At 35.0% G+C, this 72089-nt stretch overlaps 3 protein-coding genes and 1 non-coding gene across 6 annotated transcripts in view; all 4 read left to right on the top strand.

The window, feature by feature from the left end:
- The window catches only part of LOC130970073 (probable glycosyltransferase At3g07620), a 3267-nt gene extending 3171 nt beyond the window's left edge, over positions 1 to 96 (top strand). Inside the window, exon 5 of the mRNA XM_057896039.1 lies at positions 1 to 96. This exon is cut by the window's left edge and continues 879 nt beyond it. The gene's annotated coding sequence lies outside the window, so the exon portion shown is untranslated.
- Positions 97 to 25915: 25819 nt separating this feature from the next.
- On the top strand, positions 25916 to 26023 carry LOC130971607 (small nucleolar RNA R71). The gene has a single exon (XR_009082818.1). It is a non-coding gene; the product is annotated as a small nucleolar RNA R71 (small nucleolar RNA).
- Positions 26024 to 35743: 9720 nt separating this feature from the next.
- Positions 35744 to 39461, top strand: LOC130966176 (uncharacterized). Of its 3 annotated transcripts, none has more exons than XM_057890946.1 (10): positions 35744 to 36057; positions 36360 to 36468; positions 36566 to 36815; positions 36950 to 37054; positions 37187 to 37315; positions 37486 to 37535; positions 37612 to 37709; positions 37787 to 38071; positions 38158 to 38665; positions 39243 to 39461. In XM_057890946.1, the coding sequence occupies exons 2-9, from the start codon at positions 36399 to 36401 to the stop codon at positions 38659 to 38661; spliced, it is 1491 nt and encodes a 496-aa protein (XP_057746929.1). In that variant the 5' UTR covers positions 35744 to 36057; positions 36360 to 36398; the 3' UTR covers positions 38662 to 38665; positions 39243 to 39461. The 3 variants fall into 3 exon arrangements, with proteins under 3 accessions (XP_057746929.1, XP_057746931.1, XP_057746930.1); XM_057890948.1 differs by lacking the exon at positions 35744 to 36057 and adding an exon at positions 36077 to 36158; XM_057890947.1 differs by lacking the exon at positions 35744 to 36057 and having other exon boundaries at positions 36201 to 36468.
- Positions 39462 to 66020: 26559 nt separating this feature from the next.
- On the top strand, positions 66021 to 67477 carry LOC130968097 (ethylene-responsive transcription factor TINY-like). The gene has a single exon (XM_057893180.1). The coding sequence runs from the start codon at positions 66385 to 66387 to the stop codon at positions 67141 to 67143; it is 759 nt and encodes a 252-aa protein (XP_057749163.1). The 5' UTR covers positions 66021 to 66384; the 3' UTR covers positions 67144 to 67477.
- Positions 67478 to 72089: the final 4612 nt, after the last annotated feature.

The raw sequence follows: 72089 nt of genomic DNA, 5'->3' as shown, positions 1-72089 counted from the left end.
TTCCTGAACCAGCATGGTTTCAAATCATGCTTGTAGGCACGGTATTCTGAGTTTCATAAAAAACAATAACAGAGAAAACCTACATGCTTGTGTGAATCATGTGATTGGCTCCTATTTTACATCCAATGATAGCCAAGCCTCGTTGATCCCCGAAATATGTCGAGACCTGTGGTTCTTAACCTGGTATTAGGATATGATATTTTTTCATAAACTGTAGATGAATTCAGTCTTGCCGACAAGAGAAAGCGAAAGAATAAATAAATAAATAAATAAATAAATAAATAAATATTGTATATAAAAAACATAAAGCTTGGTTAAAAATAATTAAATAACAAATTGACAAATATTTACTTTGGATATTAAAAATGAATAAAGCTTTATATTCAAGCAAAATACTTAATTAAGTCTAACCAAATTGTTATAACCACTTTTCAAATCACGCGTCTCTTTCTCCTCCGTTTTCTTCTCCTCCTCTCCTCTTTTTTCTTATGTTTCCTTCTCCTTTTCCTCCTCCTCTTCATCTTTTTCTTTTTCTTCTTTCTATTAACATTTCAGTTTTTTCTTCTCTTTTTTTCTCTTTTTTTACATTATCGTCGTCACCACCACCATCACTACCTTCTCCTTCTCCTCTTCCTTTTTTCATTTGATTTCTTCTTTTCATTCGTTTTCCTCCTCTTCTTTCTCCATCATCATCAGCATGTTATCATTATATCGCCATCGTCATCATTGTTATCGTCATCGTCATCGTCAACGTCATCTTCTATATCATTATCGTCATTATTATTATCGTTATCGTTGAACTTTTGTCATATTAATGACGTTGTCTGATCCAAAATTAATTTGGATGTATTTTGTTCATGATTTAGTATGGTTTGTGTGCTTATTTTCGAACTGAGTTTCCGTATCGCAATCATTAAAGACTTTCAGTGTAAAAACTAAGAAATTTATGTGTATTTATTATGAAATTTCAGTGTATTCTTATTCTAATAAGTTTTGCATAATTCAAAACTTAGCACGAGGGGTTCAACCCTTTCTTCTTCAAGGTGAGGGAGAATATTATCTACAATCTGACTAAAAAGCACACAATTTTTCTGATTATTCCTGCACATTAACTTGCTAATGAGATATTGTAGTACTAAAGTGTTATTCTTCTTCTTTTTCATCATCATTATCTTCTTTTTTTACTTATTAATCTTTTCCTTCTTGTTTTATCTTCTCAAGTTTTTTGTTGTTTTGCTCTCTTAACAAAAATAAAAACAATAAACCTACATTCAATCAACTAAAAGAAACAAAAAAAAATGCAGCATTAAAGAAGGCATGTTTGTACTTTTGTAGCAAAAATTCGGTATAAAAACAAAGAAATTTATGTATATTTGATATAAATTTTTTTGTATTTTTATTTTGATAAGTTTTACATAATTAATTTCTTTTTGTTCCTCCTCATCTTCTATTGCTGCTGCTGCTTTTTCTTCTTCTTCTTTTTTATCATCATCTTCTTTTTTTTCTTATTCATCTTTTCTTTGTTGTTTTACCTTCTCAAGTTTCTTCTTGTTTTACTCTCTAAACAAGAATAAAAAAAAAGCAAATAAAGAAGAAGAAAAAATACATAATGCTACAAAATTACCTGAAAGAGGATAAACCTACATTTATTCAACTTGACGTGTATCCCATCATACTCGGAACCGAAGCCACACTTAAAACCGACCATATAATCCGGACACAAACAAACCAAACATACAAGTCACACATGACTAAGCACAGACGTCATCTCTAAACGATTACAATCAGCAACAACACACTCCATCCAACCCACAAGATTGGAACAAACAAAGGAAAGATACCACCTCACCCGTCTATAAAATAGAACCGAGTAAACACACAAAGACTCAGGTTACACAACTCATTTTGATTTATAATTATTATCTCTCTTTACTTATATACTTACTTGAGCGTTGGAGTGCTTTTTACAGGTGCTCCCGCCTCCGTGTTTCACATTGTCGAGGTCCCTTACACCTCTCCTCTCGAACGACTTATAGTTGTCCTCAGAGGCAAGCAGTAGTCGGTGAAGGAGACGTACACCTTGGTCAACCAGAACGGAACATCTGGCACCCACCGTAGGGCCCAAAAGTTAATCTAACTCCACTATTTCTCCTATATTGCACTTTGTGTTTCTCTTTTGCGCAGGATTTCTCAACCTTCCAATATGGCCGATAACGGAGTTCACCAGCTCACTCAAGCCGAACTTATGGCCCATATGGCCGAGCTACAAGCAAAAGTTCGAGGACTTCCTGAACTGTCCACCCAAAACAGTGCCAGTAAACGTGAGGAAGGTAGTTCTAAAGGCCCAGCCCAAGGCAACGCAGACCTATTAAGTGTCAACCCGCCAAAGAAAAAGCTGACCTTAGACAACCCGTTCTCCGAGAAAATCACCAACTACCAGATGCGAAAGAATTTTCCACTGCCCTCCTCGCTCGAGCCATATAAGGGGATTGGTGACCCCCGAGCTCATATTAAAAAATTTCAGTCCATGATGTTTTTTAACGGCCCTAACAATGAGCCTGTGCTTTGCAGAGCTTTCCCTACTTACCTTGACGGCGTTGCTCTACTTTGGTTTTCTAAATTACCTGAAGGGTCAATCTCTTCATTCGAAGAGCTGGCGAAGTCCTTCATTGACTACTTCGCAGCTGCACGGATCAGATTACCTCGGTACCATCCGCCAAGGTCCACAAGAAAGCTTGAAAGACTACATGACCAGATTTGCAGAAGCAACCACGGAGATACCAGATCTGGACCCTGTTGTCCACCTACACGCTCTTAAGGCCGGCCTCCGACCCAGAAAGTTTCGGGAAACGATCACGGTCACCAAGCCGAAGACATTAGAGGAATTTCGAGAAAGGGCGACCGGACAGATGGAGATAGAAGAGCTCCGTGAAGCCGAAAGAACAGAAAGAAAGCAACCTAGGAGGGACGAAGACAGGACCACAAGGTCGACGAATAACAAAGACTCTAGGAAGCCATTCAAGCTCACCCCAAAATTCGACAATTACACCATATTCAACACAAAAAGGGAAAAGATAATTAAAGAGATACTCAACGCTAAAATCATAAAACCTCCAGCAAGAGCGGGAGCTACTAGGATCAATAATTTGTGGACAAAAGCAAACACTGTGCCTTTCACCAAAAGTACGGACATACAACTGACGAGTGCGTGATAGCAAAAGACTTGTTACAGAGATTAGCTCGGCAAGGCCTCCTGGATAAATACATCGAAGGGAGAAAGCATAAAGAAAATGGTTGGGACCGAGAAGAACGCCAACAAACCTCGGGAAGTAAGGAAGACAATAAATGGTCAAACAATACTCCATCAAAGGGGATCATAAACTGCATATCCGGAGGATTTGCCGGGGGAGGTAAAACAACCTCGGCGCGAAAACAAAGCTACCGCGTGATGCTAGCAATCGAAGGAACAGTACCACAAAGCGACAAAGATACATCTGACCTCAAAATCACTTTCATTCAGGCAGATATATCCTCGGCCACTCCGAACTTAGACGATCCAGTGGTAACCTCCATCCAAACAGGCGAACTATTGGTAAGAAAAGTCCTTTTGGACCCAGGTAGTAGTGCAGATGTCCTTTTTTACTCTACTTTTCTAAAAATGAAAATATCTGAAAAACTCATGCAACCCTCATCCGGAGAACTAGTTGGATTCTCTGGAGAAAGGGTTCCGATTAAAGGTTACATATGGCTAAAGACGATGATGGGAGACGCCTCATTATCACGAACCATTGACATACAATATCTTATAGTTGACTGCCCCAGTCCTTATAATATTATTCTCGGAAGACCTGCTTTGAACATGTTCAAGGTAGTAATATTCACTTTGCATCTATGTGTTAAGTTTCTGGCACAAGACGGCAAGATAGCGACACTCCACTCAGACCGCCAACAAGCTCGGCAATACTACAATGCAAGCCTAAAGAGGTCGGACACAGGACAGAAATATCAACAAGAAGTCAAAACAATTCATAGCACAAACGAGGTATTGTCCCTAGCCGAGCTTGACCCTCGAGGGGACACCCAAAAAAGGCCTAAACCAGCAGATGAGCTCCAGAAAGTTCCACTGACGTCAACACCGAAACAGGTCACATACATCGGCCAAGCACTCCAAGGACAAGAAAGATCGGAACTCATAAAGGTATTACAAGCCAACGCCGATCTATTCGCCTGGACCCCGGCAGACATGCCAGGTATAGACCCAACAATCATTTGCCACAGGCTCGCCACTAACAGAACAATCTGACCTATATCTCAAAAGAAAAGGAATCTCGGAGCAGAAAAGTCAAAGGCGGCTCTAGAAGAAACAAGAAAACTCCACAGTGCCGACTTCATCAAAGAGATCTGCTTCATCACATGGCTATCAAATTTGGTTATGGTAAGGAAAAATTCAGGTAAATGGCGCATGTGCGTCGATTTTACAGATCTGAACAAGGCATGTCCTAAAGACGCCTACCTTTTACCATGCATTGACAAGCTCGAAGATAATGCATCAGGTTTCGAAAGCTTAAGCTTCATGGATGCATACTCTGGTTACAACCAGATCCTCATGCATTCAGAGGACCAAAGCAAAATAGCCTTTATAACTGAACATGAAAATTTTTGTTACAAAGTAATGCCATTTGGTCTAAAGAATGCAGGTGCAACATACCAACGACTAATGGACAAGATATTCCGCCACCAGATAGGTCAGAATATGGAAATCTATGTGGACGATATGGTCGCCAAGACCACCCCAGGAAGATCCCACTGTGAAGACCTTAGGGAAATATTCAAGCAGATCCGAGCAAACAACATGAGACTTAACCCGGAAAAATGTGCATTTGGGGTACAAGGAGGCAAGTTCCTCAGATTTATGCTGACTTCACGGGGAATCGAAGCAAACCCTGAAAAATGTGACGCAATACTTAACATGGCGAGCCCTAAAACAATGAAAGAGGTACAATAATTAACAGGAAGAGTAGCTGCTCTATCACGGTTCTTGCCAGCAGTATCAAGTCGATCATACCACTTCTTCCGGACAATATCGAAGAATAAGAAATTCGAATGGACAAAAGAATGCAAAATGGCATTCATCGAGCTCAAAGCTATCTTATCATCGCCACCGGTGTTACAAAGACCAGAAGTTAGTAAACCTTTATACTTGTATTTATCCGCTTCAAATTATTCTATAAGCTCGGCTCTTGTCCTTGAGACAGGAAAAATACAAAAGCCAGTATACTTCGTCAGCAGAGTCATGCAACCAACGGAACAAAGGTATCCGAGAATAGAACAGCTGGCTTTAACACTAGTGACAACAGCAAAAAGACTCAGGCACTATTTCCAGAGTCACATAATAATTGTAAGAACGAACCAACCATTAAGGCAAATACTAACAAAACCAGAACTGGCTGGACGACTAACCAAATGGTCCATCGAGCTCTCTGAGTTCGATATTCAGTTCCAATCAAGGCCAGCCCTGAAGGCACAAATCCTTGCAGACTTCGTCTCTGAACTCACAGCTGGCGAGCACCACTACAACAAGACCTGGAAGTTACACATTGATGGGGCATCAAGCCGAGAAAGAAGCGGGGCCGGGGTAGTCCTGAAAGAGGAAGACTCAGTAATGGCCGAACAATCCTTCCAATTCCACTTCTCGGCAAACAACAACTAGGCCGAGTATGAAGCACTCATAGCAGGACTCAAGCTCGCCCTCAACCTCCAAGTACATAGCTTGACAGTACATTGTGATTCCCTTTTGGTGGTCTAACAAATTCGAGGAGAATTTCAGGTGAAAGATCCCTTACTAGAGCGGTATTAGCTCATAGCAAAGGATCTCATTTCAAAATTTGACACATTCATCATATTACATGTGCATAGAGAGAAGAACATTAGAGCAGACATATTATCTAAACTTGCTGCCACTAGGGCGGATACACAAACATCGACATTATCACAACTTACACTAAAAAAACCTAGCATTGAACTATTATCCATAACAAGCATTAACCATCTCCACCATTGGAGAACACCTTTCCTTGAATACATCAGTGTAGGGATCATACCCAGAAACGAACTTAACACTCAACATTTCAGACGAAGAGCAAGTCTCTACACAAACATAGCATGGGAACTATATAAGCGCATCTTCTCACAACCATTGCTAAAATAACTCAATGACGATGAAGCAAAAGACGTAATGAACGAAATCCATAAGGGTGTATGTAAAAACCACATCGGAGGACGAGCTCTCGCAGCAAAGATCATCTGTACAGGATACTATTGGCCGACCATGAAGAGGGATTGCATAATAAAGGTCAAAACATGTGACAACTGCTAGAAACATGCCGCCATCTCTATGAAGCCGGCCGAAGTATTACATAGCATGGAGGTAAGCTGGCCCTTCCACAGATGGGGACTCGATATCCTCGGCCCATTTTCAGTAGTGCCAGGCTAAGTAAAATTTCTTTTAGTATCAATAGACTATTTCTCAAAATGGATAGAAGCACAGCCATTAGCAAGGATAACTGCTGAAAAGGTACGATCTTTCATATGGAAAAACATCATATGCCGATTTGGAATACCAAAGGAAATAATATCAGATAATGGAAGACAATTTACAGATAACAAACTCGCATCATTTCTAAGAAATTTTAACATAAAGCATCATTTTAGCTCGGTCGAACACCCACAAACCAATGGGTAGGCCGAAGCTGCTAACCGAGTTATATTGCAGGCAATAAAGAAAAAGCTCAATAACGCGAAAGGAGAATGGGGGGAGCTAATCCCAGAAATATTATGGAGCTACAACACAACGATACAATCCACCACGGGCGAGACACCCTTCAAACTAGTCTATGGGTCAGAAGCACTAATCCCTATTGAGGTTGGCATTCCTACGCTGAGAACCGAGCTAAACAATGAACAACATAATGTAAATGCAAGAAATGCCGAGCTTGATCTGACCGAAGAAGACAATGATATTGCCGCCATCAAGCAAAGAGCTAAAAAGTAGTTGGCTGAGAGAAAGCACAACACAAGAGTAATGCCGAGGATATTTAGTGAAGGAGACCTAGTCCTCAGAAAAACAGAGGAAGCAAGGCGACCTCCTTCCCACGAAAAGCTCGCCGCAAACTGGGAAGGACCATTCCGGGTAGCAAAGGTACTCGGCCTGGGGGCTTACCAGCTCCAAACACTACACGGCGAACCAGTATCAGGAAACTGGAACGTATCTTCTTTGAAAATCTATATATCATAATTAGTACAAATCCGCGAATGAAGGCACTTTATTTCCGCCTTAGAGGTTTTTTCTCATATATAAGGGTTTTACCTAAGGAAGGTTTTAATGAGGTCGGACGCCCAAAAATTGATATCATCCAATACAAACAATAAGTTATAGATACCGATCTATTTCTACTTTTTTCAACGCTACTTAAAGAGCATTTATCCAAACAATTCATGCTTGCATACATATAAAAATATTCAAAGTCAAGGCCAATCACAACTCGGCCAAAACAAACCAAGTATCACCAAAAGTCTACCAAAACAAACCAAATACAGACAAATATACAACAAAACACTATGAAAATTAAGAAGATGGGGCATTCTCGTCATGATCTTCCACCGTCCCATCTACCACAAGCTTCCCATAAATGACCACCTTGTCACATCCAGCCGAGCACAATCGAACTCAGGAACCAAGACAGCAACTTGACTAATAGCTCGGTCAAAACCAAAGAAAAACATCTCCATCCCCAATTCCTCCAGTTCATGAACCCTAGAGGTCAGCTGACCCTTAGCCAGGTCACTATCTTTTATCTCAACTTGAAAAAGCCAAATTTGATCCCTGAGACGGGTAACTTCGTCCTCAAATGAATTCATCTTCTCCGTTACATCCACAATCACCTCATCTTTCTCCTTCAAAGACTTCTCCGTTGCAGCATCCTTATCCTTTAATAACTTCTCCAATTATGCAACCTTCCCCATAGCAGCCTGCTGCTCAGCTCCAATTAGCTCAGTGGTACGACCAACACACATCAAACGCGACGTAACGATCTAAGAAACTGCAACACAACAAAGAATGAGTAAAGACAATAATCACCAAAAAGGAAACTACTCAAACACATAAAAGGAACCAACCTTGATGAACTTCCCCATACCCTCCATGCCGATGCGACGTGTCATCAGCATATCACCAGGGTACTGGAAAACCCTGTTTGAGAGCTCGGCAATGGGAAATTGCTCGCTCCACAAAGAATGAGAACTTGAACCAGCAATGAAACCATGAAGTCTCTTTTGCTGATCAAAAACAGATTTGCTATCCCCAACCACTTCTCTGTCACACTCAGATATAACTTCTAATGACTTATCACCATCATCTTTTTTTCTCTTGTGCGAAGAGGCCGGCTGTGCAGTAGATTGAGCGGCATCCCCATTGATTTCCTTCGAAGTCGCCGAACCACCAACCTCCCTCTCTTTTTTCTTCTTTAGGAAAGACTGAAACCGAGAAGGATCAAGATTTGGAACTCGTCCACCTATACACAACACAAAAAGATACATATACACATATAAAGAGGGGGGAAAACAACATTAACACAAATAGCAGTAAACAAAACATTACCCATGTAGGTCCTTAGACTATCGCTATCACCAGAATCATAAAAATGCAAAAGGTCGGGGATAGACAGGCACTCCCCAATGGAAAAACTTTCAATCAAAAAATTCAGAAAACAATCCTCTTTCTTACTTCGCTCGGTAGCCTTAAAAATTTGACTCGGTTCAGAACACCAATAAAGAGAGAATTTTTCAATAAGTTCATCATCCAAATAAAATGGGAACTCAGCTTCGACCGACCAAACCTTAATGAAAAGAGACTTAAAGTTTTTAAAAGAAGATTTATAAAGCAAGAAAAGGGAACGACCCGGAAAGCTACTAAGACAAATCCACAAACCCTTCCGAACACCCGTTGACTGAAACAAGGAAAAAAAACAGCGACAGAGAACAAGAAAAAGAAAGAAATTCCATCAAACACTAAAACGCACGAAGAAACGCCCAGGAGTTATGATGCAATTGTGAGGGAGCTGGTGCACGAAATTGTGATCTCTACTTTTCACAACTCAGACAGTCCCTAGTAATGGCTCCAAAAACTTGGTGCGCAATACCATGGTCTAAACATAATTTCACAACTTCGCACAACTAACCAGCAAGTGCACTGGGTCGTCCAAGTAATAAACCTTACGCGAGTAAGGGTCGATCCCACGGAGATTGTTGGTATGAAGCAAGCTATGGTCATCTTGTAAATCTCAGTCAGGCAGATTCAAATGGTTATGGATGATATATGAATAAAACATAAAGATAGAGATACTTATGTAATTCATTGGTGAGAACTTCAGATAAGCGTATGGAGATGCTTTGTCCCTTCCGTCTCTCTGCTTTCCTACTGACTTCATCCAATCCTTCTTACTCTTCTCCATGGCGAGCTGTATGTTGGGCATCACCGTTGTCAGTGGCTACAGTCCCGTCCTCTCAGTGAAAATGTTCAACGCACCCTGTCACGGCACGGCTAATCATCTGTCGGTTCTCAATCAGGTTGGAATAGAATCCAGTGATTCTTTTGCGTCTGTCACTAACGCCTAGCCTTCAGGAGTTTGAAGCTCGTCACAGTCATTCAATCATTGAATCCTACTCAAAATACCACAGACAAGGTTTAGACCTTCCGGATTCTCATGAATACCGCCATCAATTCTAGCTTATACCACGAAGATTCCGATTAAAGAATCCAAGAGATAAACATTTAAGCCTTGTTTGCTTGTAGAACGGGAGTGGTTGTCAGGCACGCGTTCATAAGTGAGAATGATGATGAGCGTCACATAATCATCACATTCATCAAGTTCTTGAGTGCGAATGAATATCTTGGAATAAGAACAAGCTGAATTGAATAGAAGAACAATAGTAATTGCATTAATACTCGAGGTACAGCAGAGCTCCACACCTTAATCTATGGTGTGTAGAAACTCCACCGTTGAAAATACATAAGAACAAGGTTCAGGCATGGTCGTGAGGCCAGCCCCCCAAAACATGATCAAAAGAATCCAAATGATCAAGGATCCAAAGATTCAAAGATCTAAAAATGAAAATACAATAGTAAAAGGTCCTATTTGTAGAGAACTAGTAGCCTAGGGTTTACAGAAATGAGTAAATGACATAAAAATCCACTTCCGGACCCACTTGGTGTGTGCTTGGGCTGAGCATTGAAGTATTTTCGTGTAGAGACTTTTCTTGGAGTTAAACGCCAGCTTTTGTGCCAGTTTGGGCGTTTAACTCCCATTCTTGTGCCAGTTCCGGCGTTTAACGCCGGGCATTCTTGAGCTGATTTGGAACACCGGTTTGGGCCATCAAATATCGGGCAAAGTATGGACTATTATACATTGCTGGAAAGCCCAGGATGTCTACTTTCCAACGCCGTTGAGGGCGCGCCAATTGGACTTCTGTAACTCCAGAAAATCTACTTCGAGTGCAGGGAGGTCAGAATCCAACAGCATCTGCAGTCCTTTTCAGTCTCTGAATCAGATTTTTGCTCAAGTCCCTCAATTTCAGCCAGAAAATACCTGAAATCATAGAAAAACACACAAACTCATAGTAAAGTCTAGAAAAGTGAATTTTAACTAAAAACTAATAAAAATATACTAAAAACTAACTAAAACATACTAAAAATATACTAAAAACAATGCCAAAAAGCGTATGAATATGCAATGAATATGCAATGAATTCCAAAAACATCTATGAAGATCAGTATTAATTAGATGAGCGGGGCTTTTAGCTTTTTGCCTCTGAATAGTTTTGGCATCTCACTCTATCCTTTGAAATTTAGAATGATTGGCTTCTATAGGAACTCAGAATCCAGATAGTGTTATTGATTCTCCTAGTTAAGTATGATGATTCTTGAACACAGCTACTTTATGAGTCTTGGCCGTGGCCCAAAGCACTCTGTCTTCCAGTATTACCACCGGATACATACATGCCACAGACACATAATTGGGTGAACCTTTTCAGATTGTGACTCAGCTTTGCTAGAGTCCCCAATTAGAGGTGTCCAGGGTTCTTAAGCACACTCTTTTTGCCTAGGATCACAACTTTATTTCTTTCTTTTTCTTTTTCTTCTTTTTTTTTCATTTTTCTCCTTTTTTTTCTTTTTTTTTCACTTCTTCTCTCTCTTTTTTTTTGTATTCACTGCTTTTTCTTGCTTCAAGAATCATTTTTATAATTTTTTAGATCCTCAGTAACATGTCTCCTTTTTCATCATTCTTTCAAGAGCCAACCATTCATGAACAACAAATTCAAAAGACATATGCACTGTTTAAGCATACATTCAGAAAACAAAAGTATTGCCACCACATCAAAATAATTAATCTGTTATAAAATTTAAAATTCATGCAATTCTTCTCTTTTTTTAATTAAGAACATTTTTCATTCAAGAAAGGTGATGGATTCATAGGACATTCATAACTTTAAGGCATAGACACTAAGACACTAATGATCATAAGACACAAACATAGATAAACATAAGCATAAATTTTCAAAAAATAGGAAAATGAAGGACAAGGAGATTAAAGAACGGGTCCACCTTAGTGATGGCGACTTGTTCTTCCTCTTGAAGATCTTAAGGAGTGCTTGAGCTCCTCAATGTCTCTTCCTTGCCTTTGTTGCTCCTCTCTCATGATTCTTTGATCTTCTTTAATTTCATGGAGGAAGATGGAATGTTCTTGGTGCTCCACCCTTAGTTGTCCCATGTTGGAACTCAATTCTCCTAGGGAGGTGTTGATTTGATCCCAATAGTTTTGTGGAGAAAAGTGCATCCCTTGAGGCATCTCAGGGATTTCATGATGAGTGGGATCTCTTGTTTGCTCCATCCTTTTCTTAGTGATGGGCTTGTCCTCATCAATGGGAATGTCTCCCTCTATGTCAATTCCAACTGAATAACAGAGGTGACAAATGAGATGAGGAAAGGCTAACCTTGCCAAGGTAGAGGACTTGTCCGCCACCTTATAAAGTTCTTGGGCTATAACCTCATGAACTTCTACTTCTTCTCCAATCATGATGCTATGAATCATGATGGCCCGGTCTAGAGTAACTTCAGACCGGTTGCTAGTGGGAATGATTGAGCGTTGGATAAACTCCAACCATCCCCTAGCCACGGGCTTGAGGTCATGCCTTCTCAATTGAACCGGCTTCCCTCTTGAATCTCTCTTCCATTGGGCGCCCTCTTCACAAATGACTGTGAGGACTTGGTCCAACCTTTGATCAAAGTTGACCCTTCTAGTGTAAGGGTGTTCATCTCCTTGCATCATGGGCAAGTTGAATGCCAACCTTACATTTTCTGGACTAAAATCTAAGTATTTCCCCCGAACCATTGTAAGCCAATTCTTTGGGTCCGGGTTCACACTTTGATCATGGTTCTTGGTGATCCATGCATTGGCATAGAACTCTTGAACCATTAAGATTCCGACTTGTTGAATGGGGTTGGTAAGAACTTCCCAACCTCTTCTTCGAATCTCATGTCGGATCTCCGGATATTCACTCTTTTTGAGTTTGAAAGGGACCTCGGGGATCACCTTCTTCAAGGCCACAACTTCATAAAAGTGGTCTTGATGCACCCTTGAGATGAATCTCTCCATCTCCCATGACTCGGAGGTGAAAGCTTTTGCCTTCTCTTTCCTCTTTCTAGAGGTTTCTCCGGCCTTGGATGCCATAAATGGTTATGGAAAAAAAAGCAATGCTTTTACCACACCAAACTTAAAAGGTTTGCTCGTTCTCGAGCAAAAGAAGAAAGAAGAGAGTAGAAGAAGAAGAAACAGAGGAGATGGAGGTGGCTTTGTGGTTCGGCCAAAGGGGAGAAGTAGTGTTTAGGTTGTGTGAAAATGAAGGGGTGAAGATGGGTTTATATAGGGGTGGAGAGAGGGGTAGGGTTTGGCTATGGGAGGGTGGGTTTGGGAGAGAAAGTGGTTTGAATTTGAATGGTGAGGTAGGTGGGGTTTTATGAAGGATGGATGTGAGTGGTGAAGAGAAAGATGGGATTTGATAGGTGAAGGGTTTTTGGGGAAGAGGTGTTGAGGTGATTGGTGAATGGGTGAAGAAGAGAGAGAGTGGGGTAGGTGGGGATCCTGTGGGGTCCATAGATCCTGAGGTGTCAAGGAAAAGTCATCCCTGCACCAAGTGGCGAGCCAAATTGCTCTCTGTGCCAATTCTGGCGTTAAACACCAGGCTGGTGCCCATTTCTGGTGTTTAACGCCAACTTCTTGCCCTTTCCTGGCGTTTAACGCCAGTCTGGTGCCCCTTTCTGGCGTTAAACGCCCTGAATGGTGCCAGACTGGGCGTTAAACGCCCATTTGCTGCCCTTACTGGCGTTTAAACGCCAGCAAGGTCTTCCTCCAGGGTGTGCTATTTTTCTTTCTGTTTTTCATTCTGTTTTTGCTTTTTCAATTGATTTTGTGACTTCTCATGATCATCATCCTACAGAAAACATAAAATAACAAAGGAAAATAGATTAAATATAACATTGGGTTGCCTCCCAACAAGCGCTTCTTTAATGTCAGTAGCGTGACAGTGGGCTCTCATGGAGCCTCACAAATGCTCAGAGCAATGTTGGAACCTCCCAACACCAAACTTAGAGTTTGAATGTGGGGGTTCAACACCAAACTTAGAAGTTGGTTGTGGCCTCCCAACACCAAACTTAGAGTTTGACTGTGGGGGCTCTGTTTGACTCTGTTTTGAGAGAAGCTCTTCATGCTTCCTCTCCATGGTGACAGAGGGATATCCTTGAGCCTTAAACACAAAGGATTCTTCATTCACTTGAATGATCAATTCTCCTCTGTCCACATCAATCACAGCCTTTGCTGTGGCTAGGAAGGGTCTGCCAAGGATGATGGATTCATCCATGCACTTCCCAGTCTCTAGGACTATGAAATTAGCAGGGATGTAATGGTCTTCAATCTTTACCAGAACATCCTCTACAAGTCCATAAGCTTGTTTTCTTGAATTATCTGCCATCTCTAGTGAGATTCTTGCAGCTTGTACCTCAAAGATCCCTAACTTCTCCATTACAGAAAGAGGCATGAGGTTTACACTTGACCCTAGGTCACACAGAGCCTTCTTAAAGGTCATGGTGCCTATGGTACAAGGTATTAAAAACTTCCCAGGATCTTGTCTCTTTTGAGGTAATTTCTGCCTAGACAAGTCATCCAGTTCTTTGGTGAGCAAAGGAGGTTCGTTCTCCCAAGTCTCATTACCAAATAACTTGTCATTTAGCTTCATGATTGCTCCAAGGTATTTAGCAACTTGCTCTTCAGTGACATACTCATCCTCTTCAGAGGAAGAATACTCATCAGAGATCATGAATGGCGGAAGTAAATCCAATGGAATTTCTATGGTCTCAGTGTGAGCCTCAGATTCCCATGGTTCCTCATTAGGGAACTCATTGGAGGCCAGTGGACGCCCATTGAGGTCTTCCTCAGTGGCGTTCACTGCCTCTTCCTCCTCTCCAAGTTCGGCCATGTTGATGGCCTTACACTCTCCTTTTGGATTCTCTTTTGTATTGCTTGGAAGAGTACTAGGAGGGAGTTCAGTAATTTTCTTGCTCAGCTGACCCACTTGTGCCTCCAAATTTCTGATGGAGGATTGGTGGACGAAATTGTGATTCAACATCCTTAAGTTTGTATGGAATCTGTGTGAGGTTTTCTTTATTGGAATTCACAACTCCGTTCAACTAACCAGCAAGTGTACTGGGTCGTCCAAGTAATACCTTACGTGAGTAAGGGTCGAATCCACAGAGATTGTTGGTATGAAGCAAGCTATGGTCACCTTGTAAATCTCAGTTAGGCTGATTGAACATTTGTAATAGTGATAATTGGATTGTTCTAATAAAAAGGAATAATAAAAGGGATAGAGATACTTATGCAGATTCATTGGTGGGAATTTCAGATAAGCGGAATGGAGATGCTGTAGAGCTCTCGGACGCCTGCCTTCCCATGCTTCTACTCAATCCTTCTTACTCCTTTCCATGGCAAGCTTTGTATAGGGGTTCACTATCAGCTGTGGCTACTTTCATTCCTCTCGGGGAAATAACCTGTACGGCTGTCACTCGCACAGCTAACCAGTCTGGAGGCATCACCCATGGTTGATAGCTACATCCCATCCTCGCAGTGAAAGCTAATGCACGCACTCTGTCACAGTACGGCCAATCACCGGTTGGTTCCCGCTCCTACTGGAATAGAATCCCTCTTTTGCGTTTGTCACTAACGCCCAGCAGGTTAAAGTTTGAAGCACGTCACAGTCATTCATGAACGGAATCCTACTCGGAATACCACAGACAAGGTGAGACTTTCCGGATTCCCAGGATCCTACTCGGAACACCACAGACAAGGTTGGACTTTCCAGATCCAGATGAATGCCGCCATCTATCTAGCTTATACCACGAAGATTCTGTTGGGGAATCTAAGAGATACACATTCAAGCCTTGTTGCACGCAGAACGGAAGTGGTTGTCAATCACGCGCGTTCATAAGTGAGAATGATGATGAGAGTTATTAGCTCATCACATTCATCATGTTCTTGAGTACGAATGAATATCTTGGAATAAGAATAAGATAGAGAATTGAATAAAAGAAAATAGAACTTCATTAATCTTTGAGGTACAGCAGAGCTCCACACCCTTAATCTATGGTGTGCAGAAACTCCACCGTTGAAAATACATAAGCAAAAGGTTCAGGCATGGCCGAATGGCCAGCCCCCTAAACGTGATCACTAGATCAAAATACAATCCAGGATGTCTAATACAATAGTAAGAGGTCCTATATACTAGACTAGCTACTAGGGTTTACATGAGTAAGTAATTGATGCATAAATCCACTTCCGGGGCCCACTTGGTGTATGCTTGGGCTGAGCTTGATCTATCCACGAGCTGAGGCTTCTCTTGGAGTTGAATTTCGAGTTGTGATATGCTTTGGGCGTTCAACTCCGGATTATGACGTTTTTCTGGCGTTTAACTCCAGAAAGGAGCGTGTACTTGGCGTTCAACGCCAGTTTGCGTCGTCATTCTTCGAATAAAGTATGGACTATTATATATTGCTGGAAAGCCCTGGATGTCTACTTTCCAACGCCGATGAGAGCGCGCCATTTAGAGTTCTGTAGCTCTAGAAAATCCATTTCGAGTGCAGGGAGGTCAGAATCCAACAGCATCAGCAGTCCTTTTGTCAGCCTTTTTCAGAGTTTTGCTCAAATCCCTCAATTTCAGTCAGAATTTACCTGAAATCACAGAAAAACACACAAACTCATAGTAAAGTCCAGAAATGTGAATTTAACATAAAAACTAATGAAAACATCCCTAAAAGTAGCTCAAACTTACTAAAAACTATATAAAAACAATGCCAAAAAGCGTATAAATTATCCGCTCATCACAACACCAAACTTAAATTGTTGCTTGTCCCCAAGCAACTGAAAATCAAATAGGATAAAAAGAAGAGAATATACTATAAGGTCCAAAATATCACTGAATATTAATTTAATTACATGAGCGGGACTTGTAGCTTTTTGCTTCTGAACAGTTTTGGCATCTCACTTTTTCCTTTGAAGTTCAGAGTGATTGGCATCTCTAGGAACTTAGAATTTTGGATAGTGTTATTGACTTTCTTAGTTAAGCATGTTGATTCTTGAACACAGCTACTCATGAGTCTTGGCTGTGGCCCTAAGCATTTTGTCTTCCAGTATTACCACCAGATACACAAATGCCACAGACACATAACTGGGTGAACCTTTTCAGATTGTGACTTAGCTTTGCTAAAGTCCCCAATTAGTGGTGTTCAGAGCTCTTAAGCACACTCTTTGCTTTAGATCACGACTTTAACCACTCAGTCTCAAGCTTTTCACTTGGACCTTCATGACACAAGCACATGGTTAGGGACAGCTTGATTTAGCCGCTTAGGCCCGGATTAAATTTCCTTGGGCCCTCCTACCCATTGATGCTCAAAGCCTTGGATCCTTGCTTTGGAATTTTCGCCTCTTTTTTTTTTTTTTCACTGCTTTTTCTTGCTTCAAGAATCAATTCCATGATGTTTTTCAGATCGTCAATAGCATGTCTCTTTGTTCATCATTCTTTCAAGAACCAACAATTTTAACACTCATAAACAACAAGATCCAAAGACATATGCACTGTTCATTCATTCATTCAGAAAACAAAAGCATTGTCACCACATCAATATAATTAAACTAAATTCAATAATAATTTCGAAAATTATGTACTTCTTGTTCTTTTGAATTAAAACATTTTTCTTTTAAGAGAGGTGAAGGACTGATGGATTTTATTTATAATTTTAAGGCATGGTTACATACTAATGATCATGAAATAAAGACACAAAACATAGATAAACATAATAATTAAAAACCGAAAACAGAAAGAAATAAAGAACAAGGAATGAATCCACCTCTAGTGGCGTCTTCTTCTTGAAGGACCAATGATGTTCTTCAACTCTTCTATGTCCCTTCCTTGCCTTTGTTGCTCCTCCTCATGCTCTTTGATCTTCTCTTATTTCTTGAAGAGTGAGGGCGTGTTCATGGTGTTCCACCCTTAGTTGTTCCACATTATGGCTCAAATCTTCCAAGGAGGTGCTAAGTTGCTCCCAATAGTTGTTGGGAGGAAAGTGCATTCCATGAGGCATTTGTTGATGATGCACTTCCTCATGTTCTTCTTGAGGGCCGTGAGGAACTTCCCTTGTTTGCTCCATCCTTTTCTTGGTGATGGGCTTGTCTTCTTCAATGGAGACATCTCCATCTATGATAACTCCAGCTGAATAACATAGATGGCATATGAGGTGAGGGAATGCTAGCCGTGCCATGTATGAAGGCTTGTCAGCTATTTTGTAGAGTTCATTGGCTATGACTTCATGAACCTCTACTTCTTCACCAATCATGATGCTATGAACCATGATGGCCCGATCCACAGTAACTTCAGATCGGTTGCTTGTAGGGATGATGGATCTTTGAATGAACTCCAACCATCCTCTAGCTACAGGCTTGAGGTCCAGTCTTCTTAGTTGGACTGGCTTGCCTTTGGAGTCTACTCTCCATTGGGCGCCTTCCACACATATGTCCATAAGGACTTGGTCCAACCTTTGGTTAAAGTTGACCCTTCTTGTGTAGGGGTGTTCATCACCTTGCATCATAGGCAAATGAAACGCCAACCTCACATTCTCCGGACTAAAATCCAAGTATTTCCCCTAACCATGGTGATATAGTTTTTCGGACTTGGGTTCATACCTTGGTTATGGTTTCTAGTGATCCATGCATTGGCATAGAACTCTTGAACCATTAAAATTCCAACTTGTTGTATGGGGTTGGCTATGACTTCCCAACCTCTTCTTTGAATTTCAAGTCGGATTTCGGATACTCATTCTTCTTGAGTTGAAAGGGACCTCATGGATCACTTTCTTCTTTGCCACAACATCATAGAAGTGGTCTTGGTGGCTCTTGGAGATGAATCTCTCCTTCTCCCATGACTCGGAAGTGGAAGCTTTTGCCTTCCCTTTTCCTTTTCTTGAGGAAACTCCGGCCTTGGGTGCCATTGATGGTGAATGAAAAATAAAAAGCTTAGGCTTTTTACCACACCAAACTTAAAATTTGCTTGTCCCCAAGCAAAAAGAAAAGAAGAGTAGAAGAAGAAGAAGAAAATATGGAGAGAGGGAGAAGAGAGGGTTCGGTTATGTGGGAGAATGTGGGTTTGTGTTGTGTGAAAATGTAAAAGAAAAGAAGGGAATTTATAGGGAGGGGGAGGGTATAGGTTCGGCCATGTTGGGTGGGAAAGGGTGGGAAATTGAATTTGAAAGTAGTGGGGGTAGGTGGGGTGTATGGGGAAGAGGGGTTGATGTGAATGGTGAATGGGGTAATGGGAAGAGGAATTGAGGTGATAGGTGAAGGTTTTTGGGAAGTGTGACATTGAGAATGAGATTTGGATTAGAAGAGTGTGATTAGGATTAAAAGGAATGTGGTAGGTGGGGATCCTGTGGGGTCCACAGATCCTGAGGTGAGGATCCTGTGGGGTCCACAGATCCTGAGGTGAAAACAAATACCATTCTTTCACCATATAGGCATGTAACATGCCTTGATGCATCATTCTGGCGTTCAAACGCCCATTGATGCTAGTTCTGGGCGTTAAACGCCCATGTTATGCACGTTTCTGGCGTTGAACGCCAGTTTCATGCTTGTTTCTGGCGTTCAGCGCCAGATTGTCCTCTGTGTGCGCATCCTGGCGTTAAACGCCAGGTTGTTGCTTGTTTTGGGCGTTCAACGCCAGAAAGATGCTCTGTTCTGGCGTTGAACGCCAGAAAGATGCTCCTTCTGGGCGTTGAACGCCAGCCTGTGCGCCGCCAGGGTGAAAAAATTTTTTTCTTCTGTTTTTGACTCTGTTTTTAATTTTTTTGATTTTTTTCGTGACTCCTCATGATCATGTACCTAATAAAACACAAAAATAACAAAGAAACAAAATAAAATAAAATTAGATAAATAAAATTGGGTTGCCTCCCAACAAGCGCTTCTTAATGTCAATAGCTTGACAGTGGTTCTCATGGAACCACAAGGTGATCAGGTCAATTTAAGTGTGGTATTCCCAACACCAAACTTAGAGTTTGGATATGGGGTTTGAACACCAAACTTAGAGTTTGGTTGTGGCCTCACAACACCAAACTTAGAGTTTGACTGTGGAGGCTCTTCTTGACTCTGAACTGAGAGAAGCTCTTCATGCTTACTCTCTTTTGTCATAGAGGGATGGCCATGTGCTTGAAACACAAGGTAGTCCCCATTCAATTGAAGGACTAACTCACCTCTGTTGACATCTATCACAGCTCCTACTGTGGCTAGGAAAGGTCTTCCTAGGATGATGCATTCATCATCTTCCTTCCTAGTATCTAGGATTATGAAATCAGTAGGGATGTAAAGGCCTTCAACCTTACTAGCACGTCCTCTACTAATCCATAAGCTTGTCTCACTGACTTGTCTGCCAGTTGTAATGAGAACAAGGCAGGTTGTACCTCAATGATTCCCAGCTTCTCCATCACAGAGAGTGGCATAAGATTTATTCCTGACCCCAGATCACATAGAGCCTTTTCAAAGCTCATGGTGCCAATGGTACAAGGTATTAAGAACTTGCCAGGATCTTGTTCTTTTGAGGTAGAGTTTGCTGAATCCAAGTGTCTAGTTCACTAATGAGTAAGGGAGGTTTACTTTCCAAGTCTCATTACCACACAGTTTGGCATTCAGCTTCATGATAACTCCTAAATAGAGCAGCTTGCTCTCCAATCAATCTTCATCCTCTTCAGAGGATGAATATTCTTCAGAGCTCATGAATGGCAGAAGGAGATTTAATGGGATCTCTATGGTCTCTAGATGAGCCTCAGATTCCTCTGGATCCTTAATAGGAAACTCCTTCATGCTTGAAGGACGTCCCAGGAGGTCTTTCTCCTTAGGATTTTCGTCCTCCTCCTCCCTAGTGCATTTGGTCACTTTGATTAAATCAATGGCCTTGCACTCTCCTTTTGGATTCTCTTCTGTATTGCTTGGGAAAATACTGGGAGGAGTTTCAATAACTTTCTTACTCAGCTGGCTCACTTGTGCTTCCAGATTTCTAATGGAAGATCTGGTTTCATTCATGAAACTGAAAGTGGCCTTTGACAGATCAGAGACTATGTTGGCTAAATTAGAATTGTTTTGTTCAGAGTTCTCTGTCTGTTGCTGAGAAGATGATGGATATGGCTTACTATTATTCAGCCTTGCACGTCCACCATTGTTAAAACCTTGATGGGGTTTTTGTTGATCCTTCCAGGAGAAATTCGGATGATTTCTCCATGATGAGTTATAGGTGTTTCCATAAGGTTCACCTAAGTAATTAACTTCTGCCATGGCAGGGTTTTCAGGATCATAAGCTTCTTCAGAAGCTACCTCTCTAGTACTATTGGATGCATGTTGCAATCCATTCAGATTCCGAGAGATCATGTTGACCTGTTGAGTCAACATTTTGTTCTGAGCCAATATGGCATTCAGAGCATCAATTTCAAGAACTCCTTTCTTCTGAGGTACCCCATTGTTCACGGAATTCCTCTCAGAGGTGTACATAAACTGGTTGTTTGCAACCATGTCAATGAGTTCTTGAGCCTCTTCAGGCGTTTTCTTCAGGTGAATAGATCCACCTGCAGGGTGGTCCAATGACATTTTCGAAAATTCAGAGAGACCATAATAGAATATATCTAATATGGTCCATTCAGAAAACATGTCAGATGGACATCTCTTGGTCAGCTGCTTGTATCTTTCCCAAGCTTCATAGAGGGATTCACCATCTTTTTGTTTGAAGGTTTGAACATCCACTCTCAGCTTGCTCAGCTTTTGAGGAGGAAAGAATTTATCTAAGAATGCAGTGACAAGCTTATCCCATGAGTCCAGGCTATCCTTGGGTTGTGAATCCAACCATACTCTAGCTCTGTCTCTTACAGCAAAAGGGAAAAGCAAGAGTCTGTAGACTTCAGGATTAACTCCATTTGTCTTTACAGTGTCACAGATCTGCAAGAACTCAGTTAAAAACTGATAAGGATCTTCAGATGGAAGTCCATAAAACTTGCAGTTTTGTTGCATTAATGCAACTAGTTGAGGCTTAAGCTCAAAGTTATTGGCTCCAATGGCAGGAATGGAGATGCTTCTTCCATCAAACTTGGATGTTGGCTTTGTGAAGTCACCAAGCATTCTCCTTGCATTATTATTATTTTCGGCCATCTCTTCCTCTTGTTCGAAATTTTCTAAAAGGTTGCTTCTGGATTGTTGTAATTTAGCTTCTTTTAATTTTCTTTTCAGAGTCCTTTCAGGTTCTGGATCAACTTCAACAAGAGTGCCTTTGTCCCTGTTCCTGCTCATATGAAAGAAAAGGGAACACAAAAAAAAGAAAGAAGGAATCCTCTATGTCACAGTATAGAGATTCCTTTATGTTAGTAGAAAAAGAAAGGGGTAGAAGAAGAGGAATGGATTCGGATTTTTGATGAAGAGGGGTGAAGAGAAGTGTTAGTAATTAAATAATTAAATAGAAGAGGAAGAGAGAAGAGAAATTCGAAAATAATTTTGAAAAGGAGTTAGTGATTTTCGAAAATTAGAGATAAAATGTAATTAAAATTAAAACATGAAACAATTAATTAATTAAAAAGAACTTTTTGAAAAAGAGAGAGATATTTTCGAAAATAGGAGAGAGAGAAGTAGTTAGGTGGTTTTGAAAAAAGATAAGAAACAAACAAAAAGTTAGTTAGTTGATTGAAAAAGATTTGAAATCAAATTGAAAAAGATAAGAAGATAGTAAGTTGGATAAGATATTTTAAAATCAAATTTTGAAAAAAGATAAAGTTTTTGAAAAAGATAACATAAAAGATAAAAAGATTTAATTCAAAAATTTAAAAATTATTTACTTCACTAACAAGAAACTACAAGATAAGATTCTAGAACTTAAAGATTGAACCTTTCTTAACAAGAAAGTAACAACTTCAAATTTTGAACCAATCACATTAATTATTAGTGAATTTTCGAAACTTACATATAAGGATAAGAAAAAGATTTTGAAAATAATTTGAAAAAGATTTTTGAAATTTTCGAAAATAAATAAAAAAATGAAAAAGATATAATTTTTGAAAAAGATTTTGAAAAGATAAGATTTTTAAAATTGAAATTTTGACTTGACTTGTAAGAAACAACTAATTTTAAAAATCTTTTGACCAAGTCAACCCAAAATTTCGAAATTGTGGAGGGAAATAAGGAAAAGATATTTTGATTTTTGAATTTTAAAGAAAAACACAAAAATGACCCAAAACATGAAAATTTTGGATCAAGACACAAGATGCATGCAAGAATGCTATGAATGTCAAGATGAACACCAAGAACACTTTGAAGATCATGATGAACATCAAGAACATATTTTTCAAAAATTTTTGATGTAAAGAAAACATGCAAGACACCAAACTTAGAAATTTTTAATGCATGGAAAATATGAATGCAAAAATGCACATGAAAAACAACAAACAACACAAAACAAGAAATCATCAAGATCAAACAAGAGGACTTGTCAAGAACAACTTGAAGATCATGAAGAACACTATGAATGCATGGATTTTTGAAAAAAATGCAAGAAAAATTTTTAAAGCATGCAATTGACACCAAACTTAAAAATTGACTCAAAACTCAAACAAGAAACACAAAATATTTTGATTTTTATGATTTTCTAATTTTTTTGGATTTTTATTTAATATTTTCGAAAATAAAGTTTTGAAAAAAAACGAAAAAAATAAAAGAAAAATTCTTGAAAAAGATTTTTGAAAAGAAAATTACCTAATCTGAGCAACAAGATGAACCGTCAGTTGTCCATACTCGAACAATCCCCGGCAACGGCGCCAAAAACTTGGTGGACGAAATTGTGATTCAACATCCTTAAGTTTGTATGGAATCTGTGTGAGGTTTTCTTTATTGGAATTCACAACTCCGTTCAACTAACCAGCAAGTGTACTGGGTCGTCCAAGTAATACCTTACGTGAGTAAGGGTCGAATCCACAGAGATTGTTGGTATGAAGCAAGCTATGGTCACCTTGTAAATCTCAGTTAGGCTGATTGAACATTTGTAATAGTGATAATTGGATTGTTCTAATAAAAAGGAATAATAAAAGGGATAGAGATACTTATGCAGATTCATTGGTGGGAATTTCAGATAAGCGGAATGGAGATGCTGTAGAGCTCTCGGACGCCTGCCTTCCCATTGCTTCTACTCAATCCTTCTTACTCCTTTCCATGGCAAGCTTTGTATAGGGGTTCACTATCAGCTGTGGCTACTTTCATTCCTCTCGGGGAAATAACCTGTACGGCTGTCACTCGCACAGCTAACCAGTCTGGAGGCATCACCCATGGTTGATAGCTACATCCCATCCTCGCAGTGAAAGCTAATGCACGCACTCTGTCACAGTACGGCCAATCACGGTTGGTTCCCGCTCCTACTGGAATAGAATCCCTCTTTTGCGTTTGTCACTAACGCCCAGCAGGTTTAAGTTTGAAGCACGTCACAGTCATTCATGAACGGAATCCTACTCGGAATACCACAGACAAGGTGAGACTTTCCGGATTCCCAGGATCCTACTCGGAACACCACAGACAAGGTTGGACTTTCCGGATCCAGATGAATGCCGCATCTATCTAGCTTATACCACGAAGATTCTGTTGGGGAATCTAAGAGATACACATTCAAGCCTTGTTGCACGCAGAACGGAAGTGGTTGTCAATCACGCGCGTTCATAAGTGAGAATGATGATGAGAGTTATTAGCTCATCACATTCATCATGTTCTTGAGTACGAATGAATATCTTGGAATAAGAATAAGATAGAGAATTGAATAAAAGAAAATAGAACTTCATTAATCTTTGAGGTACAGCAGAGCTCCACACCCTTAATCTATGGTGTGCAGAAACTCCACCGTTGAAAATACATAAGCAAAAGGTTCAGGCATGGCCGAATGGCCAGCCCCTAAACGTGATCACTAGATCAAAATACAATCCAGGATGTCTAATACAATAGTAAGAGGTCCTATATATACTAGACTAGCTACTAGGGTTTACATGAGTAAGTAATTGATGCATAAATCCACTTCCGGGGCCCACTTGGTGTATGCTTGGGCTGAGCTTGATCTATCCACGAGCTGAGGCTTCTCTTGGAGTTGAATTTCGAGTTGTGATGTGCTTTGGGCGTTCAACTCCGGATTATGACGTTTTTCTGGCGTTTAACTCCAGAAAGGAGCGTGTACTTGGCGTTCAACGCCAGTTTGCGTCGTCATTCTTCGAATAAAGTATGGACTATTATATATTGCTGGAAAGTCCTGGATGTCTACTTTCCAACGCCGTTGAGAGCGCGCCATTTAGAGTTCTGTAGCTCCAGAAAATCCATTTCGAGTGCAGGGAGGTCAGAATCCAACAGCATCAGCAGTCCTTTTGTCAGCCTTTTTCAGAGTTTTGCTCAAATCCCTCAATTTCAGTCAGAATTTACCTGAAATCACAGAAAAACACACAAACTCATAGTAAAGTCCAGAAATGTGAATTTAACATAAAAACTAATGAAAACATCCCTAAAAGTAGCTCAAACTTACTAAAACTATATAAAAACAATGCCAAAAAGCGTATAAATTATCCGCTCATCAAGGATCTTGTTTCAGTCATGAAACTTTGAGTGGCTTTGATTAGATCAGAGACCATGGTTGCTAAGTCAGAGTGGCTCTGCTTAGAATTCTCTGTCTGTTGCTGAGAAGATGATGGAAAAGGCTTGCCATTGCTAAACCTGTTTCTTCCACCATTATTGTTGTTGAAACCTTGTTGAGGTATCTGTTGATCCTTCCATGAGAGATTTGGATGATTTCTCCATGAAGAATTATAGATGTTTCCATAGGGTTCTCCCATGTAATTCACCTCTTCTATTGAAGGGTTCTCAGGATCATAAGCTTCTTCTTCAGATGAAGCATCCTTAGTACTGCCTGGTGCAGCTTGCACTCCAGACAGACTTTGAGAAATCAAATTGACTTTCTGAGTCAATATCTTGTTCTGAGCCAATATGGCATTCAGAGTATCAATCTCAAGAACTCCTTTCTTCTGATTTGTCCCATTGTTCACAGGATTCCTTTCAGAAGTGTACATGAATTGGTTATTTGCAACCATTTCAATTAGTTATTGAGCTTCTGTAGGCGTCTTCTTCAGATGAAGAGATCCTCCAGCAGAGCTATCCAATGACATCTTGGACAATTCAGACAGACCATCATAGAAAATACCTATGATGCTCCATTCAGAAAGCATGTCAGAAGGACACTTTCTGATTAATTGTTTGTATCTTTCCCAAGCTTCATAGAGGGATTCTCCTTCCTTCTGTCTAAAGGTTTGGACTTCCACTCTAAGCTTACTCAATTTTTGAGGTGGAAAAAACTTTGCCAAGAAGGCATTGACTAGCTTTTCCCAAGAGTTCAGGCTTTCTTTAGGTTGTGAATCCAACCATATCCTAGCTCTGTCTCTTACAGCAAATGGGAATAGCATAAGTCTGTAGACCTCAGGGTCAACCCCATTAGTCTTGACAGTGTCACAAATTTGCAAGAATTCAGCTAAAAACTGATGAGGATCTTCCAATGGAAGTCCATGGAACTTTCAATTCTGTTGCATTAGAGAAACTAATTGAGGCTTAAGCTCAAAGTTGTTTGCTCCAATGGCAGGGATAGAGATGCTTCTCCCATAGAAGTTGGGAGTAGGTGCAGTAAAGTCACCCAGCACCTTTCTTGTATTGTTGGCATTGTTGTTGTTTTCGGCTGCCATGGGTTCTTCTTCTTTTAAGATTTCTGTTAGGTCCTCTACAGAGAGTTGTGCCTTAGCTTCTCTTAGCTTTCGCTTGGTCCTTTCAGGTTCAGGGTCAGCCTCAACAAGAATGCTTTTGTCTTTGCTCCTGCTCATATGAAAGAGAAGAGAACAAGAAAATATGGAATCCTCTATGTCACAGTATAGAGATTCCTTGAGGTGTCAAAGGAAAAGAAAAATAGAAGGAAGAAGTAGAAGAATTCAAACTTATCAAGAGAAATGGAGTTCGAATTGTGCATTAAGGAATAGTGTTAGTCCATAAATAGAAGGATGGGAGAAGAGGGGAAGAAATTTTCGAAAATTAAATAAAAGATTTAAAAAATATTTTGAAAAATAGTAATTGATTTTCGAAAACTAAGAGTGGAAAAGAAATCAAGTGATTTTTGAAAAAGATTTTGAAATTAGAAATAAAAAAGATATGATTGAAAACTATTTTGAAAAAGATGTGATTAAAAAGATATGATTAAAAAGTTATAATTTTAAAAAGATGTGATTGAGAAGATATGATTTGAAAAACAATTTAAAAAGATTTTGATTTTAAAAATTAATGACTTGGCTAACAAGGAAAGATATGATTCAAACATTAAACCTTTCTCAACAGAAAAGGCAACATACTTGAAATGTTGAATCAAATCATTAATTGATAGCAAGTATTTTTGAAAATGAAAAGAAATTGATTTTGAAAACATATGATTGAAAAGATATGATTTGAAAAAGATTTGATTTTGAAAAATTTTGAAAACTTAAAAAAAATTTGAATTGAAAACAGAATCTTCCCTCTTGTGCCATCCTGGAGTTAAACGCCCAGAATGGTATATATTCTGGCGTTTAACGCCCAAAATACTACCCTTTTGGGCGTTAAACGCCCAGCCAGGTACCCTGGCTGGCGTTTAAACGCTAGTTTGCCTTCCTCACTGGGCATTTTGAATGCCCAGCTTTTTCTGTGTAATTCCTCTGCTGAATGTTCTGAATCTTCAATTCTCTGTATTATTGACTTGGAAAGACACAAATTAAAAATATTTTTGGATTTTTAATGCTGAAGATTAATCAAAATGCAACTGAAATCAAATAACAATGCATGCAAGACACCAAACTTAGCAGTCTGTATACTACTGACACTAACAAAATGAGAATGCACATGAAAAACACAAAACACTCAAGTCAAGAGAATTTAAAGATCAGAGCAAGGGAATCATCAAGAACAACTTGAAGATTAATGAAAACACATGAATGAATGCAAGAAGAACAGAAACATGCAAATGACACCAAACTTAAAATGAGACACTAGACTCAACAGACAATATTTTTGGTTTTTTATAATTTTGTAAATTTTTTTTTGGTTTTTCGAAAATTAAGTGGAAAAAAAATAAAGATATCAAAATTCTTAATGAGAATTCCAGGAATCATGCAATGTTAGTCTAAAGCTTTAGTCTAAAGTAATTAGACATGGCTAGCCAAGCTTCAGTAGGACATTACATTCAAGAGCTAAATTGATGAGAATCAATCAGCTTTGGTGATGATAAGAGCATCACCTTGAAACACTAGAATTCATTCTTAAGAACTCTGAAGAAAAAATACCTAATCTAAGCAACAAGATGAACCGTCAGTTGTCCATACTCGAAACAATCCCCGGCAACGGCGCCAAAAACTTGGTGCACGAAATTGTGATCTCTACTTTTCACAACTCAGACAGTCCCTAGTAATGGCTCCAAAAACTTGGTGCGCAATACCATGGTCTAAACATAATTTCACAACTTCGCACAACTAACCAGCAAGTGCACTGGGTCGTCCAAGTAATAAACCTTACGCGAGTAAGGGTCGATCCCACGGAGATTGTTGGTATGAAGCAAGCTATGGTCATCTTGTAAATCTCAGTCAGGCAGATTCAAATAGTTATGGATGATATATGAATAAAACATAAAGATAGAGATACTTATGTAATTCATTGGTGAGAACTTCAGATAAGCGTATGGAGATGCTTTGTCCCTTCCGTCTCTCTGCTTTCCTACTGTCTTCATCCAATCCTTCTTACTCTTCTCCATGGCGAGCTGTATGTTGGGCATCACCGTTGTTAGTGGCTACAGTCCCGTCCTCTCAGTGAAAATATTCAAAGCACCCTGTCACGGCACGGCTAATCATCTGTCGGTTCTCAATCAGGTTGGAATAGAATCCAGTGATTCTTTTGCGTCTGTCACCAACGCCCAGCCTTCAGGAGTTTGAAGCTCGTCACAGTCATTCAATCATTGAATCCTACTCAGAATACCACAGACAAGTTTTAGACCTTCCAAATTCTCTTGAATACCGCCATCAATTCTAGCTTATACCACGAAGATTCCGATTAAAGAATCCAAGAGATAAACACTCAAGCCTTGTTTGCTTGTAAAACGGGAGTGGTTGTCAGGCACGCGTTCATAAGTGAGAATGATGATGAGCGTCACATAATCATCACATTCATCAAGTTCTTGAGTGCGAATGAATATCTTGGAATAAGAACAAGCTGAATTGAATAGAAGAACAATAGTAATTGCATTAATACTCGAGGTACAGCAGAGCTCCACACCTTAATCTATGGTGTGTAGAAACTCCACCGTTGAAAATACATAAGAACAAGGTTCAGGCATGGTCGTGAGGCCAGCCCCCCAAAACATGATCAAAAGAATCCAAATGATCAAGGATCCAAAGATTCAAAGATCTAAAAATGAAAATACAATAGTAAAAGGTCCTATTTGTAGAGAACTAGTAGCCTAGGGTTTACAGAAATGAGTAAATGACATAAAAATCCACTTCCGGACCCACTTGGTGTGTGCTTGGGCTGAGCATTGAAGCATTTTCGTGTAGAGACTTTTCTTGGAGTTAAACGCCAGCTTTTGTGCCAGTTTGGGCGTTTAACTCCCATTCTTGTGCCAGTTCCGGCGTTTAACGCCGGGCATTCTTGAGCTGATTTGAAACGCCGGTTTGGGCCATCAAATATCGGGCAAAGTATGGACTATTATACATTGCTGGAAAGCCCAGGATGTCTACTTTCCAACGCCGTTGAGAGCGCGCCAATTGGGCTTCTGTAACTCCAGAAAATCTACTTCGAGTGCAGGGAGGTCAGAATCCAACAGCATCTGCAGTCCTTTTCAGTCTCTGAATCAGATTTTTGCTCAAGTCCCTCAATTTCAGCCAGAAAATACCTGAAATCACAGAAAAATACACAAACTCATAGTAAAGTCCAGAAAAGTAAATTTTAACTAAAAATTAATAAAAATATACTAAAAACTAACTAAAACATACTAAAAACATACTAAAAATAATGCCAAAAAGCGTATAAATTATCCGCTCATCAGGAGCGCAGTTCAGTTGGGTCAAAACATCACACTGAAAACTGGAAAAAGGGAAACGAACACGCAGCTCAGTTAAGCAAGGTACATACAAATAAAAATACTGCCAGTCACCTCTCCTCTCACAAACCCTATCCTCACCAGAACAGGAGAGAAGCTCAACTGACACACCAGAACCATCTTTCGTGAATTTCACACTACCCAGATCACTCATAGACTCCACACTCGTATAAGACGACGAACGGGTTCGAACGTCATCATGCACCCAATGATAAAGGTCATCCTTCTTCACCTCAACTACTTTCAACTTCTCTCTCTCTCTCTCTCTCTCTCTCTCTCTCTCTCTCTCTCTCTCTCTCTCTCTCTCTCTCTCTCTCTCTCTCTCTCTCTCTCTCGCCATGGCAGAAAACAGAAGCAAAGATGAACAAGAGAAGAAAACTAACCTTTTAAAGTCATGATGGGTCAAACAAGGAGGAAGAATTCGAAAGAGCAGAATGTTGAAAATGCAACAAATGTTATTACAGTCCACTAACGTAGTGGAGACCAAGGTAATAACTGCCCCAACACCAAAAACCCAAACGGCAAAGGGTAAGAATTAATTATTGCACGTTTCACGAAGTAAAAAAACTTTTTAAACATTGCCCATATATTTCAAAAGACCAAAAGTCCAACTAGTAAAAGCCCACAAAAATGAATAAGTAAAACCACATTCGACGAGCATGAAGCTTGCTTGTCGCCTCCACAAAACGACACCAGACAAGCTTGGGGACTATGACGTGTGCCCCATCATATTCAGAACCGAAGCCACACTTAAAACCGACCATATAATCTGGACACAAACAAACCAAACATACAAGTCACACATGACTAAGCACAAACGTCATCTCTAAACGGTTACAATCAGCAACGGCACACTCCATCCAACCCACAAGATCAAAACAAACAAAGGAAAGATACCACCTCACCCGTCTATAAAACAGAACCGAGTAAACACACAAAGACTCAGGTTACACAACTCATTCTGATTTATAATTATTATCTCTCTTTACTCATATACTTACTTGAACGTTGGAGTGCTTTTTGCAGGTGCTCCCGCCGCCGTGTTTCACATTACTGAGGTCCCTTATATCTCTCCTCTCGAACGACTTATAGTTCTCCCCAGAGGCAAGCAGAAGTCGGAGAAGGAGACGTACACCTCAGTCAACCAGAACGGAACACAACTAAAAAAAAAAGAAAGAAATAAGAAAAAAATATAGCATTAAAGAAGACGTTTTTGTATTTTTTATAGTAAACTTTCAGTATTAAAACCTATGTGTATTTTCTAATAAATTTCGTGTAATTTTATTCTGAAAAGTTTTGCATAATTCAAAACTCTTCTTCTTCCTCTCCATCTTTTGCTGCTTTTTCTTCTTCTTTTTCATCATCATCTTTTTTTTCTTATTTATCTTTTCTTTCTTGTTTTACTTTCTCAAGTTTCTTCTTATTTTACTTTCTTAACAAGAATAAAAACAAAACAAAAAATCAAACAAAGAAAAAGAAGAAACACATAATACTACAAAATTATTAAGAAGAGGACAAACCTACATTCATTCAACTAAAAGAAAGAAAGAAATAAAAAAAATACAATATTAAAAAAGATATTTTGGTGCTTTGGTATCAAAATTTTGGTAAAAACCAAGAAATTCATGTGTATTTATTAAAAAATTTTGGTATATTTTTATTCTGATAAGTTCTGCATAATTTAAAATTCTTGTTCTTTCTCCGCCTCATATTATTCTGCTTCTTCTTCATCTTCTTTTTCTTATTTATTTTCTCATAATTCTTCTTGTTTTACTCTTTTAAGATAAATAAAATAAAAAAATAAAAATCAATACTGCAAAATTACTAAAAAGAAAAGGAGAAAAAAATGCAGCAACAACAGCAATAAAAAAATGACGATGGAGAGAAAACACGTGAAGAAGAAGAAAGAGCGCGACAAAGAAGAATGAGGAACGTGAAGAAGAAGAAGAAAAAATGCGAATAAGAAGAAAAAATGCGAAGACAAAGAAAGATATATTTACGTTAGTGAAGCGCGCGTGTGTACACGCTACATATGATGGAAGTGGTTTTTGTTGGGTTTGGACCAACTTGGTTGGACTTGAGTGCCAAAAAGACTTGGACATATAGCAGGACTGATTAAAAATGCTTCACATAACCAACTTGGGTTAGTCGAGTGGTCAGCTCACTCGTCCGCTTAAATAAGTATCGGGGGTTCGAATCCCGCCTTGTGCATGTAGCAACCCATTAGCCAGCGATAGACCCTTGAATAGAGCTCAGATCCGCGATGGATTAGTTCTTCACCTGTCCGGTTGGGAGATACCGTGGACAAAAAAATGCTTTACATATATTGAGGGTTAATAGTTAAATTTGTCTCTGAAAGATTACTCATTCTTCAAATTGGTCCTCAAATAATTTTGTTAATCATATTAGTTCTTGAAAGATAAGATATAAGTCAAATTGATCATTCTATTAGTTAAATGATGACGTGTCACGTTAAGTGCCATGTGGTATAATGACGTAGTTGGTTAATACCACGTGTCACAAGATAATTGGTTGACATGTCAGGTTAGTGATACTTGGTATGCCATGTGTCATTTGAAATATCATAAATTTATTTATAATCAAATTAGTCAGTGAAGTACACATATAAGTTATTTTTATTCCTAAAATTTAAAAAATTGATCAAATTAATTCTTATATAATTTTTTTATTTTTTCTCTATAATATTAAATTTTTAATATTAATCCTACTCATTTTAATCTTATTTTTTACACCTTATTTTTTTACATCGTCGACTCCCATGTCATTGAGTCCTCGCCTAAAATGCACAGTAGACTTCCATGTATATCTTGTGTGCCAGTGGTCCGACGCCAATGACTCCACCTAAACAAAATTAGAACGATTGCAACAACAACAACAACAACAACAACAACAACAACAACAACAATAATAATAGTAGTCAAAAACAATATCGTCGGGCAAGTGGAACACCAACATCGACGAGCTGATCGCATGAAATTGGCACCAGAAATGACATACGCTCCCACGCCCAAACAAAAAGTAGTATGAGTGACCTATCCATCTCTTTACAATTGTATCGTGATGCACGACACAAAGATTTGTATAGATGTGCCAAACTAACTGCCTCCAACTGTATAGTGGAATCCGGTGAAAATCTCGAAGTAGAGGCAGAAACTTCGAGTTCAATGAAGTGGTAGACTTATCCGTAAACACAACCATTTCGAGCACACAGAAAGTGTGAGCCCAAACGTACCGTTCAACGGACTCTTGCGTGTCATACGGTTTGGTGTCTCTACACCACCAAAACCATCAAGATTTACCTTACTCAAGACGTGATCGTGCAGACCGGGCTCTCGATCAAAACAAGCGATGCAGCTCTCCAAAAAAACTGGTGACTGCTATCTGTTTTACTCGTGACGAGCTCCCCATTAACCGGGAGGTCAAGAATATGTGTCACGTCTTCCAGCGTTATTGTCACTTCACCGACTGAAAGGTGAAACGTGTTGGTTTTCGGCCTCTATCGTTCCACCAAGGCACTCAGGAGTGCAGAATGGCCTCTCATTTCGTCTACTCGTGAAACGTGTTGAAACCCAATAAATACTAGTGATGCTGCAGCTATCTCGTTAAAGGTCTCTGACAGATCTAGTTTTCTGGACAACAAATTTCTGATAATCTACAAAAAAAATAATAATTATTAATATTACTTCATAATTATAATTAGTGCTAACAATAACATTAATAAAAATATTAATACTTTTCTTAATAACTAGCAACAACTATAATAATAATAATAATAATAATAATAATAATAATAATAATAATAATAATAATAATAATAATAATAATAATAATAATAATCTGTTAACAATATATTATTAATAACAGTTATTATTATATTAACAAATAATAATAAGAATAAGACCGTGATAATTTTATAAACAGTATTATTATTATTATAAAAAATAATAATAAATTATTATAAAATAATAAAAATTTATTAAATAGTATTATTTATTATTATAAAATAATAATAATTTATTATTATTATCCTAAACAGTATTATAAAAAATTAACAATATATTAATTATAATAATAAATTTTTTTGGAGATTTAATCGTAATAATCATTACTCAAATATAATAATAATAATAATAATAATAATAAAAGGTAAAATATATTTTTTGTTTTTGAAATTTGACAAAAGTTTTAAAATTATTCCTAAGTTTTATTTTGTTTCAATTTTGTCCCAAAAATTTTTGATTTGCATCAAATATACTTCTGACGGCTAATTTTTCAAAAAAGTTAAGATCGATTCAACAACAATTTCATAAGAACAACCTCTCAACACAAGTAAATCAAGTATAATTTTCATACATTATTGTTATATTAGTCTTAAAATTTTTTGAAAATTTAGCTTCCGATGGTATATTTGATGCAAATTGAAAACTTTTGGGACAAAATTAAAACAAATAGAACTTATGGATATTTTTAAAACTTTTTCAAACTTCGAGAACAAAAAATATACTTTATCCTAATAATAATAATGAAAATAACAATAAAATTACTAGATAAAACATAAATACATAAAATACAAATAAATATATTTACTTATTCATCATAAAATTAAAAAAAATTACTCATTAAAAATGATTTAGATATTCAATAACGTGTTCTTCAAATTTGGTACAATCATCAACAATTTTTCTTTCCTTCTTTACTGAAATTCTAACTCTTTACTGTATTCTTCTTTTTTCTCCCTCACAAAAGGTACCCTACTATACTCTAAGTCTCTAACACATTCTCAACAAAGTGAAAACCTTGCTTCACTCCCAGTTCAACCTGCATTTTATTTATAAAGACTGCTTCAGCACTTTCCATGCATACGTGTCGTCCATACAGTAAGGAAGCCTGCCAATCGCAATTTGCGATTTGTCCCTGTCATCTGCCAATAACGTGCGTTTAGTGCGTTTCGAAGTGGTCAACATGCTAATCATATCTGCATGCAGGAAACAAGGGACATATTTTAAAACGTGATTTTTTCTTCTTATCAAATACAGTTTGCATTTTGCTATGGACGCATTTTTTTGTTTTTTGTTTCCATCAAAATATAACATGCGTTTTGCGAGTATGACTATAATAGCTTTATATTTGTGCATAACACGCCATTTACCAATATAACTGTATATCACTATTTTTTTTATCCATTCATAAATTAATTTCTAAATTTTTCCTTATGTATACGATTGTTTTATTTTCTGGGTGACGTTGTGTATACGAATGTTTGAATAGAATGAGTGTCGCATATCTCTGCTATCTGAATTTCTTGCAGAAAGCTGGCACAACTGCACAAGCTAGCTTGTTAATCTTTGACCTCATGAAAGTTTGGAAGGTCTATACTTTTTGGTTTCCTATGTGATCTTTCAATTAAGAAATAATCATTCACGAGTTTTATCAAAAGTTTTATTATTAATTAATATATATTATTATATATACAAAATAAAATATAAATTTCTACTATTCTATATTTATTTTAGCGAATTATTTAAAAATTAGTTGTTAATCAATAAATTATTATATCTATAAAATAAAATTCGAATTCCTACTATTCTATATTTAATTATTTATTTACAGGCGAACCCTAATTATTTATTTACAGGCATAATTTTTTTTAAACGGTATATATATACTGAATAGAATAGTGGATACACACGAATGAACAGGATAGTACTCCGAAGACAACACGTGTCCCCTCCTTGTTGAGAGAGAAGTATCATCGTCATGTGCCCTTTCCACTTGTCCATAACCTAAATCCATTACGATACATTCAAGATAAGCGGAGGGCCCCAGTCTCTTTAACTTTGATTTATTTTGTCCCCTGTTCCATTGGATCCAAACAGTATAGCCTTAGATCTTTCACTTATCGATTTTACTTTTACAGCAACTCGCAGCTTTTCCTTTTGCTTTTGCTGTCAGTTGATAAACAACTCCCCGAATTTCAGAAGAAGCAACATTGCTGCAACCAAAAATTGGGAAAAGCAAAAGAAGAATATAAAAATCATCAGGCAGCAATATCATGCTATCAAATTGGAAAAAAAGGAAAGTAAGAGTGGGCCAGCCACTCATCCAAGATTATATATATATTTATTGATTTATTGATATTCAAGTTACTCGCTGGATAACGATCGCGTCCATTCTTTGAGCTCCGTGGTAATCCATTGATCTCACACCCTTTCTCTCTTTATTATATATAAAATATATAATGTTTGCTTGGAAGCCACTTCTACCGAGTTCCAAATGTATACGCATGGGTATGGCCTATGCATATGCTTGGATCAAGCTATGTTTATTTCTTCAATTTGATTCCAATTTTTTTTTGTTGGTTATGATGAGCAAATTCTCAAGGCTTTTTTCATTTTCTGGAGTTGGTGTCCAAAGAGACTCACATATGGACAAAATTTGAACATTTATGATTCAATTTTATCCGAATCTAAAGCGGTTCCTGATTTCAGGCATGTTGCAATGATATGATTGGATTTTTTAGCTGATTCATGGATGACATATTTAACAGTCTCTTGCGCTTGACAAGTTATATAAGTGATCGATTTATTCAATTCATAGGTGAGTTTTTCTATTTTGTCGCTGCTTAATTGCTCTGTATCACTCGTCATAGTTGTCAATTTCTGTTTGAACAAAGTATCATATTTGCATGATGCAGAGGATCTGGTACTTAGAGATGCAATTAGATGCATTGAAAATTTTGGGGTCACACCGACGATCTCCTCTTCAGTATGCTGTTCAAATGGCTATACCATAAGCACATCTTGGAAGCCACCTCAATGTGGAATTGGAATCTGTGAAAATAATAGAGCCTCTTACAATACAAGAGAACTGCTTGTAGATACAAGATCGTTAATTGTACATGCCAGTCATATCACTGCAATTGTTCCTTCAATTTGTTACAAAGGGTAACAACCTTACATCTTCATAACTCATATCCAACTATACTACAAACGAATAGATAATAAATTGCATGGATGTAAATTGTGTTGGCTAGTTGTTTTGCTTTGCTAATATGTTGGAAGACAACTTGTGTGTGCAGTTTGACACTCCCATTATATGGAATACAATATGCTTGGAATTTGGGAATGGCTTCTTTCCGATATTCTTTCTTGTGCATTAGATGTGCTCACGATCAAGTTCATAGGTAAAACAAGGTTTATGAAAGCAATATTGTGGGAACACAACATTAGATTTTAGATGGAGATCAGTTCATTCCTGTTATTGTGTTTCTGAATACATCAAGAAAGTGATAACTGGTAATGATTGGCATTCTCAGACTTGTGTCTCGCGTGCGGAAAACCTTGCGCGGTTCCTATGATGATATTGGTTGGTTGCAGCATGCTCCTGGAATGCCTCCAGTACAGGATGGAACTTCAAGATTCTTGGAATTACTTGCCGACATAAGGTCACAATTTTATCTTAGCCTAAAGGCTTAAATTGAAATGCTAACTATTACTATGTTATTATATTATGCTTCTTATTCAAATGAGACATTCAAAATGTAGCTGGTTGCTTCATGTTCATCACTTTGGAGGAGTTTGTTGAAATAAAACTTTTTCAGTTTGTGTTCTACAGGGATGGAGAGCACACACTGCCCAACTCATTTGTTTATCTGTTGATTCCAGGTATGTCAAAATCCACACGTAAATTTTATGTACCATTTTAGTTTAGCCTTGAAATTACAATATTCATATGTGATAGGCCTCTTTAGCAACCATGGACCCTTGTATTTTGTTGCCACTAAGAAGTTCTTTTCCAAGATGGGTCTAGCTTGCCATATTGCAAAAGTTCATAGTGAGGTAATTCATCAGTTTATCTAACTTAGTGGATCAGTTTCACTTTCCAATATTTCTTATTTCTCTTTCGTCTTATTAAGGCATCGGTAGAACACAATGCCTTGGTACTCAAGCAATACATTGAGGAGATTTATTGGGGTTCGGGCAAGCCTGTCATGTTACTAGGACACAGCAAGGGCGGGATAGATGCTGCGGCTGCTCTGTCGTTGTATTGGTCGAATCTGAAGAACAAAGTTGCTGGATTGGCACTGGTACAGAGTCCATATGGTGGCACCCCTGTAGCTTCCGATATGCTCCGTGAAGGCCAGATTGGAGACAAAGAAACCCGCAGGATCATGGAGCTTCTAATTTGCAAAGTAATCAAGGTAATCAATTATTTGTTGGCAATTGTTTGGGTTTAGGCCATTTCACATGTCCACACTTAACAGTAAGTGTGAATCATGTACTTTAGGGTGACATACGGGCACTGGAGGATCTCACATACGAGAAGCGAAAGGAATTCATCACGAAGCACGACTTGTCCCTAGATATTCCTCTCATATCCTTCCATTCAGAAGCAAGGATTGCACCTGGTGTTCTTGCCACCATGACTCAGATAGCTCATGCAGAACTTCCGTGGCTCCCATTGCCTAAATCAGACCACTCCGACACCTGTCTCGTGTCCGGACGCCAAGTTCCAGTAATGATTCCTATATCTGCTGCCATGGCTGTGTGTGCTCTCCACCTCCAGCTAAGGTATGGAGAGAAGAGTGATGGCCTTGTCACGTGCCGTGATGCTCAAGTTCCAGGATCGGTGGTTGTCAGACCAAACATGAAGCTTGATCATGCATGGATGGTGTACTCTTCAAAGAAGAAAAATCCTACTGAACCTGATGCACGCGAAATGTGTGAAGCTCTGTTAACTTTGCTTGTAGAGCTTCGTAACATGAAAAACGGATTGGAGCAACCTCTTTAAAGAGGTAAGTCTCTCTCTGATTTTTCTTCCTCAAAAGTTCAATATTCAATTTCCGTGGTGGGTGTTCAGGTTTCTTTAGATTTTAAGTAATTTAGCTCCCTGCTTTTTTATTATAATGTAACGCCATCAAAAATTGCCTACCGGAATTTGTTGCAAGATCCAAGTAAATTGCTACTATTTAATTATTTATTTATCGAGTTCAATTAGGAATCAAATACTTTCAAGTAATATCAGCTCGAGACGTGCGTGTTTAGAAATGTAGGCGATGTGATCAGAGTACTCATAGTCGTGCTAAATGTAAAAATTCTAATCAGAAAAAAAATGAATTTTTTTAGAAAATTCTGGCTTTATAGATCATCACATTTAGAATTGCAATGTTGATTTTGTCCTAAGTTATGCATTCCAAGTGATTCTACTTTGATTTTAGTTGTATTTGTGAAACCCGGCACTTGAATTCTGCATTTTTACTTTGATTTTAATTATATTTGTGTAATATTGCACTTGAATTTTGCAGTTTTATTTTTATTTTAATAGTGTTTGTGCAAAGCTGCACTTTTTTATGCACTTTCATTATGCAACAGGTCTGGTTTAAGGTTTATTGTGCAATTCTACAAATAAACTACAAAATTCTGCACTTATATTCCGCAATTGTGTACAAATTCTGTAATTTTGGATTAAAGTGGTGTAATTCTGCACTTAGTTAATAAAATTATGCAATTCTGCACTAAAATTTTGTAATTCTGCATTAATATTCTGTAATTCTGCACAAATTTTGTAATTCTGCGCTTAGTAAATTAAATTCTGCAATTCTGCACTAATTCTGAGATTCTGCACTAATATTCTGTAATTGTGCACATAGTTAATTGTGTATTTTTCGCACAAATTCTGTAATTTTGCACTAAAATTGTATAATTCTGCTCTTAGTTAATAAAACTCTGCAATTTTTGCACAAATTCTATCATTTTGAACTAAAATTGTAAAATTTATGACTAAAATTAATAAAACAAAACAAAAGAATTTCAGGAAAAAAAAAACTTTCTATAAAATTTTTAATTGATATAATTTTATTGTAAGTCAAAGATCTATTGAATAATTGTGCATTAGCTAAAATTAAACAACTCTAATGTTTCTATACTACTATTCCTTATGCTTTATTGTACAAGTATATTGTAAAAAATGACGAGTCTTCAAGTACACATACATTGCAAAAAGTGTCAGCCAACTTACTGAAAAATGTACCAAAAACCAAATTATTCATTTAGAATAGCAAAATGAAATTAAAATTGGGACATATATACGTCTCTGGTGATACTTTTCTCTTTTCACATGAATGAACCAGACAAATCTTTTAGGACTTCCAGACTTCCAGTATATCTTTGAAAGACACCTTTTTGTTACGGTCCAAATGATATAATTTGAAAATAATTGCAACATAGACAAACAAGTAAATTTCGGTACCGCTATTCAATTCAAACAAATCATAGACCTGAAATTCTTGGAGTGTGAGCTATGAACAAATGGAACCATAACAATATGATGTATACATATGAATTTGAGAAAAAAAAAAAAGACAGCATTTTTAACCTACTCTACATCTTTGATAAAAACAACTTCTACGGCATAAGTTAAATCTTCTATGTAACAAGAATCCAAAGGAATATTACTTGAAGGGACCATATTCAATTGCAATAACAATTTTGGAATCAAGTTTACAAAATTGTGCGGAGAGAAAGGTGAGAGAAACTACTCCAGTTCTGAGCGGTATAGACACATACGTTCAATTTTATGTTGAGCAGTAGCTTTAGCGCTGAAAGCAGATCAGAATGCAAATAAAGCACAGAATCCATCACACCATAACGTAAAAAAGTTAGTAATTTTGGCAAAAATTGTATGGTGCATTTGAGAAGTGGATTCATGGTGAACTTAGGGACGGAGAAGAACTCATTCGAAGGAATGAATCCCTTTGCTTTGCGTTGCGATCAAGCTGACAAAACCTTTGGTACAACGATACTATCTCCTGCTGCCAAACTAACAGTACCAAAATAAACGTCAGATCCTAATGGATGAATGAATGGAAAATAGAATAGGAGAAGGGCAGTTTGAATTGGCATTAGGTCTCTCCTTCTCTCTATTTTTTCCCTTTTCAATTGGATTTTTTCGTTATTGTTTTTAATTTTGTAATTATATTTTTTATATTAAAAATATTAAAACTAATAGAATATTTCTCTCAAAATATATGAAAAATAATTTAGTTATATTTTTAATTATGAATATTTTTAATTTATAAAAAATATTCAGTTAATTCTAATATTTTTTATATTAAAAATAATTTAATTATAAAATTAAAAACAGTATAAAAAATTAATTAAAAAATATAAAAATTTAATTAAAAATTTAATAAAATTATAGAAATCAATAGAATAATTAAACTTCTAAAAAAATTATTTTATATTTAGATAGATTATATAAAAACAAATTTTAAATATAAAAAGTACTTTAATTTTATTTGAATAAAATAAAAAAATATTTTTTTATTTAATTTACATAAAAGAACAAGATCAAAACATAAAACTCATTACTAGCATGTTTCAACTCTTAATACATGCCACTAACATGTTAAAATATAAAGCACAAAACAATCTCCTTTAATAATCTAATATCTTTAGATAGCTACTGTATTCATTTGCTCAATTTGATTATATAAATAAAAAAGTATAAATAAAAATATATTCATAACTTATAAAATATTAATGATGCATATATTATAATAAATTTTATATAATTTATGAAGGTTTCAAAAGGTTTAGAGAAAGAGAGTTAAATTTATGTCTTTCTTTAATCTTGAATAATTAAGTCTTAAACTCATAATTTTGAACTTGATTTTCGTTTGGTTTGCGCAATAAATAATTCAGGAAAAAATTTTGTTTTGTCTCATAAAAACAAAAAAATAGAACTAAAGCAGAATAAAAGAAAATGACATAGGCATATATCCTTATTCAGTTGCCTTGTTCAATGCAACTTACATCCAGTCTCCATTATAACATTGGTGAAATTTTTACTACAATCCAACTATTATATACACTAATTTTCTAGGACTCAACGTAATTTTATCTGGGCACTCAAGTTTTAACATAAATTTGACTTGGTTATGTTAATACCTAGACTTACCATACTAAGTGCATACCCAACTTAGTAAGGGATATCTCTCAAGTATATGACACAAGATAGAAAATACAACCAAAAAAAATCTGAAACTACTCTTGGTTGTTTTCTCAAGTGTATCTCTCAGTCTTTTCACTCTGGATTTTTCTCAATGCTTCTCTTTCTTGTCTTTTACCTCTCTAAAAAAAAAACTAAGAAAGATATACATTGAAAATGAAATACAAAAAGTAAAACACGAAGGCGATGATGAATAACACTCCTGACTCTATGAACTGAACCCAACTTTTGAACTCATAACTTTGTTCTTCATCTTGGTGGAGTGCTTCTTTTAGTATAGGTGCAATGCTTCCAAGACTTAAAACTCAATAGTGAGGATTCTTTCCCTCTCCCTCCTTGCCCCAATGCAGATTCAATTATTCTTTTTGTACCTTGTTTTGAGCCAAAAATTAAGATTTCTTTCAAGTCAACTTTGTGGACCTTGAGATTTCAGAATTCATCCATTCCCTTCTTTCAATCAACCCCAAAATTAGGAATTTTAAATCTGATCTATTTGTTTGACCGAGGACAACAAGGCATAAAAAATGAGCTTGCTCAATGATAATCTCAAATCTATACCCTTGAGAGTGTGTTTTGGCCCCAAGTAACAATTTGAGCCTTTGATTTATCGCAGTGAAGATCAACCATCATCTTCTTCAACTTTTCCAAAAATGGCGTTGCAGAGAGTAGGAAAAGAAGTGAAGAAATCAATTTGCATACAAATAAAAATAAACCAACCACCTTTAACCTCTGATTTAGTTTAACATGCCTTTGTTTAGTGTGATTGAAATTGGACATTGCTTTTTTTGATTGACTTTTTCTTTCTTTCTTCTCTGGTGAGTGAGCTCGAATATGAAGCTTTCTCTTTCTCTTTCTCTTGTGTTTGTCTGAAGTGAGCATCTGAAACTTTGCTTAGGTTTGCTTCTCTATTGCTCAATTAGGATTGGGTTTGGGTAGTGGATCAATTTTCCTTCTATCGCATTCGAGTACATTTGTTTCATTGGTTTGGGTTACTGCATAATTATTTGGACTTGTATCACTAAGTAAAATAATCAAACCCAATTGAGTGTTTAACCCAATAACTTAATGTTTATCATTATAATCAAATTAATTTTGTTCTCAACATAACAATTTCTTAATTCTTCCATCATTTCTACCTTTTCTTGAGTTAGTTCCTCCCATATAATTCTATCATTATCATCACTAGCATTATCATTATCATCACCATCACCATCATTTTCTCTTTCAATGTCTTCTATTTCTTAGATATCCTCAAATTGCTCAAGAATATTGACATCATTTGAGTCTGTTCTTCTTATATAGTTGTGCAAAGCAAAATAAGTCCATATAATTTGAAACTGAATCTTAAACTTGAAGTTAATCATTATATTTCGTAAAATTTTTCACTTTATTTTCAAATTCTAAAAGTTCGTTCAATAATAGTAGTTAAAAACCTCATCACGTGATCTAAAAAGAATATTTTATGATCTAAATAATATCCTAAATTCAAGAAGATGATATTTTGTATTCCTATAACTTATAAATACCAACAATAAGAATAAAATAAATTAGCTAAGATACTTTGCAACAAGATTAAAATATTTTAATACAATTAATTTTTTTTTAAACAAGATCACTAACATATAGGAAAAAGGAGAAATTATAAATCTTGTCTTTGCAAAACTTCCATAAAAAGTCTAGTATCATGTGAAGCACTTTCCTATTCATGCCATGTGAATATAAAGCACATATCAAAATCACAAATAGCTAAAACATTAGTGCTTGTAAATCTTTTTCTGCATGTGAACGATGTCTTCGTATCAGTAGGTACACGTATAGATATATAAGTTCCATTTATAACCCCAATCAATCTTTAAAATGAGGCCAATATCGTTCATCGTCCTTAATGTATGTGGAAAACATCACTGAAAATATAATCAATAGGCCTTATAATCTCATTTCCTAACTTCCTGATAGCTTTCAACATCCGATTAAACTGTCTGTAAATTGTCTCACCTGATTGTTGAAATCTTTTTTCAATTTGTTTAAACGAAGTCCCTTGCCCAATCATATGCAAAAGAATTGATACAGCTTCTTCTATGCCAACATGCTTTGTTGGTTTTAATCCATGCTTTAAATGTAAGTCAGTTACTAACTGATTAAAAACATGCTTTCTCATTTTTTGAATTTTTCGAAAAATTGATTTTCATTCGCTGTCTTTAACTCTTGTAACCACATGCACGTGTCCTATCAGAATTGAAGTTCTCTTCTCCTCTGAAGATTCTTGATTGAATCTATGACCTTCTTTTAATTTTGAATGATAAGTTCTCAAACCAAAAAATAAAACTTTGTTTCTGTTTAGTCTGCGAGATTGATTATGAAGGAGACAATTGATGAGCGGATAATTTGTACGCTTTTTGGCATTGTTTTTAGTATGATCTAGTTAGTTTTTAGTATATTTTTATTAGTTTTTAGTTAAAATTCACTTTTCTATACTTTACTATGAGTTTGTGTATTTTTCTGTGATTTCAGGTATTTTCTGGCTGAAATTGAGGGACCTGAGCAAAAATCTGATTCAGAGACTGAAAAGGACTGCAGATGCTGTTGGATTCTGACCTCCCTGCACTCGAAGTGGATTTTCTGGAGCTACAGAAGCCCAATTGGCGCGCTCTCAACGGCGTTGGAAAGTATACATCCTGGGCTTTCCAGCAATATATGATAGTCCATACTTTGCCCAAGATTTGATGGCCCAAACCGGCGTTCAAAGTCACCTCAAGAAATTCCAGCGTTAAACGCCGGAACTGGCACCTAAATGGGAGTTAAACGCCCAAACTGGCATAAAAGCTGGCGTTTAACTCCAAGGAGAGTCTCTACACGAAAATGCTTCATTGCTCAGCCCAAGCACACACCAAGTGGGCCCGGAAGTGGATTTTTATGTCATTTACTCATCTTTGTAAACCTTAGGCTACTAGTTTTCTATAAGTAGGACCTTTTACTATTGTATTTTCATCTTTGGATTGTTTTTGATCCTTTGATCATCTTTGGACATCTAGTTCTTAGATCATTGGGAGGCTGGCCTCACGGCCATGCCTAGACCTTGTTCTTATGTATTTTCAACGGTGGAGTTTCTACACACCATAGATTAAGGTGTGGAGCTCTGCTGTACCTCGAGTATTAATGCAATTACTATTGTTCTTCTATTCAATTCCGCTTGTTCTTTGTCCAAGATATCACTTGTTCTTCAACTTGATGAAGATGATGATTGACGCCCATCACCATTCTCACTCATGAACAAAGTGACTGACAACCACTCTTGTTCTACAAGCATCTGAGGCTTAGTGAATATCTCTTGGATTCCTGATTGCACGATGCATGGTTGATCGCCTGACAACCGAGTGCTCGCCTGACAAACGAGCCAACCATTCCGTGAGATCAGAGTCTTCGTGGTATAGGCGAGAACTGATGGCAGCATTCATGAGAATCCGGAAGGTCTAACCTTGTCTGTGGTATTCTGAGTAGAATTCAATGACTGAATGACTGTAACGTGCTTCAAACTCCTGAGGGCGGGGCGTTAGTGACAGACGCCAAAAGAATCACTGGATTCTATTCCGGTCTGATTGAGAACCGACAGATGAATTCCGCTATGCTGTGACCAGAGCATATGCAATCATTTTCAATGAGAGGATGGGAGGTAGCCACTGACAATGGTGAAACCCTACATAAGCTTGCCATGGAAAGGAGTAAGAAGGATTGGATGAAGACAGTAGGAAAGTAGAGAGACGGAAGGGAAGGCATCTTCATACGCTTATCTGAAGTTCCTACCAATGAATTACATAAGTACCTCTATCTTTATCTTTGTGTTTTATGCGTTTATCACTATACCCAATTGAGTTTGCCTGACTGAGATTTACAAGGTGACCATAGCTTGCTTCATACCACCAATCTCCGTGGGATCGACCCTTACTCGCGTAAGGTTTATTACTTGGACGACCCAGTGCACTTGCTGGTTAGTTGTGCGAAGTTGTGTTTATGCCATGGTATTGAGCATCAAGTCTTTGGAGCCATTACTAGGGATTGTTTATGTTTTGAAAAGTATTGATCACAATTTCGTGCACCAACAATTTTATTTCGTCTCATAAATCATAAAAAACAGAATTAGAACAAGGAAGAAGAAAATGATACAGCCATATATCCTCATTTAGTTGTCTTGTGTAATGCAACCTACATCCAGTCTCCACCACAACTGTGGTAGAATTTTTATTATCTTCTCAAGTATTACATACACCAATTCTCAAGAATTTAACCTAATCCTATTAGGGAGAAACCAAGCTTTAACATAAGCTTGACTTAACTAGATTACCTCCTGGACTCTCAACACGCTAAGTGATTACCCAACTTAGTAAGGGTTACAACTCAAATACCAGATATAAAACAAAAATACAACTAAAAGAAATTAGAAATAAATTATTACTTTTCACTCCAAATTCCTCTCTTTGCATTTTTTTCCAATGACTTTTTCTTAATGCCTCACTTATATCTCTTTTACCACTGAATAGAAATAAAGAAAGATAAAATATACAAATAGAATATTCAATGATAGACCATGAAGGAGATGATGTTGAATAACTAAAACTCTATATTCTGAACTCTATATGCTGAACCCAGATTCTGAACTCTCAAATGCTCCTTTTAGTATAGGTGAAATACTTCCAAAACTTTAAACTTGATTTGTGATGTTTTTTTTTATTTTTGCTTTGGATTCTCTCTCCTTGAATAGAAAATGAAGTTGATTTTTTTTTGTATTGAGTTCTATTTCCACACCTTGGGCTTGCTTTCAAAAATTAGCTCCTTGAATCTTGAACCAGCTAAAGTTTTCTTTCTCTTTTCTTTTCTCAGACCAGAAAATCGGAGATTTGATATCAAAGTTAATCATAACATTAGAGAGATGAGCAGCAGCAGTTTACTTCCTCAATGGGTTTGCCAAATCCAAACCCTTAATCTTGTGCTTTGACCAAAATTTTGTTATCAACCATTGATTCACAGCAGAGTAAAGTAGCCACCACTTTTTTCATATTTTCCAAAATAGTTGTGTAGAGGGAAGAAAAAAATCATTAAATAATTGACTTATTATTTAGCTTAACTTGTTTATGTTGATTTTGATTTGACATAGCCTCCTTGATTATCTTTTTCTTTCTTCCCCTTTTTGTGCTTAGCGAACGGCTGAGCTTCTCTTTCTTCTTGTATTTTACTCGAAACACCATAGCACCACCAATTGAGGATTGTTTTTCTTTTTTCTGAATGATAATGGGCTGGATTTTGGATTCAATTCCATTAAGCAGCCTTGGAAGCACTGGGTTTCTCTAGTTGGGCTACTTGTCTTCTTTGTTTGGGCTGCACAATGAACATGGGTCTGCAATACTAAATAATTTGATCAAATCTCAATTGGACTTTTAACCCAACAACCAACATATTTATCTTTATCAAATATTGTTATAATTTAGTTAACTCAACAATCTTTCCTTTGATGATAAACATCATTAAAATAGGAATAAAGAAAATGAAATACAAAGTTCATATTAGAGACTTTTCTTTTATGATATCATTTCAGATGTGATTAGCTCTCCCTTTCTTTTATAAAATATACTCCCCCTTAATGTGAGATTTTCAACAACCAACTCATATGCCTCATTTGCATACAATCTGAGTTTTAGCAACACAAGCCAAAGATTATTAAACATGAGCAACTCAGCAAAATAATCAGCAAAAATTCAGAACAATTAATCCTTAAGACATCAAATCAGCATATGTTCTCAATATTAGAATAATTTAAACATCAAATAATTAGAATTATTGATCATCAAGATATCAAAACATCATAAGTTCTCAATTATTTATCAAGCAATTAATCATCAAAACATCAAACATCACTATTCTTGTCACTACTCTCCCTTTTGTCATTAAGGGAAGAAAATGTAACCAGTAGGATTGGCAATGGGTACGGTAGGTAGGGTTTGGATTCTACCCTCACCCTACCCGCGGGTTAAAAACTTTCTTAAAATTCTACCCTACCCTACCCATGGGTTGAGAATTTCTTAACCCTAACCCTACCCGTACCCTAAAAATCTAAACCCTACCCTACCCGACCCTACCAGCAGAAATATAAAATTCAACCATAGCAAATTTCATACATATTAGTAAAATAGAAAATAAAAAACCAAGTTCAAATTAAAATTAAAAATAATAAAATGTTAAAGAAATTCAACATAAAATTACAAATAATATGATAATGAACTAGTTTAATGGTTATTTCAAATTTTTATAAGAGAAAGATTATGTGTTCAACATTCACTTTTTTCACTACATACATAACTTTTACATATATATTATATAATATATTAGGGGTGCAGGTAGGTAGGATAGGGAATACTCTGAACCCGTACCCTACCCTACCTGCAGACAAAATCGCACTGTACCCTACCCTACTCGCAGAGGATCGACTAGACAACCCTACCCGAACGGGTTGGTCCGGATTGAGTATCCGTGGGTAAGGTATATATTGTCAGCCCTAGTAACCAGTCCAGGCCTACAAGAGATAGATTAAAAGTCAAAGATAGCATAACTAAATAATACGTCTAGTTAAATAGTTATACTCATCCAGAAAGTAATAAAACAATAGCTAAAACCCAATCGTCACACAAAATAAATGCAACAGTAGCCATGAGACATCTCTAGGCATCCGAGTCTTCATCCTCAGTGTCCAATGGCTTCTCTTGATCAGTAGCCATGGTGTCATTTTCATGAATGTTATCCACATACTTCAGAAGAACTGTCACTCTATCCCTTGGCTTGCACAAAGCATTTTCATTTCGAACAACAAGTTTTCCCTCTTGTTGGCTTGTGGGGATGAAATGATTGGACAAATTCATCAATTCTTGAAAAACATCCTTAACAACTCAGTACAGAAGAAATTTGTGCCCCATGGAGGCTAATGTTCACAGTGGTGGATTGAGGAGGAATGTTATCAAGCTCTTCTTCATCATCATCAAAGAACACTCTTTCAGTTTTTGTAGGTCCTTTCTTTTATTGTTTCACCGCACTACCCTCTTTTAGGTAAGAGGTCTATTTTCAAATGTCCCATTAGTCAGGTCAACACCAAAAAATTAAAAAATACAGGTTAAAAATATGCCATAAAAAAGTGACATATTCTTATCACTCTTTATGTAGTCATATATATACCTCATCATCAAATAAATAAAAAAAATTAATTTTAATAATGATTGTATACAACACCAATGTATCATAAATTGAAACCCTTTGATATGAATCACTTTGAGGGAGGATGATGTGATTTACAATGTGATAGAGTTGTGCATGGACAGGACCTAAACGTTTATGGTTAGGAGTGAGACCATCAATGAGTAAAATATTTTCACAAACAGAGGCAAGAACTTCTTGGTAAGTAATACCTAAACCTTCATTCCATTTTTCAAAAAGTATAAACATTAACAATAACATCTGAATGTCCTAGGACTTCACTTATAGTTTCACAGTTCAGATTTAATTCACGTCCGTTAACATAAGAATAAACATTTTCATCGTGGTAGATCATGTTGGCATAAAATTCATGAATAAGGTCAGGGTAAACAGGCTTTTTGATTTTGAAAAGATAATTCCAGTCCAAAAATACTATATTTTTCACAAAGTCAAAATCTTTCTTTTCCAAAGCAAGTAAATCAGCAAGATAGGTTGGACACAAGGGATGATGAATAACAACTCCCTTATAAAACTCGTAGTTCATGGCAGAGAAAAAACAGTGAAAGTTGAAGTGAGAGTGAAAGTTTGCAAAGTGAAATTTGAAAGTAAAAGGGTCAATATTTGGGGGTTCTTTAACTGAACGAAGTGAGCTGCGAGGGTTACCTCTCTGAGAACTCTGAGGAACAGATTTAGGTTTGGGTATTGGAGGATCACGCGGAACTTCTTCAGTCACTAGACGTTTTCCTTTTGAAGCATTTGAACGAGAAGGAACACTTGATGGTTCGACTGCCTGAGAAGAGGAGGGATGTCGTGCCGTTGTCTTGGTGCGAGCCACCAGATCAATGCGAGGAGAGGGTGAAGATGGAGAGAGTGTATGAGAATGTGTTGGAGCATGAGAGTGGGATTGTGCACGAGAGCTTTCAGGGATTTTGGGAAGTTTATGAGTAAACATGCCTCTATGGATAATGATTTTCTTCCTCATCTTAATGACATAGGGGTGTTGCAGTTTTTCAAGAAAAAATTGAAATGATGAGAATGTGAAAATGAAGAGGCATGCAAGGTATATGAAGGGTTTTGGTTTTGCAACTGCAGCAAGTTAAAGTTTTTTGGAAAAATAAAAGTTCAGAACTCTGTGACTACTTGATTTGAAAAAGATTTTACCTATGGTTGAAAAAAAATTTAAATAAAACATTAAATGCAAAAAAGACAAAATTTTGAAAAGATTTTTAATGTATGACAAAACTAATGAGGTCCACTTACATACATACTAACTCATATTGAGCCCAAAATAGATTGTGTTTAAGAAAGCACATTGGACCACTTAAGATCTCTAAAGAATATTAGGTCCATTTGAAATTTATTTCAAAATTAGAGTCCAGAGTCAACATTCCATGATGAAAGCTCTTCACTTGTCCAGAAATGTCACATCCCGACCTGTGAGACAAAAACTTCAAACATTAAATCAACAAAGTTAAAACAAGAATTCATAACTGAGTATGCCTAAACTTATTCTTAATTTACATAACCTATCTTCAGCCAAAGGTTTAGTAAATATATGAGCCAATTATTTTTCTAATTTAACAAATTGAATGTTTATATTTTCTTTTTGAACATGTTCTCTTATTGAGTAAAATCTCACTTCAATATGTTTTATTCTTGAGTGCAAAACAAAATTTTTGGAAATATTAATGATACTCCTGTTATCATAAAACAAGGAAATATTATCTGTATTCAATTTGTAATGAGCTAACTGAGTTTTCAACCATAACAATCAGAAACAATAAAATGAAGCAACAATATATTTGGCTTTGGCAATGGAGAGAGCTACTATGGACTATTTCTTGTTTAACCATACATTCAGAGACTTGTTCAAAAAATAGTAAATACTAGAAGTACTTCTCCTATCTACTCTATCTCCAGCAAAATCTGTATCACAATAACCAACTGCAGAAAAATCATCAGACTTAGGATACCATAAATCAAAGTTAGATGTGTCATGAACAGATCTAATGATTCTTTTAACTGGAGAAAAATGTGACTCTTTTAGTTATGATTGGAATCTTGAACAAAATCTAACTCTTTGCACAATGTCAAGTCTAGAGGATATGAGATACATAAGATAACCTATCATTCCTCTATACTTAGTTTCATCAACATCTTTTTCAGTTTCTTTGACTTGAATACCCCATTGCCCAATTCCCCTAACCGTAATCCCCTAAACGGCACCCATTGCTCCAACCCTTCTTGAAGTCTCTTCTTCACCTCATCACACCATAATCTCTCTCAACCTCACCTCACCTCACCTCACCACGGGCCATCTCGTCTTCTTTGTCTTGACGGACACGGTGCGTCTCTGACCACGTTCCTTGCACCGTCGTATTTTGGCTTGCATGTAGTCTTCTTCACCGCTGCTTCTTGCTTAGCGTCGTTATCGCCGCAGTCGAGTCCTCTTCGTTCTTTGCGTCCTTTCTCGAACAGGTTGGTAGTCTCTTCATTCTTCACTTCTTTGAGTTATGCATTATCACTTTTATTTTAGTTATTCTATTTATGTTATATTGTTAATTATAATTGTTTGAATTTGTTGATTCTTGATTATGAATTTGTTGAATTTGTTGAATTTATTAAATTTTTTTATTAATAGCGGATTGATGTCTTTGTGCTGATTATTAATGTTTATAGCTATTTTTGTTGATGTTGCTACGAATTTGAGATTGCTGAAGAATAGAAAGAGTTTAAAAGCCTCTGTGATGTAAAAAGAAAATGAAATAATGATAACTATATTAAAGATGAGTTTTTAAAAATTGGATTGGAGTACCGAGTTCAATCATTCGTACAATGTACAGGCCATTATTTTGGTGTAATAGCTTGGTTGAACAATTAATGTAGCCATTTAAACTCACGGAACCATTACCTAGAGAAATTACACATTCAGTTTTTAAAATATTATTAAATTAAGCAGAGATCACTTAGAACAACTAAAAACAAAACGAAAAAAAATAAGGGATAAAGATATTGGTGTAAACATAAATAAATCTACATAGCCTTGGATAAAAGAGTTCAAACTAACCCTCACAACTTGATAAAAACTTAAGTGAAACGAGAAATATAACACCCCAATTTTCGACATGTCATGACCAATGTCAATTGGTTAGATGTTATTTGTCGTAAGAACCTACTTAGCTCTAAACTCGGATTTCATAAGTAAATGTTATTATAAGCCTTTACCGGTCTAGCGTAATTAACTTATTTATCATGAAAAATCGTTAGTTGCTCGCAAGATTAAAACTTAAAGTCATATCATAGATAAGTACTCTGTAACAGAAAATAACATATATACATATAAACAAACATACACATGAGTTAAGTTTGAAAATACATGTCATCCACCAAAAGACCAAGTACTGCACCAGATTATATACATATGTACAAACACAGAAGAGGAAGCCAGTCCCAACCTTCACACGGATTTCCTAAACCGGAACCAACTACTAAGAGGTCCTACCCCTCTAAAAGTACTATAAAAGCGAGGGGAAGTAATACTAAGATCATAAAAAAGGAGTAGAAGATCTACTGCGACTAACTCTGGAGTGATCTCCGAACATCGTCTAAGAAAGTGGTCCAAAGCGTGCTCCATATGAAGACTCTGACGCGCGCCGGATTCTCATAAAGCAGAATAAAACGAAACTCAAAGAGCTCTTCTGCCGGACCCGTCTGGGGAGGGGGAGAAAGAAAGAAAATAAGGGTGAGAACCTAGAGTTCTCAGTAAGGTAAAAAGGGGCCTAAAGTCGTTGTCTCTAAGTTGTCGTGAAACGGAAAAAGAACAAATACAGAAACACAGGGCACAAATATACATACAGCAAGTAAATAGTATAGACAATTAAGAAAGGGAAATAAATAATTCACAGAAAATTCATATGCACAAACAAGATGATGCATGCCTGATCCTAGTACAGGCCATGAGCTCATGCGTCGGTTGTCTACTCGCAACCTGACGTTACTCAGAGTTAATCCCGAATATAATTTCTTTACTGTGTCAGTTAGACACCTTAGCATCATGGTTACCCATGTCAGTTAGGCCTCATCATAATAACATTTTAATGTGCATCACAGTAAGAAATAGTGCTATTAGTTAGGCGAACATTCCCGCATTAGCAATTTCAAGCTATCCGTTAGGTGAGCACTTTCGCATTAGCAGTTTGGCACAAGGCCCATTCAACATACACTTTTCATAATTTATTATTCATTTCAATTATCTCTTTCATGCATGGTTTCCCATTTCCTTTCTCTTTATTATGCCTCCACATCACCAACACTATAAAATATACATCCGCATCACCGCCTAACTATACATACCTCTGCACCACCGCCTAATTATACATACCTCCGCATCACCCATTAACCTTAAACCTTCCTTGGTTGTCCTAATACTACTATTTTAGAACCTAAGGTTTGGTATTGAGGTAATTAGGTCATATTTTCAACTTGTACTGTCCTTTTTAAAAAAAATGCTGTTATTATTTTTGAGAAAATGCAGCAAGAAACAGCAGGGGAAGTAGATTTATTAAATTCACTAAAAATCCAATTTTTACCTATTGCCTTTCAAAATTCATGTCCTTAAACAAGACTCTTCCAGGTTTCAAGAAAACTAAATTTTAGATTATTACCATGTCACATGAAAAAGTTATGAGCTTAGGAACATAGCCCTGCCTTTTAGAATTCTGTTTTCCAAATCCAACGAGCTACTTTCACTCTTTGCAATGTAAATAATTGGTTAAAAAACATTTTGACACGAAATTTAAACCAAAGATTTTGGACACATAAAGCTTGAGACTGCCATTGATTTCAGCCCAATTACTCATCAGAATTGTAAATTAAGTGGATTGGAAGTTGGTGCTTCTGCAGTAAAGAAATAGAATTTTCTGCAGAAATCATCAATCTTTAAAAAAATCACTTCTCCCAAACCACTCATAAATAAATTCTGAAATTTTTATGAGACACTCAAAACACATTGAAGTTTTATGAAAAAATAGTTTCATTTAAAAATAGGGCCTGGTCTGCTCCCAGAAATGGATCTATTCTACTGTTAATTATGCAGAAATTCTATCTACACATTTTCAGCAATCTTACATATCATATTCCATGCTTAAACCTATAAACCTTCCAAAACCATCCCTCTAACCTTTCTCCAGTTATTCAGAGATGATTTCACAGCTAGCACAGTCCAAGAACCCAAATTCAATAAATTTTCACAATTTTAATTACTTAACCATAAATCGAACTTCTACTTTTCAGCACTAGATCAAACATAACAATTCATATAACCTAACCATCATTAAAACACATACTAGAGCCATATTTATCATCAATCAAGTATATAATAGTTTATTTATTCTCATCACAGGTAAAGCCACAAGAATAATAGTCTAATTGTCCTAACTCTTACCTTGTTTGTTGATCAAACACACAAAACTTGCTTCTACTGTCTTTTTGCCTCCGAACCCTAATTCGCAACAAGAACCAACATTCTCTATTACACCCATAAGGCCATTTGGCCAAAACAAATACAAGCAGGAGAAAATTACTTACCCTATCTCGCTTGTGATGGTGGTTGTTTTCGTAAATCGGACAAACTAGAAGAATGGTGCAAGGAGTTGATCAGAGGTTCGAATTAGAGAAGTAAAGGAAGAAGGTGAAATTGTTGGTTCTTACTTTACAGAGAGCCTCGAGGAATTAACAGGGTGAGTGGGATGAAACTCCTGCTTTAACTTTGGCTGTCCTCCTCCTTGCTCTCTCTTCTTTTTCTGCCACTGGCCCTCCCTTTCTTCTGTTTGATGTGTGTTTTGGGAAGAAGAGAAATTGAAGCTACTTACCTTCATTTATACAGAAGGAAGGATGGGTTGAGCTATTAATGATGGCTTCGTTTCTTCTCCTCTCTTCAACACAGTAGCAACGTACATATGGGGAGGTAAAACTATGGTTTATGGCTAAGTTCCAAGCGGTGCTGAGAAAAGAGTTAACTAAGGTTGGGTTTATTTGGGTGGGAGGTGGTTTGGTTGGACCAAAGAAAAAAAAACCAATTTGGTTCAAAGTTTGACTTATTAAAATAGTGTGGTTCAATGATTCATTCATCAGCTCTTTTCAAGAACAACCAAAGAGATTATTAAAATCTTCTGGGAGTAATTATTCCACAGAAAAATTGAATCGAAAAGGTTCATCGCCCGGAAGCACTAAAAAAAAGTTTTAGCACTACGTGTTCAAATTCTAATTCGTTATTTATGCTATATATTTATATATCTAAACCTATGCGCGCCAGCGAATGTTGTATAGAATGAAAAATCACATGCCTCATGAGGTAGGGTAGTTACAAGAAACCTATAGCCTTGTCTTAATGTTTAAGCCAAAATTCACAATTCTACTAACTTTTAAAAAATCTAAGGCCTACAATTAAGATGTAGCTCTCTATTTATTAGACGAAGAACAATACCCCCGACTTTGAATAAATCACACCTTAGATATAGTTTATGGATTGTTATTCTTGTGTCAAATTAAGATACTATTATAGTAGTACTAACTAATTTTATGTCTATCTTTGTATTAGTTATCTTTAAAATTTTAGACTTAGTTGTTATTAAAATATTAGTGAAGATATGTATTTTGAATTTTTTAAGTTTTTGACCATTTTTTATTTTTTATTTACATGAAATTGGTTTTATCGATTTAACTAGTAATTTATCGGTTAAATCAGTAAATTAATAAATCAGTAATCTGACCAATTTAATCATTAGTTCGGTTCTTACAACTATGATTAGGCCTAAAAAAAAGAATTAAATAATTACAAAACAGGCTAATATAACTTTCCTATTATCATCAAATAAAATACATTTTTCTTTTTAAATAAAATACATTTTAGTAGGCCTTAGTTTTTTATATTTTTTATCATTGTAGGCCTTAGTTAACCGTCCGTTTATGATTAATAAGTGGCCCCTGGCCCAAATGGTATGAAAAATAAAGCGTATAAATGTTGCCACTACCCAGTGAACCATAATAAAACTATCAGACCTGAACAAAAACCCAAAAAATGACCAATATTTGAAAAAAAATCCCTGGAAACTGGACAGGATTAAGAAACTTAACAGTCAAAAAAAAAAAGAAAGAAAAGGAAAATAAACTTAGCTAAACTATCAAAATCAATGATTAAAATAAAATATATATTAAAAATAAATTAAAATTATATTATTTATATATAAATATATCATGTTAATTAGTAATTAATTTCAGTATATAACTAACATTTTTGTAAACCATGATAATTTAAAGGAATAATGATAATTACACATACATTTAATCTCTGCTATATCGTCAAGATTTATTAATAATGTAACTCAACCTTGTACTTTGGTTAATGGGCTGTGTACTCGGATATCGATAACAATATATGTGCAAATTTTACGTGTTAAATAGGCGAGCTAAAAGAGTACAATTATTGTGAATGTAGCAGAAGTCACCAAAGTGAATGCGGCACATTTCAGATTCATTGAAAGAGAACGAGTTTAAGGATGCCAAGGAAAGACAGGAGTTTTAATGAATTTATGATTTATGGTACCGCCAATTTGGATAGGAAATGGAAATTGCAGTTTATTTAGTGTCAGCAGAACAGAGCCTATACCCTTTGCAGTTCTTACGATTAGACAGACAATAAATACAAGTGTCATCGACCGTTAGAATTTAGACCATCAAATTGTTCCATTTTTATGTAAAATTTAATTGAAGTGTATAAAAATTAATATTCAAAATTTAATATAATTTTGATTATGTTGCAATTTTTGTTCTATCATTTGATTATGTGCGGTCAGTGGTCTTGAACTATCATTTAGTCACATATTCACTTGATTATTAAAATTGTTTTTTTATATATAAAATAAATAAATAAATTGAAGATTTATATAGATATAGACATATAGTAATATTTCATCGTTGAAGGGAAACTTCAAGTTTCTATGGAAAAGTCTAGGGAGCCAGCAGTTTTATTGAATTTTGGCCAGCATGTAACCAGCAGAGGAAGGTGAGCCATTGGATGAAATTTCACACAAATCTCACACCATCAAATTATCATTGATGGCTAATTGATGGCTAACAATCACAAAAATTGCTGGCCCTAACATTGCTCAGTTTCTATACTTCTCTATTTTTTGAAGTAGACCTATATGGCTCTCTTGTAATATGTTGAAAGTTGAAACGTAATCTGATTTCATGTGTGTCAACGGTTGAGGCGTTCAGCCCGAGTTGGCAAAGAGAGAAAGCAGAGAAATAGTCAAAATTAAAATCCTAAACAAACACGTATGCTTAAATTAATATATGAAGATTTGCATTAAGTTCCAGGGACTTCCCCTTCAGTAGGCATAATTCACGCTTTACACAACATGCATAATTAATTTAATTACACGCAAATTGACTACTACTCCTCTTGCTCTATCTTATTATGTAATTAATCTTATGCACCTTTTAAGTTACACCTCACAGCACAGGACCCATCAATATTGGCCATCTCAAGAACCTATGTAACCGCCCACCTTTGAAAAAAGACCATAAAAATTTGAATTACTAAAAGAAGTCAATGTCCAGGTGGAAATTTTCAGTTCCTTTTTGCCTCTAAATTTTTTAATTGGTTTATTGTTAGAATTTAGAAGAAAATTAACGTGAAATCATTTTCTTTAAAAGGAAAAAACAGGGGGGCAAAAGCTGTGTAGCATGGGTGCCACGTGAATTGCGCGTGAACAGGTGACAGATTAGATTTGATTGAGGTGGGCATGCAAGGCATACAAAACAAGTTAGGGAATAACCAATAGTAAATAATGGCTCCACTCATTAAATACACAGCAAATGTTTAAGGTCCTGCTCAGTAGCACTAGCAACCAGCAATTGCTCAGTGCTCATACCCCATATGGCCATATTTAATCATCTGATCAATTCGCATTACCCCATAGTAGCTCTCGTTTTATACACGAAGAAGAAGCATTGCATTCGAATGGCGTATATGCTAATGTATATTATTTCATTTCTTTATTATGATATTGAATGGAAACATAATAAATGGACAATTGAAAGTTCATTACGTCTGCGCATTAAAATTAATAATTAAATTAGTGATTAATATAAAATATATGTATTTATATATAAATCTAATGTGATTTTATTTGTATACGGATTATTTTGTTAGACATTTTGTTTTCTTAAGGAAATTATGATTCACAAGATACCTGCGGAAAATAAGTTTTGGTGAAAATTATATCAGGGATGTCTTTTGAAAAAAAAAAAAAAACATAAATCATTGGTGAAAATTCCAGTGAATCTTCTCTTAATGAATGCCGAATTGGGGGAAGACAGCAGGTTTTACAACATTTTCCTGAAACTCTTTTGCCTTGACAAAAAAAAAAGTAAGAAAAAAAACGAAAGAAAGAAAAAACCTTTGCCTGTCTTACATTTCTTCATTTGCACAAATGAAAAATCAAATGGCTCCACTCGTTTAATGTTTTGGGTCCATGTATATATTTAGTTACCAGAGTAACTACATGTTTTAAATATATTTAAATATATAAAATTTGGTGAATTCTATCCAATTCCCTCTAAAATAACATGTAAGTTATCATTCATGATGTGTCATATTTTAATTAGTCATTATCTTAACTATAGTTAGGTTATTTTGTAATTTATTATTTTAGATGGGTGTAATTTATTATTTTAGATGGATAATTGTATAATTTTTTAAAATATTAAATTCTACCCCGTTAATTGAAGTACGTTCTCACGCAATCTCTTTCTACAGTGCATCATTTCTTAACGGGTCATTGAATTCTCATGGCTCCTAACTTTTTCGTTCTTCCCAGTATAGCCAGCGCCCACTTCATTTCTATCTCTTGTCATCTCACTCAATCCCTTTTTTTTGCCATGACTCATGAATCACTCCTTACCAACATCAACATCATTAATGGTTAGTTCAGTTATTAAATTTTTTACATTAAAAAATATATATATTTATTTAATTACATGGTGAAATATATATTCATATGTAAAATATAATATAATAAAATAAATCTATTCAAAATACTTAAAAGTATATTTAAAATCGTGAACATATAAATATAATAATAAAATTTGTACTCTAATAAAGTAAATATATTTTTTATCATACATAAATTATTTAAAAAATAAATATATTATTAAAATTAATAATACAAATTTAAAATAATAAAATCCAATTTTTTTACTGTATTTTTTATAATATTTTTATTTTTTTAATTTATTTAATTAATGATTAAACAAATTATTTTAATAAAAAATTATTTTTTGTATTATCTTAGAGAAGAGACCAATATAATAGTTTAAAAAATAACGTAAAAATAAAATTTTAAATAAAAATTTTTAAATACAAAAATAATTTGTATAAATATTTAAAAGATAAATATAAATATATGCATAAAATAAATAAAACAGATAAAATGGGAGTACTCATGAGAAATAAATAATTATTTTTGTCTTCTTTATTTATTTTAAACATATATTTTATATTTATATCTTGAATATTTATATAATTTGTTTTTGTATTTAAAAATTTTAATATTAACTATTTTTTATTTAAAATATTATTTTTACATTAATTTTTAAACTGTTATATTGGTCTCTTCTTCAAGATTATACAAAAAATAATTTCTCATGAAAATAATTTGTTTAATCATTAATTAAATAATAAAATATTAATAAATTAAAAATTAAAAGAATAAAAATATTATAAAAAATACTTGTAAAAAAGTTGAATTTTATCATTTTAAATTTTTGTTATTAATTTTAATAATTTATATTTTTTTAAATAATTTATGTATGATAAAAGATATATTTACTTATTTAGAGTACAAATTTTATTATTATATTTATATATTTCTGATTTTAATTATACTTTAAGTATTCTGAATAGATTTATTTTATTATATTATATTTTACATATGAATATATATTTCATATATTATTTTTAATGAAAAGAATTTAATAACCAAACTAACCATTAATTATGTTGGTAAGAAGTTATTCACGACAAAAAAAAAAGGATTGAGTGAGAGGACAAGAAATAGCAATGAAGTCAGCGTTGGCTATACTGGAAAAACGGGAAAGTTACAAGCCATGGGAATTCAACGACTCATTAAGGAATGATGCACTGTAAAAAGAGATTGCGTGCAACTAAGTCAGCGCTGCTTATCGGGTAGAATTTTAATATTTTAAGAAATTATACAATTACCCATCTAAAATAATAAATTACAAAATAACCTAACTATAGTTAAGATAATAACCAATTAAAGTATAACACATCATGAAGGATAACTTATATGTTATTTTAGAGGGAGTTGGATAGAATTTACCATAAAATTTAGTTAAAAAATGTCTTTATATATATATATATATTAAGAGTATATTTTTTTATAAAATATTTTATATATTCAATGAATTATCAAAAAAGTTTTATATATATTAAAAAGAGTAATTATCCAAATCAGTCGCCAAAAATTTTTTTAAAAGCAGACATTTTAGTCCATAAAAAAATTATGCGCATATCAAATTTTAACGTTTTTCTCTGCTAGACATAACAATTTTCGCCCATTTTCCAACATAATTCACTAACGGAGAATGCTGATTTGGCATATAAACTTGCACACATGGTAGTTAAATGTCCACGTGTGCGAAAAGAACAAAATAATCCCTTGTCTGTAATCACAAAGCGGTGTTGTATAGTGTCTTCTCATATTGAAGGTGTCATTCTTCATTGTTAAGGCTTTACATTAAAATCCGTGGGATATCACCACTAACACCAATAGCAGTGCCACCGCCAAACTCATAATTGCTGGTGGGAAATCAAACAGCCACAACGAGAAGTAGGACTGCTCTAATTTCAACAACGGTGTGCAGGAGCACATGGCGGAACAAGTGAATGAAGAAGAAGAAGAAGAAGCAGAAACAGAAGAAGACGATGAAGGGGTACAAACTAGATCTGCTTCTCAACAGCCTTTGAGAACCTGTTTCACCAATTTCAACCAGGTCGATGCTAACCTCGCCCTTGTCCGACCGCTTCAGTAACAGGTTCCTTCTTTATCTTATCTTTGATTTGTTTTGTTTAATCCTCGCAACGAAGATGGCGATAACTCTGCCTTTGACACGGCGATTCTGCCTCTAAAAATTCTATTTAGGTATGCGACGATGACGTTCTCTTCGAATTGGATCAGGTGCTAATTCAATCAAAAAATAAAAAATAGATCGAGAAAGTGAAGGAGGAAGACGAGGGGTAGATCGAGAGAAGAACGAGGAGGATAGAAAAGAAATAGGTGGCAGTGGCATGACTGGTGTTGGAGGTGACCAAAGACAGAACATAGAATGCCAAAGAAACTGTTGTATGTTGCTGAGTGACAGAGAAAGGTGACAGAGGAGGCGTTCCTTCTTTGTGCGATGGAAGAGTTGCGATGATGATGGTACCATATATGAGATTTCACAATAGAAGAGGTGGATGGTGAGGGAGAGTAAGGTGGTGAAGGTGGTTGGGTCTAACTGTGGAAGAAAAAGAGAAGGAAGAGAGAAAAAGAAAAGACAGAAGAAGGAATATAGAAACAGTGGCAGTGGTCTAGGTGGTTAGTGAGTCGTGCAATGGACTATTTTGTTTTTCTCACACAAATAGACATTTAATTATCACGTGTACAAGTTTATTTGCTAACTTGCTATTTTTTGTTAGTGAGTTATGTCGAAAAATAAATGAAAAACTATTATGTCTGATGAAAAGAAAAATGTTAGAGACTAAAATGACTATTTTTAAAATTTTAAAAAACTAAATTTTACTCTATTAAAAATTAGTTAAAAAATTGCTTATATATATATATATATATATATATATATATATATTAATTAAAAAATTAGCCATTAGATTTATCATATCTATTATAATAGAATAATAGTCATCTTATGTATATACAAAAATTGTCACTAAGGTAGCGTTTGTTTTGAGATATTAAAACAGAGATTAGAAGACTGAGACTTAATATCATGTTTGTTGGTTCATAAACTGGTACTAAAATTTCTGTTTCTATTCCCAAAATTTCAGTATTTCAGTACCTCCAAAAAGTAGGGGACACAAGAGACTAAAATTTTTAGAGATGGAAACTAAAACTTTAATAACATTTTATACCTAAAATATTCTCATTTCAATTAATTAGTTTTAATTTTATCTTTTATGCAAATTAAATTAGAGTTTCATTCTTGTTTCAGTTTCTATCTCCCACTTTGTATCAAACAAAATATTGAAATTTATTTCAATATCTGTTTGTTAATCTTTGTCTCTTAATCTCAGTCTTTTCGTCTCTATCTCTCTATCAAATACTACCTAATTAATTATTGTGTATAAAAATATATAGATATTTGATACAAAATTTTATTATACTAATAAATCAATTTGATTATTTTTTTTATTACATATTTTATTATTCTATTATGATGGACGTGTTTGATTATTCTAATATCTAATTACTTAGTTAAAATTATGTGACTTAATATGTATAAATATAAATAAATAATATATAATAATTAATTTAATAGTTAATTTTTAATGTATATAATTTTTTTACAAAAATATATTTAAAAATTTTTATTAAAGAACTTGTAGATTTAATTTCTAGTAGCACACAGAGAATATGAAAAAAGAAAAACCGTGTTATATTTTGGTCATTAATGATATATCAACGATCAGCAAAGCCTTGTCCCTTTTTCTCTATTAATTAAATGGTACCTAGAAAATTCGATTTACCTGATTAATTAACTTGTGTCAGTACCTGATATGCCATACCATATGGTTTCTCATTCAAAGAATTACGACACGGAATAGTTGGAGTTTTCTAATACTGGGGCCAATTGTAATTTAAATTTTCTAAGAAATTAAATAATTTTCAAATGTTTTGATTGAATGTATGTTATCCCGAATTGAGGAAATCTAGTAACTAGTAAAACGATGGAGGAAAACAACAGATATGCATGGATGTTGTTGTGTCATGGTTTTCTTTTTCCAAGGAAAATTGATAAACAAATTAAAGCCCCTGGTTAAACCCAATATATGAATACACCAGATGAAAAGCGCCAAGCTTTGTTCCAAGTTTTACTGGAAAGTGAAAAACTAGCCCCTTTATCTTTCACATATGGGTGACAATGTGAATATTGTGACAGTACCCTTAGCCTGAAAAATAGTACTACTCTCTTTGCTCAGCAAGATGACCAAATTGATGACCCTACTTAGCGTCGAGTTATGTTATTTTTATTACAATTCAAGCGTTGTTTAGCAACTGTAATTAATAATAATAACAACAAAACCATAGATTCGGGATTCCATCTTCATTTTATTTATTTTTGTAAAATGTTACTTTGACTCTTCTTGTACACAATCCAAGTATAAGAGATAAAATATGCAAAATATCTGAATATGGGACCCCGCATGCTTTCATCTTTTACAATAGAATTATTTATACTTAATTAAAAAGTCAAAATAGCATTACTCCCCCATCCCCTCCTCCTCCTCCTTCTCCTTCTCCTTCTTTCCCCTTTACTGATAGTCTGATATATTGTATCACTTTGAATCGTTTATGGTTAATTAAAATTAATGGACTACTCTTGAATAGGAGAAATACTAGAATTCCTTAATTTAACTAATATATATTTAAATATAAATATTAAGATTATTATTAATAAAATTTTAAATTTTTAATTAATAAACAAATAAATAATACATAAAATTATTTTTAATATGACATAACCAAGCATGTATAATAGAAAATGTATTTATTTATGAGTGTATTACTATAATATAGAGCTAAAAATTGGTGCTTCCAATTTCTTTGAAAAATTTCACCCATCAATTTTAAAAAATTAGAGATATCTAATGTTACACTAACTAATACTAATTTAATACGTATTAGATTAGTAGTATTAGATTAGTATTAGTTAGTGTAATATTATATATAGAAATATTAATAGAATACTAATAGAATAGAAATAGAATTGTCTTTTCTATATATTCTTTTTAGTTCGGTTATTACCACGCATTCTACGTAATCGATCGGATTATATAGATATCCTTTTAACATAACATATGTTATTAAAAGTGTCTCGAAGACTTACCAAAGCACGAATACCGGAATCTTTTAGAAAAATATATTCCTATTCAAAGGATAATAACTGCATGGATAAGTTTACACTAACTCGTCAATTTTAGATCTAATTCAAAAAATATTTTGGGAGGTATCGAAAAAAAAATTAAAATGTAATAATATTGATTCATACAAAGAAAAAAATGTTATCTATTAACTCAAATACCATATCTACGAGATAAGAATAGAGAAAGATAAAAAAAAAAACTAAAATTTTCACACGATACTTTTGATGAAAAAATCAATCTAATTTATTTCGTACTTTTTGTTCAATAAAAAGTGGGTTAGATTTTACAAGATTAAATTTGTAGGACTTAAAGAATGATGAAATGAAAAAAATAAAAAAATAAATAAATAAAATACAATAAAAGAGTCTTAATTTTAATCGAACAAATTTAAATTTGATTAAAAAAGGATTTTTTTTAATTTTCAAAGAATGAAATGAGGACAAAAGGATTGATCGAGTAATAATTCTTATTCTTATTAAAAGATCGTGATTTGATTTGGTAAAAGAGAAAATTTTTTTCTTTTAAAAATAATAAAAAAAGAATCAATTAAAATATGAAAACGTGATTGAATTAATCCTAATTACTCGTTGGAATAGAGTGGAAGAAGAAATAAAAAAAATTCTTGTACGAAAAAAAACTTGAAAAAAATTGAACAAAGAATTGTATGTATGAGATGAAAATCTCATATAAAATTTTGTAGAATGACATCAAGAATGACTTATCTATCAATTTTTTTATTATCATCTCCAAAAAATCAAACTCTATCTTAAGAAAAGTTGTTAGAATAGCCTTTGATTCAACTTTTCAAAGGTTAAATTTTAAAATATTTTAAATTAAAATCGAACCTCTAATTTTTATTTTTTAAAAATAAAAAATTTGTTAGAATTCAAATCAGATCCTTTAATTTTCATTCTTGAAAAATGATAAAATTTTAAAATATTTTTAAATTAAAAGTAGATCCGCAAATTTCACTACCCATAAAATAAAAAATAAAAAATTTATAATATTAAAATCGAACCTTTTAAATTTATTTTTTGCTAATAAATAGTCTTTATATTTTAATAAAAAGGCAATATTATTTAAAATATTATATTTAAATCCATATTAACATTTTTTTGCCAAAAGTTTAAATTTAATATTTTTATATAAACCTTTTTAATTTTATAATTTTATATATATAAAGCTTTTTAATTAGCGCACATTCCACACATAGTCATTAGACAGAGGTAAGTAAGTAGACCCTGTGAAAAGGACAAGTAATAAGTGATGTGCGAGACCTAAAGGAATGAGGAAAGAACATGTGGACAAGAACAGTATTAGAGTCATAATGAGGGAGTTTAAGGAGAAAAGAAAAATGCAGGTAGGGGGTTAAAAAGAAATAAAGATTAGTAGTAATAATGAATGAAGTGAAGTGAAGAGAAGAGGGAAGGAAAGGAATGGTTAGACATTATTAGGTAACCCTTCCAGCCCATGTCAGTATGGAAAATTCCCCATCCCTATTGCTCGTCCGATGCTGCCAGGCTGTAGTGAGTAGTGACCCCTTCGGCTTTGGTCCAAGCCATTAAGGCCTCACTCTCACTGGCCCTTCCCTTCAACTCACCCACCCACCCACCCGCCTTTAACATACATGGTCAATAAAATCTGATAAATTCATTAAAATAGAAGCACATACTACTAATACTAAATAAATATAGGGAAATATCTTTGTAGATGGTGCATGTAGCATAGTATAGAAGGGAAGCAGGTGCATATGGGAGTATTAATGACGAAGGGGGAAGGGGAGGTTATAATGTGGGCATGAAAGCAGAACCATTCGTGTGGGGGTCACTTGCAAAATAAAAGCCCCACCCCCTTCTCTCTCTCTCTCTCTCTCTCTCTCTCTCTCTCATACACACACACACAGAGCCACACTAAGTCTCATTCTACTACTCCCACGTATATAAGCACAAGCGCCACCCAACTCAGTAGTAACTCGTACTAATACTCAGTGTTCCACACTGCATTCTCAGTTCTCACACACAACTATCTGCATATTATCAAGAATGGGTGAGGACCTACCAAGCCCAAACTCTTGTTATTCTTCTTCTTCGTCAGTTAGTCTGGATCCGGAAAAGCAGAAAAGTGCGGGGAAGAGGGGGAGGGAGAGGAGTAATAACAAGAATAATAATAAGCACCCGGTGTACAGAGGGGTGAGAATGAGAGCGTGGGGCAAGTGGGTCTCTGAAATCAGAGAGCCTCGTAAGAAGAATCGCATCTGGCTCGGCACCTTCGCCACCCCCGACATGGCCGCCCGCGCCCACGACGTCGCCGCCCTCGCCATCAAAGGCTCCTCCGCCATTCTCAACTTCCCGCAGCTAGCCCCCCAACTCCCCCGCCCCCACTCTAACTGTCCCCGTGACGTCCAGGCCGCCGCCGCCAAAGCCGCCTCCATGGACTTTCTCTCTCCCTCATCATCATCATCATCATCATCATCGTCGTCGTCGTCGTCACCATCATCATCAATATCGTCGTCCGAGGAGCCATCGACGCCGGAGGAGCTGGGGGAGATAGTGGAGCTGCCAGCACTAGGAACGAGTTTCGAATCGGCGGAGGCGAACAAGGAAATGGTGTTCTTGGAGCCAGTTGATGGGTGGCTGTATCCTCACCCATGGTGGTATCACAGCAGCAGCATTTATGAGGAGGAAGTGAGGGAAGATTGCGGTGTCTATTTTACCGGGGATCAGATTTCAATGCACACTCAGTCTAAGTCTCAACAGTACACCACTCTTGACCTTGATCCTCCTTCCTTGTGGCAATACTAATCTCATCTCTGCTCTACGTGTAACGTGTGTGCTTTCAGTTTTGCTTTCAATTCCTTTCTTTTCTTTTCTCATCTTATCATTATTAGACAACCCCTTTTTTTATTACTACTACATATAAGATAAGACTATATTTTCTCTTTATTTTGTTTTAACTTTGCATATGAGCCTTTTGCAATTTTTCATCTTAAGTGCTCTTAATGCATTTTCCCCCCTCAAGTTCACGTCTTTCTCTTTACTTTAGGTGTGAGGTTTGTAATGCTCTTCCTTAGCTTGTTAATAATAATCTCTTTCGTTTCCACTTGTAGCACAAATAGTAAGCCCTTTTCTTTCTATTTATTTATTCATTCTCTGTTTTGTTGTTCCTTCGTTCGTGCGGGGTCAAAATTGCATATATGTATGATGTTGAAACTTACATGAACAAAGTGATTCAGAGCTCATATAATTATGCTTTTCGGAGACAGGAATAAATGAAAGCTTATAAAATATAAAGTAGATTCCCTATAACAGAGAGTAACTCTATTTTAATCAATGGCTACCTACATCAGCAATTTGGGCCCACAAAAAGTTAATAAATTAAAAATAGAACTTGGAAGTTTTAATGACGATAATAACATGACACACCTCCTCTTCATTCTAACGATTTTTCTCAAAGATTTGCAATTTGTAAATGAATCTATCTATCTATTTCTGTACAAAACCAAGACGCGTACAGCTACCAATGGTGTCTTGACACGCGACGCGGAGGTCCTTGTTTCCTTTTTCTTTGGCCGTATTACCTTTTATTTAGGGTACTGCAAAATAGTACTTGCTTATTCGCTTTACTAAATTAGTAAATTTGCAGTGTGCAGTAAAGACCATATTTTAATAAATAATGATTAAACAGGCGCAGTTATGTCATTTTTCATTTTTCATTTTAGAATATGTTGTCAAAGACTCAAAACCTTGAGGCTTTGAATCATAACATGGTCAGAAAATTTATGATCACTGAATAGTTTTCATGTGCTGGTACAAGTATATGCTGTAGCTACGACCCCGGATCAGATAAGTTTCCTTGGGTTGTTAAATATTCATGGTCAATTTAAGGATCTATTATGTGTTAGCGGCACACAAATTCAGGATCCCAACCCAAAGCACACAATTTTCAGCAGCCTCCAATCACATTAGTTATAGCCTACACCAGTTGACAACACAAGCGAATCTATTGAAAACTCAAAGGGAGCAGGAGCACTGAAGAAAAATAATATGTCTAATTTTTTATTTTTTAATATTGAACGTTGTTATGTTCGGAAGATTTTTAATCAGAATGTACATGATAATAGACTAATAGTAGTAGTATATTATTTTATTCATCATGTAACGAACAAGAATAGTATATTGTTCACAAAAGGTTTTTCAGGGCAAAAAACAAATTAAAGTAGTAAATGCAGAAAAGAGGAGAGCCAAAATTCGTATGTCACACTTGGCACAATTTGTTGTGGGTTATTAGTCTCACCCCTCATCAGAACTGTTGAACATCTATTTTCATCTACCGTTCATGACATTAATTAAATAGTATTGTGGTCCATATATAGATATACAATCTACGTTGGAATGAAGATCCTGAATGTGACATAATCCTGCGATCTGCCTTCGCATATTACTCATATATATTCAAATGAAAACAAATTTGCCCCTTCTGTATGATCGTTCCCTTGTAAAAAGAAATGCTTTGTTCGTACTATAATTTGTGGCGACGATATATACTCCTTTCATTGTTGTACGAAATATGGTCCTAACCTTACAAATTATGATTCTATAAATTCTACAAAAATAAAACGAAGCACACTAGTATTTGTAGTTTTGCTCAAATCAACAAGCGTTCCTATTTCTGTGGTTTATTATACAGCTTTTTTTATGTATAATAAAGTATTTTTTTTAAACAGTAATATTACGAAAACAAAAAAAAATAGTTAGAACTTATTTTATTTATCTTTCATTAATTGTTACAGTAATTAATGAAAGTTAAATAAAAAAATTGTGACTGATTTTGGCTTTTTTTTCTTACCAAACATTTTCATTTTCTAAATAAAAGTAAAGGGAAAATATCTTCATCGAGTCGTCATCACTCATCAGCCCTAACTCAACATTATTGGGATGTACCGATATGATAAGTGGACACCAGTTACACACCATTAGAGAAAGAGTGACTTCTGCACCAATAATTGAGCAAAAGCTTTTAATCCATGTCTTATCCATGTTCAATTCATAATTTCTCTTCCAACGATTCATTTTAATATAAAAACTTTTGATAATAATAATATTATGAGAGTCATTTCGATGAAAGAGGTCAAAAACGTCTTTTTTTATGTTTTTTAATAATTAAAATTTAATACATATAATTAATTAAATAATGTTATTTTTGTTAAAATTAGGTTAGACAAATTAATTTGAGCAAAAAATAGTGAATCAAATTTTGAATCGGTCTAAATTAATATTTTTTTATAAAAAATAACTACAATAATATTTCTATTATAGAAAATGACTAAAATACTCTTATTATATATTGATTTTGAAAATTCTAAATCCTAACTCTATGACGACAAAAAAGAAAAAAAAACTAGAATTTAGGATTTTCAAAATTAATATATATAATAAGAGTATTTTAGTCATTTTCTATAATAGAGATATTGTAGTCAACTAGTCATTGTTTATAAAAAATAATATTAATTTAGATCGATTCAAAATTTAATTCACCATTTTTCGATTAAATTAATTTATCTGATCTAATTTTAACAAAAATAACATGATTTAATCGATTATATGTGTTAAATTTTAATTATTAAAAAATATCTTTAAAAAAGACATTTTAGACATCTTTATCAAAATATCTTCCTAATATCATTATTATAAACGGTCCTGATTATACTTTTGAAGTTAATAAAGTAATACTACGAAAAAAAATAAAAGAACAGTTAATATTTGTCTTATTTAATGTGCTAAATAAGATAAATTATAATTAATTTTAATTAAATTTTATTTGTAACTAAGCATTTTTAAATTAATAAATTGATACTATTATTTAACAATAATATTAGAAAAATAAAAAAAATAAAAATTTATCTTATTTAACAAATAATAAATATTAAATAAGACAAATTTTAATTAATTTTAAATTTTTAATTATCAAATATTTTCAATTATTTAATTAACTATATGCTTTTAGTATAAAATGTTTTTACTTCATTAAGAGTAGTAATGATGTTAGACACTTATAACGATGTACGATTCCTTATATAAGTTAGGTAACCACTAAAAATAGGTTGAGAAAAATATTTTTAAATTTTGTTATCAATAATAATATTTTTAAATAATTTTAAAGCGTAAAAAAAATATTTATTATAATCAAAGACATATTCTCTTAATAAAAAAATATGGCATAATTTGCTTGTCAATATCAAAATCTTATTTATTATATAAAAAATTTCATTTGTTAAATCATTATTTTTTAGCAATGTAGAACGTTTTTATTTATAGATATATTTTTGTTATATTTTTAAATAATTTAAATATATTTTAATAATTTATGTATATAAATTCCTTATTTGCAAATAACCTATCAAAATTAGCCATATACTACTAGCTAAGACTTGTCAAGACTCAATAGGTGTTAAGAGTTAAGACGACGAGAGGGAAGGGAGCGGATCGCGGGGACCCATTTGTTTGCATACCATTTTTGTGTTCTAGTACACATGTACGTCTACAAGCTAAGTTAGATCTTCCAAACTAGAAATGAGATTGATTTGATTAAATTAAGGGAAAAGAACAAAACGATCATGACTTAAATGAGATTGATTTGATTAAATTAAGAGAAAAGAACAAAACCATTATGATTTTTTAGTTTGTAGATATTTAAATTTTTTAAAATTTAAAAATATATTTAAATTTTTAATTTTTTTTTTTAATTTAGACACATTAATTTTTTAATTTAATTTGTTTTACTTTAAAAAATTTTTATGTATATATCCAACTATCCGTATTAATTAGGTCAGTATTAAAAAAAAAGTACATTTCATGTTTTGTTAGATGTGACAGGCTTAAATAAATATAAAAAATTTAAATATATTTTTAAATTTTAAAAAATTTAAATATTTATAAATTAAGAGATTAAAGATTTATTTATTATTTTCTTTTAAATTAATAAATGCATGGATTGGTGATGGACGGCTTATCAAGATACCAATTAGCAAGATTATTATAGTATAGGTAGATTAATTATTGTTCTCCGTGTATCTATCGAATTGTTAGCGCTGTCTCTCATATGTTCCCATCCTTTGCTGCTTTAATTCCTTTGCTTTATTAATTGTGAAGAAATAAAAGTGCTGAATCCTTCAACAAGTGAGCGATTTACAATAATAATATTTTATATATATTATTGTTATGTTATGTGGTAAACAATTTTGTGTTGCGAATATTTTTATACAAATTTTGCTGACCTTTAATGTTGCAATAGAATCTTCTACTCTAGCAAAAAATTAGTCTTAGATACTTCAATTACACCAATTAATATTTTAAAAATGATAAAAATACGAGACATTAGTCTTTAATAATATGACGAATCACTTGATAAAAAAAATATTAAAAAATTTATATATAGTGTATTTTTGTCTATTTTAAAAGTATAATTAGTATAATTAAAATCTCAAAACTTATTTTAGTATAGATAAATTAATATAATCTATTTGAGACTTAATTTTTGAACAATAGTTAGTGTATTATTAATATATTTTGACTACATCATCAAATAATTATCATATCTCATTCTTTGTGAAGTGATCTCATCCTCACACATGGGAATGAATCTTTTTAATTTTTTACGAGTGAATATTCAATTTGATTTCTGACAATTGTTTTAAAGGAACTATAAGACTCTCAAACCAAAAAAATACACAATTCGATTTCTGATTTTT

The sequence above is a fragment of the Arachis stenosperma genome, chromosome 3 (genome assembly GCF_014773155.1).
Source record: "Arachis stenosperma cultivar V10309 chromosome 3, arast.V10309.gnm1.PFL2, whole genome shotgun sequence".
Taxonomy (NCBI): domain Eukaryota; kingdom Viridiplantae; phylum Streptophyta; class Magnoliopsida; order Fabales; family Fabaceae; genus Arachis; species Arachis stenosperma.
The sequence above is the reverse complement of the archived record's forward strand: the minus strand, read 5'-3'. Positions and strand labels throughout refer to the sequence as shown.

Bases quoted from the DNA above. Each gene is read 5' to 3' on its own strand.
- LOC130966176 (XM_057890946.1), top strand. From the start codon at position 36,399: ATGGATGACATATTTAACAGTCTCTTGCGCTTGACAAGTTATATAAGT. The intron at 36,816-36,949 runs GTAACAACCTTA...TTGTGTGTGCAG, and splicing joins CCTTCAATTTGTTACAAAGG to TTTGACACTCCCATTATATG. The intron at 38,072-38,157 runs GTAATCAATTAT...CATGTACTTTAG, and splicing joins TAATTTGCAAAGTAATCAAG to GGTGACATACGGGCACTGGA.
- LOC130968097 (XM_057893180.1), top strand. From the start codon at position 66,385: ATGGGTGAGGACCTACCAAGCCCAAACTCTTGTTATTCTTCTTCTTCG.